The sequence below is a fragment of the Ostrinia furnacalis genome, unplaced genomic scaffold (genome assembly GCF_004193835.3).
Source record: "Ostrinia furnacalis isolate ACB-3 unplaced genomic scaffold, ASM419383v2 OfSCF1253, whole genome shotgun sequence".
Classification (NCBI taxonomy): Eukaryota; Metazoa; Arthropoda; class Insecta; order Lepidoptera; family Crambidae; genus Ostrinia; species Ostrinia furnacalis.
In genome coordinates, this window is record NW_021131492.1 from 1 (window position 1) to 57140 (window position 57140).

Here is a 57140-nt window from a genome sequence, read left to right on the forward strand (position 1 = left end):
AAAAACTATAGTAGTCGCGTGCGATGTCGCGCTCGGATGGTAGCAGACTGATTTTTAAATTTCAACGCGCACGGAGCAACATCGCTCGCGAATACCCACATTTGGTACAATAAAAATATTCAAACCATACCGATACAAAATAACGAAATAACGATATGCATATCGAAATACCAGTTATTTTAAAATTAACGTTATAAAGTGCGCGTCGTCAACACATCTGTTTCCGCAATTTATTACACCGATCTTGTCGCGACAAGGAAAAATTTCCGTGCTTTTAAGCGATTTTGTGAAACATATTATTGGTAGGTAGTTGCTAATTGCTCATAAGATAGGCCCCCTTAATTGATATTTATTTTCCGTGGTGCATAACCTTTGTTTGTTACCTGTCATCCGCTTTGCAATGGAGGGAAGTCGAACCTTAACCTTTAACTGGTGACATGGTTTCTGTGTAACGTAACTGGTGACGTACGGTCTGAGAGGCCGCTACCGTATCAAGACTGTAGCATAGAAACTAGGTAAGGTAGCATACCACAATCTTTAAAAACAGATTATTAACATATAGAAGAATTAAATTTAAATAAAATAAAAAACTCTAAATATCATTTTGAATGCAGAACTTGCTGTTAAATTATATGTAGTAATAAAAATCAAAAAACTAGAGATGAGATCGATAATCGCAAACAAAGAAATTTAAATCAACAAATTATAACAAAAACATTATTTTTTATTATAGTTCAAATAATAATCAATTTAAAAAAACCTATCACACGTAGGTAACCTATCATTTTAGAAAACTGGCAGTGGTGAAACTTTTGTATTTTTTATTGGCTGTCAGGGCATTTATTGTTTGACATAAAGGTGGACCGTCATTTTCACTTTCTGACTGATTCTCGTCAATTGGTCCTTCATCTTCAAAAACACTTTCTTCGGCTTCCGAATCATGGTCATTTTGCTCCAGAACGATATTTTCAGGAACATAATTCGGCTTCCGACCCAATTGAGTCTTCATTTTCCAGATATTTTTCAACTGGCGAATTTTCAAGTCGTTTCATAAATTATGGCACTATATTCCCAACTAATGATCCTACGCTTCTTTTTGGAGTTATTTAAGTATCAATTGCAAGTAAAAACTGTAAAAATACAAAAAAACTGTATGAAAAAATGACACGTAACTGGTGACATGCGGTCTGAGAGACCGCTGCTGAACTTTACATCGATGTAACTTGCCGATTTGGAGCTGAATGATGCAAATGTCCTTATCTACGGCGTAGATACAACTAAACTTGAAGCTACTGAAGCGGTGAAACACAGGAAGTACGGGGAAGGGGGTGAAACGATGTTTCACTGACGCCGCCCGGCCTGTGAGACCGCTTGTCACCAGTTAAAGGTTAATTACGAACTCCTCCTATGTTCTTCTGATTAATTTCGTTGCGGGTCAAAACTGATATAGTTTGGCTGGAAAAAAATATTTTCCATCCACGTAGTACACCTAGACCATCCGAGTAACGGCACCGTTACCGCGCCAGGCGGTCAGTGAACTTTTTTTAGTAATTAGGCTATAACTTCGTAAATTTTTGTCATAGAACAAAAATTATTGGACTGTATATTAAGGATTTCTTAGCTCTATAAATCTGCATTAACAACTAAAAATCGTAATGATTTTCATTCCATACTATGCTGCTGAATTCGAGAATAGATCTAACAACGTCAATTCGACGAAAATCTTTTGTGGCACGTTTGAGGAAACCAAGCATACGGGAAGCACGGTTGACGATGTTATTGTATTACGATATGAATGATAACTTTTTATCCAGGATGACACCCAAATCTCTTATCTCATCAACCCTGGCAATCTGAGAACCATTAAGAGGTCTGAAGAGGGATTCTTTTTTTTTTTTGGAAAGTTATATGGTGACATTTTGCCCCATTTAAAACATTTTGTTGTCCTGGCACCACTGATAAACGGACTCTCTTGCAACAATGCGGACTCCTCCCAGGAGGTATTAATGTATTTCCAAAAATATTTTGGATTTTTGTGAACATTGTCTTCAACTGCTTTATTATAAGCCTTGTAGAGAGATTTAGTTACTCTCCTACAACGATCTCCTGAAATTTTGAATTCAAAATCACGTGGATTACTGAATTTTTGATGTATGCTGTAAAATTTTGGGCTGAGAATAAATAGATAGGTAAATAGTACAGCTTTGGATCAGGTTACTTCTCAAGTCCGGTCGCAGAGCAGATAGAATTTCGTACAATGACCCCAAGCTACCCCATCCTTATCGCTCGCGCGTTTGTATTGCTGTTGTGTGAAGCCGCGGGCAAAAGCTAGTAGAAAATATTTATGAAATGATGACCACGGCACATCAAGTTAATACGGTGGTATCTTATGTTACTAAGAAACAGAAGCGATTTTACAACAAAATTGGAGTAATTCTCCAACTCGGACCACAAGCCTACGGCCCATTAGGGACGAGTTGTGGAAAATCAAAATTATTTAATATTTCATTCGTCAACTCGTCCCATTTGCTTTTTTCGTGAAACTTTAAACCATATCAACGTCTGCTACAGCAACTCGTCCCAAATGGGCCGTAGGCTTGTGGTCCGAGTTGGTGAATTACTCTAAAATTGTACTTATAGTCTGATGTGCTTTTATTTGTATAGGTACTTATTAAATTAATTAGACGAAGATAATTACTGTAGTGTTTCGGGTCATGATGAATATTGATGATTTATGCACCTGACTCTACAACACATTCAGTTAGGTATTACACTTTTTCAGGTTTAGAGATGGCAAAAGGCACAAAATTACGGAAATCCGGAATTTTTGTTTTTCCGTTCCGTTTTCTTTAAAATCAGAGTATTTGAATATTGTATTTTTACTACACGTTACCTACTTAAAAGATAATTGCTAAGGTTATGGCGAAACTACAGAGGTTAGTGCGAAAAAAACCAAAGTTGGTATAAAATCGACTGGATTGTTTGAATTTCTCGTTTTTTTTTTGTTATTTCATCGTAGAGATAACAATTTAGTATCACAGTGTTACTGAAACCGAAAGGTATGTCGAGAAATTGTAATTTTTCATCCACTCATTACAATTTGATTCTCAGATCTGATTACAATCTTCGAGAACTTAGAGCCCTATTATTACTGAAGATCTATAATATGGATGTTATTTATTTATTTATTTATTCTAGAAGGCTGCTTGAAGGCTTACAGAAAATCCAACGCGCCAACAAGTTATAGGTACAATCGTGCAAATAATATCAATTAAAAATGTCAATATTGTGTACAATTGTCAAGTAAAACGATAACAAATCAGTCAAATAAAATCAAAAATTAAATACATAAATAATTGTCTTAGAATGTCATATTACCTACATAATAAGAATATGTATTAAATATTATTATGTCCAGATATTAGTATTAATGTCCATATTATAGTTATTAATTAGGTACACAAAAGTCGATAAATTAATACTTATATTGTACCCAAGCGGTCGGCAAATATATCGATATCGTCGTGTCGAGCAACCAACGAAAATGACTACAAAACCCGGAGTTTCCGGAATTGTTAAGTTCCAAATATACGGATTATTATCTCCATTCTAATTCTTTTGCAATATAAACGACAATAGACTGCATATTTTTTAATACTTGTACTGTATTTATATACAGTTTGCCTGCCTTTCAGGAAAAATAATATTGTGTTATTTTATTTTGTTCGGAAAACACAATAATACAATGAGTGTTCGAAATAGTTTTGCGTTAGGCATAATTTGTACCATAATACTACACATCAGTGGAGCAGTCAATTCACTGTTACTGGAACCTCAGCCTGACAAACTATCAGAAGATGGGAGACTCACGTTTCCTGGAATTGCAGCCAAATACGGATTTCCTGCTGAGCAAGAAAACGTCATTACCGAGGATGGTTATATATTGTCGCTGTTCCACATCCCTGGGAATGTTTCTAGCCCTGTGCTGCTCATACATGGCAACATTCTCACCGCGGACAGCTGGATTGAACGAGGAAATATATCTCTGGCCATCACTCTCGCCAGGCGAGGGTTCGACGTGTGGGCGATCAACTTGCGAGGCTCCAGATATTCGCGGAAGCACATCACTCTAGATCCTGATACGCAACCAAGTCAGTTCTTCGATTTCAGCTTCTATGAACAAGCCATATACGACATTCCATCCACCATAGACTTCATTCTGGAGAAGACTGGACAAGCGAAACTCATGGCCATCGGGCACTCGCTCGGCACCACGATGCTATACGTCCTGGGAGCCGAGTTGCCGGAGTATAACGATAAAATCAAAATTGGCATATCGTTGGCTCCTATAAGTTTTATACAAAATTTACGCGGCGTTGCAACTGTGGGAGTGGCTTTGGGGCCGCTGCTGGTAGATGGCTTAAAGTTACTGAATATTTACGAAGTTGAAAATTACAATCAGACAGCGCCACTTTTTCAAGCAATATGTCTCATTCCAGGTGGTTACACTTTGTGCATTAAAATAGGACTATTTTCGCTTGTTGGCGAAGATACCGATGGATTTGAGCCGGAATTCCAAAAGACAATATATGGCCATTTCCCAGGAGGCACATCACTTAAGGTTTTTGATCATTTGATACAGGTGGCTCGGAGTAAGAAATTTGCAAGATATGATTACGGTTTTTTAGAGAATTTGAAAGTTTATAAAAGACTGAATCCACCCGAGTTTGATTTAAAGAAGGTAAGGATGAAATCAGCCTTGTTCGTGGGCGAGCAGGACTTCCTGGGCACGGTGGAAGACGCGGAGCTGCTGAGGGCGTCGCTGCCCAACGTGGTGCACTACCAAGTGCTCCCATACAAAAAATTTAACCACGTCGATTTTTTTTGGGGTCGGTATATGACTGAGAACTTCTATCCGTACCTACTAGAAGTGATAGACAAATACAACTAACTTAAGTAATTAAATACTATAAATTACTAGCGGCCCACCCCGGCTTCGCTCGGGTACTTATAGAAGTACTTAGTTTATACAATAATTTGCATTTAACAAATTATGAATAATATATGCCTATGTTCATCAGAAAAAAATTAGAGGAGTCTAACGGAGAAAGAGTTTTTGAAATCGGTTCTGTGGTTTCGGAGCCTATTCAATACAAACATACAAAAATACAAATCTTTCCTCTTTATAATATCAGAAGATACAACACCATTCTTGTGGCGGAGTTTTGGGCTGACGCTGTGTAGGTTTGATGTCGACACGACAAGAAGAAGAATATCAGATAGATGTGTAGATAGGCCATTTTCAGGGCTCTTGTACATGTGCCAAATCACCATTTCAGGACAACAATATCGGCGTTAAAAGTGGCGGAATGGCGGATGTACATAATTTGTTTGTAATGTGTCATCAATTTACTGACGCAAATTAATTAAAAACTAGACTGTTTTAGGTGAATCCATTTTAATGTAGTGTCTAGTGCATATTTAAAAAGTTTATCAAACAGTGGATTTGTATAATCGTAACCACTTTTTTGCAAATAATTATGTCATGTAGCTGATAAGACAATAAAGGCCAATGGACGAATTTTTGTGAAGCACGAGTAGGTACTTTGCCCTACTTTGTTCGTATTAATTTTTCAATGGTCAATCAAATATATTTAACAATGTAGGTAAGTAGTTATCTAATCAAAAATATGTCTACCTATAATAACCACCTTCTTGACATCTACATTTGAGTATGTCGATGTATCCATTGTTGTATGTGGTATGGTCAATCAAATATATTTAACAATGTAAGTAGTTATCTAATCAAAAATATGTCTACCTATAATAACCACCTTCTTGACATCTACATTTGAGTATGTCGATGTATCCATTGTTGTATGTGGTATTGTGTCAATAAAGTTTTATCTATTTTTCTATTTCTCGTTTTTTAATGCATCTTTGAAACCAGTTTAACAGCCAATTGAAAACGTCTTTCAACATTAATTATCATCGTTTCAGCCATCGGACGTCCACTACTGAACATAGGCCTCCCTAATGATTTCCACATTGCCCGGTTGGTAGTGGCCTGTATCCAGCGCCTTCCTGCTACCTTTATGAGGTCGTGTCGGTCCACCTTGACGTCCAACGCTGCGTTTTCCAACCTCTTTCAATGACTATATTATAAATGTCATAGCAATTTCGCAGCAGTAAACTTTTAACAACTATGAAAGTAATTGCTATGACATACAAACAGGAGTTGATTAAGGTAAAAAATTGAATTTGCCGTTAAAATCTCGGTAGGCGAAATATAAGTATTTAGATATCTACGTAACTAGTCTATGCTGTGTATTGGTATTTTCTCTGTATTAGTCACAGCAAAGTTTTCGTTGTGTTCACTTCAGTCCACATTTTTTGCTTTCCCGATCTAGAGTAGTTAGGTAGTATCTAAATTAATTATCGTGTTTTCCAAATCTTTGTTTCTCGGCCATTTACTAGAATTTAGATGTCTCAAAATATGTTCTAGAGGAGCAGCAATTTTTATGAGATCTCTCTCTCGTTTCTATGTAACTTATTTTCGGCTTCTTCTATCGCAGGAGATCCAAAGTGACTTGCTAAAATCACGTGGCAGTGGGCGGGGCACATAGCTTGTGGAAACGATGGCCGTTGGGGCAAAAAAGTTCTCAGGAACATTGGGGCAGGAAGACGTAGTGGGCAGGCCTCCTACTAGGTGGACCGACGGTCTGGTAAAGGTCGCGAGAAAAACCTGGATGCGGGCAGCGTAGGACCGTTCATTATCAAAAACCTTGGGGGAGGAAACCTGGAACCTTTGTCCAGCAGTAGACGTCTTTGGCTGACACGACTATCGTGTGGGTCGTGGTGACAACTGAATTTCAGTTGATCAAGCAAAATACAACTTGCGTCACTCTGTACAACATTTGCATATCAAATAGTTCTGAAATGAGTGCTTAAAGGTGCCTAGATGTTTAAAAATGTCCAATTGATACAACACAGATGCGCATCGTAAAGAACAAAGCCTAGATATTTGTAGCCGGCTGCAACAGCAGAAAATGTATAAGTTTTATAAATTATAATTACGTAAGTACATTTTATGCTGATGCAATATTGCTATTCCATCACTGGGGAACGACAGACGCAGGTTACCGTACCATCTACCATCCCTACATTATCGACATTTCACCACTTAGCACATTGTCATATTACAGTATTAATTTTTAAGCACGTATATTTTTTTTAAGAATTATTGTATTTGAGCTTTAGAACCACCCTTAAAGAGAATGTGTGGTTTATTCTGTTAAACTCGTAGGATAACAATGTGAACCAGTTATGTTACAATATCAGAAATAAAAAGATTAAAGTCGTAGGCAAATTGCTAGGTAGCATTTATTAATTACTAGCTTTCCGCCCGCGGCTTCGCCCGCGTGGAATTTTGTCTGTCACAGAAAAACTTTATCGCGCGCGTCCCTGTTTCAAAAACCGGGATAAAAACTATCCTATGTTCTTTCCCGGGACTCAAACTATCTCTATGCCAAATTTCATCAAAATCGGTTGCGAGGTTTAAGCGGGAAAGCGTAACAGACAGACAGACAGACAGAGTTACTTTCGCATTTATAATATTAGTTGGGATGTTATAAATTTTGAGTGTGTAGCTAACTAGTAGGACCTAAGAAAAAATTAGATTTTATACGAGGAAAAGCATCATTCGGAATTAACCAAATCTTAGAAGGTGGTCACAGGGGTATGAATAAAAACAAGGACTTAATTTTTAGGTTTCATATATTTTTCTATAACCGGCATAAGGTACGGATAAAGATTAGTGGGCATTTCGCGACCCCAAACGAAGTCTATATGGTTAAAATCTTCGTAGGGCATGACTTGGTAGTGCACGACGTTTGGCAGGTCGTCGCGCAGGCGCTCGGCGTCCGGCACCGACGCCAGGTAGTCGTTGCTGCCCATGAACAGCGCCACCTTCATGCTCACCTGGCTCAGGTCGAACTCGGGAGGCTCCTCCGTCCCGTACTCCACCAGGTTGCTCTCACAACCATAATCATATTTCGCAAACTTGTTTCGTTCTATTATTTGTATCAAGTGGTCAAACAGCTTTCTGCTACTGCCTTCAGGAAAGTGCCCGAATAGTGTACGAACGAAATCTCGTTCTAACCCTCTGGCATCCGGACCAAACAATGGGAATATGACTCCCTCGACGCAAAGCGTATACCTGAGAGGCCCCAGACACGTGGCATTGAACACACCACTTACAAGTCCATTTTTACCTGCTATTTCTTCTGCACCGATCAGCAATCCTACGCCGGTCAATGCTTTTCCTAGCAATGACCCAACTCTTGCGAGTCCTCTCAAATTCTGGATGAAGCTGATGGGCGCCAACGATATAAACGCTTTGATTTTATTGTTGTACTCAGGTTTGACAGATCCTAACACGAAAAAATTCGTAGTCCCGATAGAGTGCCCGATGGCGAGAAGACTCTTCTGTTTGGTCTCTTTTAAGATATAATCGATTGTGGCTGGCATGTCATAAATACCTTGCTCGTAAAAGGTGTAATTAAAAAACTCCCTCTTCTGCGTGTTAGCGTCTAGGAAGAGATGCCGCTTCGACAAAGTCGTACCCCTGGAGTTGATTGCCCACACGTCGTAGCCTTTCCTGGCGAGTCTGATGGACAGGGAAGAGTTGCCCCGCACGATCCAGCAGGAGGCGTCCAGCGAGTTGCCGTGCACCAGCAGCACCGGCCGGCGCCGGTCGCCCGGGATGTGGTGCAGCGCCAAGATGTAGCCGTCATCGGTCACCACGTCCTTGGTCACCGCATTCGGGAACCCATACTTTGCCGCTAGTTCAGTGAAATTCAACTTCCCATCTTCGTTCAATAAGGTTAGGGCCAAACTGCTCTGTAATCCCGACACGAAGAAAAGCAGAAATAAAGTTATGTTTGGGAATACATTCATTTTAAACAGAAATAAAAAAAATTACTTCGATTTCAAAATTTAATACATTTTTAGCAGTGTGAACCTATCTGACTTATGTTTCATAAATTAGTTGTAGCGTCTTATATATCCATAGTGTGTGTGTGAGCAAACAATCATGCATCGCGTAAAAAATATTTAACTACACTTGTTTAATCTTTTTCTTCTTGTTGTCGTGTCGACAAACCCATACAGTGTCAGCCCAAAACTCCGCTATAAGAGTGGCGTTGTCTGTAGCCTTAATTAAGTCTTCCTGCAACTTAAGTTCACTATAATGCCTATTATTAGGATCATTTCCTATTATTCATGTTGATACATTTTGTTCTGGGCTACGCAAGGAAGTGTGCTGGCACCAGGGTCCTTTTACAAATAACCGACCCACGTCCGAAATAAGTAAGACGATCTGTGTACACTTTTGACCTCGCCTTAAGGTTGTGTTGTGTGCATTATTAAAGGAGCTGCAGTTATTCTATGACATGATCGCGCTCATGCCATTCTAAGCTAAAACGCAGTCATGTGCATTCTATCTGCGCAACCGACAAGCCAAACGCCTTTTCTCTACCCTGGACTCCCTGGGAAGTGGACAAGGCTTACTGCCAACATGTCATACAGAAAGTCAGTAGAAATAACTCGCTTCACATACGCAATTCAGAAGGCGAAAGAGGAGAACTACTCTAAGCAATATATTTTCATGGTCTTAGTATGCAGAAAGTGAAGCTGAAGAATCGTAAAAGCTTCCTGGGGTATATCACCATAACCGCGATTCCTCTTACGGTTGCTAGGTTTCGGTCTTGGTGCATAACATCCATGGCCGGTTTGGAAGTCTCTTAACCAACTCCACATAGAGGCCGCTGTAAAGGCAACATGAGTCACTGGAGGCTAAGAGAGATATATTGCGCAACCCTGGTGGTGACCAGCAGGTTGGGGATGCAGGGGTCCCGTTGGCCCCCGTGGTGGGTCCCGCCGTGTAGGAAGGCGTCTTGATGGTACTAGATGTACCTAAGGTGCCGACCACTATGCGGCAGAGAGAACACCCCAGTGGGTTCGAGCGCCACATAACCTGCCGCCCCCCGGTTGTAGGTATAGACCAGCCATTTTCCTGGTTCACAAAAAAGGTACATTGCGCACACCGTGTGATTGTGGAACGGATTTATTTATTTATTTATTGATAAAGATCTACCAACAACACAACTTTACATAAACAAGTAATGCATGCAATGATGACAAGACCAAAGGATCTTAAGTTTTGACCCCTGGTTCACTGGACTTCATTTGTTGCTAATGACCTCTAGTATAATCCTTTTCAAGGAATAGGTCGAGTTTCCCTGTCACCCTGTATACCCTTTAGGTATGGAACGCTAAAAGATTAAAATGGGGATCCTTTGGATTCTAAGCGGATTATTAAAAACTGTTCCGGACAGTGACAGAATAAAGCCAAACAAAACAATTATTATTCTGTAAGTAACTGACCTGTAAAGTACATTAAGGCATTTTTCAAGGGGAATAATACTATTTTATTTCATGGCAATTGTTTCTCTTATTTCAGTTATGGTATTTTTGGTCATCTTTCTTTAGGTAAAAAATGTTGCTATCTATAGCGCTCTTACACTCGTTCACGTAGCTTAGCTAGTAAAATAGCCCCAGGCGTCGTAGTCGTTGTTATCTGCCCGCCCTTCTCTGTGGGTTAGTGCTTCAGACCCAGAGGTCCCGAGTTCGATTCCCAATGGGGATAGATTTTTCTGTTCGGTTTACTTCGTGGTAGGGCTTGTTTTAAGTCCGTGTGGCTAGCTACCACCATCTTACCTAGGTTTTATGTCATAACAAAATGGTTGTGTTCTGAGGTAAGGTAAGAGCCAGTTCCTCTGGTTGAGGATTTCGGGTGTAACTCGCTTCCACCTTTCGACCTAATCATCACTTTCCATCAGGTGAGATGCAGGCCAAGAGCTTCCTCGTTGTGGATAAAAAGCAAAGTGGTCGAAAAAATGGCGTATCAATAAGTACCGTCACTAAGTATTAACGGATGACTTACAGTTTCTTTTAGTGATGAATATTTAATTTTCGATAAGCTGTAATTGTTAGTTACATAACGATTTTCACTTACTCTATTTATAGTCATAAGACATATTATTTATAACTTTTACACCTCCTAATGTTTTAATTATAATGTATCCTTAACTTGTTTGTACTTCTTTTGTAGAATTCATAGTCATCATTGAAGAGTTTATTTATACAACTACTTAAGAGCGGTAAAAATATTGCCCTTATCTCCGAAATGTTTGTTGGGATATCATTGTATAATTTTTTTATAATACATAATTACACAATTTATTTCAACACTAGCGGCCACCCGCGACTTCGTACGCGTGGATCCCGTTTTACCCCCTTAGGGGTGGAGTTTCGTAAAATCCTTTCTTAGCCATAACATCTACCTGCATGCCAAATTTCAGTCCGATCCGTCCAGTGGTTTGGGCTGTGCGTTGATAGATCACTACTTATGTCAGTCAGTCAGTCACCTTTGAGTTATACATATAATTATTTAGCCCGCCATAGTCCTACTGAGTGACCAACTATATTGTGTACGTACCAAACCTGCTTACATTGTAATACTACGAGATTATTATTTTTTTTGTCCTACCTTCATTGTACCTAGTTTTTTAAGTTTACCTATTGCACTGTCATTGACTATGGTGAGAATAAAGTTATTTATTATTATTATTATCTCTTTATTCAATTTCCTTCTTATTTTTAATATTTTTTTTACAATGTAAATTATAGAAAAACTAAAAATACATTATAAAAAAAATTCTTAAAAATAGTTAATCCGCTGGTAGCGGAGCAGGGCCCAAGCTACCGGTGGTCAGGGTCACAGGCTGAGGAACCTCCGGACAATGCGTGCCGTGCTGAGGATCACCGCCTTTTGAATCTGACCCTTGAGCCAACCATCTAGCGAGAGCTTCTTTAGATGTTGGTCGAAGCTCTTCGCTATTAGCCCGTTCGCCGAGACAACTATCGGGACAATGATCGTCGAGTCAACATCCCACATGGCGGTCACCTCGTGGGCCAAGTCAAGGTATTTGCTTTGTTTTTCCTTCTCGGCCTTCACGAGGTTTTCGTCATGCGGGATGGTGATGTCAACGAGCACTGCCCGACGTTGGGATCGATCAACCACCACAATATCAGGTTTATTACAGACAATAGTCCTGTCTGTGATGATAGACCGATCCCAATAGAGCAATGCATGACCATTTTCAAGAACTGGCACCGGCTGGTACTGGTAATATGGCGACTCAGATTCAAGAAGGCCGTACTGAAGAGCAAGTTGCTGATGGATGATTCTGGCNTTACCTCGTCAGCAATTGCACAAGCAAAACCCTCGGTTTCCCCGAAGAGGTCACCGAAGCGTAGCCAGTTCACCGAGGCGAGGAGGTCCACATCGGGACCTGTTAGGGCCCGATAGAACCTCCCGTGCAGCTCCTTGCTCTTCCATACGTATTATTATTATTTAGATTTGGGTCAAAGAAAGGGTGAACCCTGACATCGAAACTAGTAAAAAAATACTGTATTCCTCGACATTTGTAGGCTTTACAGAATTGTGTAACATCATGGCATAGAGATAGTTTGAGTCCCGGGAAAGGACATAGGATAGTTTTTATCCAGGTTTTTGAAACAGGGACGCGCGCGATAAAGGTTTTCTGTGACAGACAAAATTCCACACGGGTGAAGCCGCGGGCGGAAAGCTAGTACCTAATATTGTCACGCGATAGCTAGTAGGTATAATGTTTTATCAAATAGTTACTCGTGAGACCTAGGTCCTCACGCTCCTGTAAAACAAGGCTCAAAACTCTATTCAAACTCATGAAATGAACTATGCAGAAAAATCTGATGATTAGTTGAATCCAATTATTTATAACACATTTGGACTCATCAGGCATTCTTTTCTTGAGTGTGATTTTCAAATATTTGCGCCGCTAATAGTTTTCAGCTGACTTCCGGTTTGAAGTTTTTCCCGAACTTTCAGCAAAAAGAAAACTTACAATGAACTAATCACTTAACGCCAAATCAACGGGACTATTTATTATGTCAAACTTAATTTGCAAAATTAATAACTTAAGGTATTTATTTAAAAACATGTCAATTTTTGCGCTTCAGTTTAAAATGTACCTATGTGTGACGTAATATGTGAATGTTTCGTGTTAAAAACATGATTATGTAGCTAACTACATAGTAAGACCAAAAGAAGAATTAGATTTACCTACTTAGAAGATTTTATTAAGAAAGATTTAGATACGAGGAACAGCATCATTTTGAATTAACACATTATGCTAGAAGGTGGTCACAAGGGTATGAATAAAAACAAGGACTTAATTTTTAGGTTTCATATATTTTTCTATAACCGGCATTAGGTACAGATAAAGATTACTGGGCATTTCACGACCCCAAACGAAGTCTATATGGTTAAAATCTTCGTAGGGCATGACTTGGTAGTGCACGACGTTTGGCAGGTCGTCGCGCAGGCGCTCGGCGTCCGGCACCGACGCCAGGTAGTCGTTGCTGCCCACCAGCAGCGCCATGTTCATGCTCACCTGGCTCAGGTCGAACTCGGGAGGCTCCTCCGTCCCGTACTCCGCCAGGTTGCCCTCCCAGCCATAATCATAATTCGCAAACTTGTTTCGTTCTATTATTTGTATCAAGTGGTCAAACAGCTTTCTGCTGCTGCCTTCAGGAAAGTGCCCGAATAGTGTACGAACGAAATCTCGTTCTAACCCTCTGGCATCCGGACCAAACAATGGGAATAGGACCCCCTTAACGCAAACTGTATACCTGAGAGGACCCAGGCACGTGGCATTGAACACACCACTTAAAAGCTCATTTTTACCTGCTATTTCTTCTTCACCGATCAGCAATCCTACGTCAGTCAATGCATTACCTAACAAGGACCCAACTCTTGCGAGTCCTCTTAAATTCTGGATGAAGCTGATGGGCGCCAGCGATATAAACGCTTTGATTTTATCGTTGTACTCGGGTTTGACGGATCCTAACACGTAAAAATTCGTAGTCCCGATAGAGTGCCCGATGGCGAGGAGACTCTTCTGTTTGGTCTCTTCTAAGATATAATCGATTGTGGCTGGCATGTCATAAATACCCTGCTCGTAAAAGGTGTAATTGTAAAACTCCCTCATCTGCGTGTTAGCGTTTAGGAAGAGATGCCGCTTCGACAAAGTCGTACCCCTGGAGTTGATAGCCCACACGTCGTAGCCTTTCCTGGCGAGTTTGATAGCCAGAGAGGAGTTGCCTCGAATGATCCAGCAGCAGGCGTCCACCGTGTTTCCATGCACCAGCAGCACCGGTTTGCGCTTGTCGCCCGGGATGTGGTGCAGCGCCAGGATGTAGCCGTCATCGGTCACCACGTCCTTTGTCACCGCATTCGGGAACCCATACTTTGCCGCTAGTTCAGTGAAATTCAATTTCCCATCTTCGTTCAGTAAGTTTAGGGATTCTTCTAAACCGAAAAGAAAGGCAAAACTGTTTTGTAATCCCGACAAGAAGAAAAGCAGAAATAACGTTAAGTTCGGGAATACTTCCATTCTAAATTAAAATAAATATAATTTCGATTTCAAATTTCAATACATTTTAGTGGTGTTAGCCTAGCTGACTTGTGTTACACATATTGGTTGTAGCGACTTATATGTATACTTAGTCATAATGTGCGTATTATTTTACGCAAACAAGTTTAATTAAACAAAACCCAAAATGTGACGTATTTGCAGAGGGGTGGAGTACGTTACTAGCAGAATGTTTGGGTTACTGTGAAAATAATCGCATCTGATTTATGTACTTTTCCTAAATTAAGTTAAGTTAAATTGTTTTTAATTACTTAAATGTTATTCTGAGCTTTGTTACGTCTTGTTTGAATAGTGTAATTGGTACTACCGTTCTATTCATGAATAAAATAAATAAATAAATAAATAAAAATTTGCTAAATTATTAATAATGTGGAATACAAAATAATGTTCACAAATATCGTAGAATCATTTTGTATTATAGATACTTAGCTACCTACATAAAAGAATTAAATTTTGGTGAACGCTTTTCCACAATGAACGGTCCTGCGCTGCCCGCATCCAGGCTCTTCCCGCGACCTTTACCAGATCGTCGGTCCACCTAGTAGGAGGCCCTTGTCCAGCTGTGGACGTCATTTGGCTGAAAAGAAGAAGAAGAACGCTTTTATGGTTCAGAAGTAACAGGAGTTTAAGGTGTGGCAAGGTGCTAGATGCTCACTTCATCAGGGTCAAGGGACATTTTTTGACATCTTCACAGAGATTTTAACTAACCAGATCTTGTTAAATAATCAGTCAGTCGCTGGCGGTGTCAGAAGAGCGGGGTGCGCAAGGAAGTGTGCTGGCACCAGCGCCCTTAGTCCTTAACATTCACGGCCAGTTTGGAAGTTCCTAACAGACTCCACACCGAAGTTTGCCGCTGCAAAGTCAGCACAAGCGCACACAACATGTTAATATGGAGTGGATCTTGATTTTTTTCAGGATTTCCTGAAAATGCATTTGCATAACATTGCATACCAACTAGCTCGGGGGGACCAGTGTGTTAAGCGAGGCTCTCCCAGATGGGCAGGGCCAACTCACTAAAACCTGACGATGTCCTTCCAAATCCTTGGGATGGAATTTCGAGTTATATTGTCTCGGTTAAACGGCCTAAACGTTCTTTCGCGGCTCCACCTCAGACCGTGGTTCGTTCTGACTGGGCAAGCGACGACTGACTTCAGGGGAGTAGTAGGTACCTACCTCCCCTGTTCTTCGCTAACGGTGCGCGTGAACACATGCGCGCGCGGGTCCTCCTTTAGCGGCCACCAAACACCCCCGTGTCTAGTGACCGAGGACCCTTAATGTAGAGCGGATTTATTTTCAAGAATTACTAGCAATTTGTAAGTATTTTAATAATCCCATTAACCCCTCGTGGTAAGCTAAATACACTGTCTTGTGTTATGAGTGGGTGCACCATAATAGTCAAGGGGCAGCGGGATTCAAACCCGATCACGGGTCGGCCAGTCCGATCCTTTAGCTATCGTGGCTTCACAACAACCTTTTGATCAAGGCTCTTGAATGCCCCTGCCCTGGCGCCTCAACATCTGAACAAGGTAAAACTTAGCTAGGGCTACAAGGAAAACCATTGGGGTGCAGAGTTTTGGTTGCAGTCAATAGATACCGTTTCAGACTAGCGTTTTTTTACATGCTCGCTACAAAAACCAGATTAAAGTACACGTGCTTTGACATAGACCTTGTCACATGTGGCAAAAGGTGCGCATACACGCGTTATGTTTTCTTTCTCTTTTAATCGAACATTTTAACGAATTTTAAGCGTAGCTGGCTAAATCGCAACTGTACCTACAAGCAAAACCTACGTAGACTTAATTTCAAACAGCTAATAACACAAAATTAAAATATTCCTAAAATTGTTACGTATACAATTTACATTTTATAGAATAAGACTATTGGCAAACATTGAAAAATATTTCATTAATTAGGTACTTATAATATTATAATATGATTATGTAATTAATTAATATCTTGCTGATACTATCTTTTTTACACAGGCTCTTTTTTAGGATTTTGTATCTTACAACTACTGTAGGAATAAATAATTAAATTTGAAGAATCAAGAACTTGTGGCTACGAGTATTTGTACTCGTATTATTAGGTTGAAATATAGTTTTCATAAATTATTGTGACCTCGTTGTCGATATACTACTACATCCTATTTAAATAATTCCTAACTGACGGTCTCACTCTGGTTCCCTGGGAACGGGGACGGGCTTTAGTTTGGGACGCTACATGTGTCGATACTTTAGCCCCTTCCCATCTCAGGGAATCAGTTGCTAAAGCTGGGGCTGCAGCGGAGTCAGCTGAGTCGCAAATATGAGTCACTTTCTCTTCGTGAAACCGAAAGGAAGAAGATTGACGCATTGGAGATGTGGTGCTGGAGACGGATGCTGGGAATATTGTGGACCGAGTTTCGTACCAATGACTCCATATTAAAAGAACTCGGCATCAGACAGCGCCTGTCAACCACGGTTCAATCACAAATTTTAACCTTCTTCGGCCATGTATCTCGGCGCAGTAATGACTCCATAGAGCGTCTCGTAGTGCAGGGAAAAGTTTAGGGCTCCAGACCACGTGGTAGATCACCAATGAGATGGACGGACCAGATAAAGGCCGCAACTAAGTGCTCGGTTAGCGAAAGTACCCCGGAAAGCTGCAGTCCGCGAGGAATGGCGCCGTATTACGAGGAACATCACTCTGAATCGTGATTCACAATGATGACCACGATCACTCTGACAAGGGTGACTGAGAAGAATAAGAATTACAATTTCGGAAAATCTAAATGCTGGCTCTTTCCTTGCACAAAGGCTTAGTATTGCCATTCAGCGAGGAAATGCAGCCAGCATCCTCGCCTCTTTGCCTCACGGACACACTTTTATTTTTGAGAACAAAAAATTGGATTTTTATTCTGATTAGAGTTAAATATGCCTTAGTTTAAAAAAAATCTGTTTATTGTAAATAAATATTTGATAATTCCCAACTATTAATATTATAAATGCGAAATTAACTCTGTCTCGCTTTCACGCCTAGTCAAAGTCAAAGTCAAAGTCAAAATTTCTTTATTTGTTTAGACTAATAAATAGTTCTTACAAATCGTCATTTTGCTCTTAAGGAGCCTCTACATGTCTCATAATCTTTTTACCCTACCAGCGCTTCGAGACCAACATTTGGCAAGTGCTGAGAAGAAGCGCCGCAACAAACTCAGTCACCACTGTCTGCCGGTTAATATAAATAAATAGAAATAGCAGTAGTAGGTACATTCGATTCAGGAGCAGTTCACTGAATTTACCATGCATTCTTGTATAGTGTATCTTATAAGAATGGGTATACAAAATTGCGTGGTATATTAAACAAGGTAGTGACGTGCTAATATCTAGACTTACAGATTACATACTTAAATACTAGTAGAAATGACTCGCATACATAAGTTGGAATAACTTGGATTGACCAGTCCCCGAAAGCAGCGCCTGTTCACAGACATGACGAGTGAACCAGCCATCTCTTCACTCGACCATATTAGAGGGAAACCTAAACCACTGAACCGATTTTGATGAGAGAGGCATAGAGATAGTTTGAATCCCGATAAAGGACATCTATAGGATAGTTGTTTTTATCCCGGTTTCTGAAACAAGGACGCGCGCGATAATGTTTTTCTGTAAAAGACAAAATTTCACGCGGGCAAAGCCGCGGGCGGAAAGCTAATTAATTTTTATAAGTTTTGAAATGGGCGGGGCACATAGCACGTAGAGCTGATGGCCGCTGGGGCAGGAAAGTTCTTGAGTGGCGACCACGAGCTGGAAGACGTAGCGTGGGCAGGCCTCCCACTAGGTGGGCCGACGATCTGGTGAAGGTCGCGGGAGGTACCTGGATGCGAGCGGCGCATGATCAGTCTTCGTGGAAATCCTTGGAGGAGGCCTTTGTCCAGCAGTGGACTTCTTTCGGCTGAAACGAACGAACGAATGAAGTTTTGAAATAGTTTTGGAATTAGGTGCCATTTGTGTGTTTTTACTATTACTACTTACACGTGTCACTGGATTGCACAGCTGTTACATTAATATTTAATTTTTATCAAATATTTTTTACACAATTAGTGTTTCTTAGCGTTTCGCTAGTTAATGCGTATCTACCTACCTAGTACCTACACATGTAAGAAGTCGTTTCTTTTGCCTTCGGGAAGCGAAATGCGGACAAGTTATAGCTATACAAAATAGACAGTTTTCATAGAAAACATATTATGTATCTGAACTTTGTTTTAATGTAATATCGTATAATATGTATAAAATAATACACTTGACATCAAATAAATCGCACCTCTCGCGACAAGCACTTTCAAACGAATGCATCCCCAGTTCCCACCAATAATATTAGCACCATTTAAAAGCCTAGTTCTAAACTTTATTTCATTAAAGGAAAGGTTTTTACCCCAAAAATGTGTCTTTAGAAGGATTCAGAGTCACTTCTTCAAAACTTTTATGGCTATAAAACTGTTAAGTTGGGATTAATCGCTATCCATCTGTTAAAGAGGACACGTGACATCATTATTTGGTTTTATGACCATAAAAATTGGTCCTAGAGGTGAGCCAACTCTATGAGTGAGCCCCAAGTGAGGTCCTTTTCAATCGACTTCAAAAAAGGAGGAGGTTCTCAATTCGACCCGTATGTTTATTTTTTCTATGTTTGTTACGCGATAACTCCGCCAATTATGAACCGATTTGAACAAATCTTTTTTCTGCGTATAGGTAATACCTTAAGGGTGGTCCCATTTAAATTTAATAATAGAAAAAACAACCCCCAAGGGTGGAAAATTGGGGATGAACTTTTTTATACGCAATATCTCCGCTGATTATAAATCAATTTGAACGATTATTTTTTTGTTGAATAGGTATTATCAAAAGGGTGGTTTCATGCGAATTTGAAGAAAATATTTCACCCCCAAGGGTGGAAAATTGGGGATGAACTTTTTTATACCCAATATTTTCAATTTTTAGTTTTTTTTTGTGTTCACGCATTTGAAGTCGGTTTTATTTTTTAAAAAAGTTAATTATTCAAGTCACTTTTATGGTATTATGTGTTAATCGTTTATTAAGAAGTTAAATGTGTTTTTCTATAAGTTCAATTATTGGGCTTTCAAATAACACCAATATTGTTGGGGCACCATGATTGTGTTAGAAGAAAATGTTTAAAGTTAGCGTCGCGGAAGGTGGGGATTATTTGATGTTGAGTGTATAATAACTGTTAAAATTATTTCAAAAAATATTGTTACTGTTGGATAAAAAACATCAAATAATTGATGAAAAATACCTGAACTTTTTATTGTTCACCTCGCGACATCTGGTAGTGCGACCTCGCGACTCATCACGGTGTCTGCGATAAAGTAGGTATAGGTAGTCTACGGCCACTGTTTATTATGTACTTAAAACGAAAATTCAAAAGAAATGACATATATATTTTTTTATATTTGTAGTTTTTTAAAACACCTGTTATACCAGATGTAGGTACCTACTTAACGCGAAAATAAAAAGGTAATAATTTATTTTATTTTATTGTATTTTAATAGGTATGACGATGTCACAGGGAGTTTCGTGTTTCGTCGTAGTTGAACTCTGGCTTAAATTGTCATTTAGTATGGAAATGTCATTTTAATCCAAGGTTCATCCTAGATGTAACTTTTTATTAATAAGGGGGATAGGGTATTTTTACACCACTATTCGATGTCTACTACTCGTACTACTACCTACCTACCTACACATAGTAATGTATTTTCTGGTAGGTATAATACCAAGATTTCATGAATACATATTTGGGAAGGTAACATTGACCCATGAGCTAACTCTATCATATGAAAGAGATACCTACGCCAATTTGACCGCAAGACAAGATAGCCTAACTATAGTGTAGGCACAGACAGAGTATAGAAGAGCACTGACGGAGTATAGCAAAGCGGTGCGAAAGGCAAAGAGGAAGGCATGGAGGGATCATTGTGAGATGATCAACTCAGTTCCCGAGGGCATGAGACTGACAAAGGCCATGTCAACAACCAAAGCGAACCCACTCACTACAGTATGGAGTGAGAGGGGGGGATATACGGAAGCAGGCAAAGATACGTTGAAAACAATGATAGCAACGCACTTTCCTGAATCACAGGTCCTAAACGATGATCAAGATCCAATCAGCGTGGAGGAACAAAATAGAACAACAAACAAGCTCGACTGGGTTACGGCTAAAAGAGTAGTGGATGAGACTAAGGTGAGATGGGCAATCGGGAGCTTTGAACCATACAAGGCACCAGGCCCAGATTCGATCTACCCAATTCTCTTGCAGCAAGGAATCTCCATTCTGAATCCTCATCTATGCAGGTTATACAAGGCCTGCATAGCATTTGGATACATACCTAAGGTATGGAGAGAAGTCAAAGTGATCTTTATACCTAAACCAGGTAGACCGGATTACAACGACCCTAAGGCATATAGGCCAATAAGTCTACAATCTTTTCTTCTCAAATCGCTTGAAAAACTTGTAGATAAGTACATAAGACAAGGACCACTAAAAAGATTTCCTCTACATGAGCTACAATGTGCATACCAGGCAGGGAAATCTACAGAAACTGCGCTACACTATGTAACCGGCAGGGCGGAGGCGGCTCTTGAGAGTAGGGAGGTTACTGTTGGGACATTTGTCGACATAGAGGGGGCATTTGACCGCACTACCTTCGTCTCTATAGGAGCTGCTGCTTCTGACCACGGGGTACCACTACCTCTATGCCGGTGGATAGACTGTATGCTTAAAGGCAGGATTATTCAATCAGAACTGCAAGGAGAGTGCATGAGTGTAAGGACTGTCAAGGGCTGCCCGCAAGGGGGGGTACTCTCACCCTTGCTATGGAGCCTGGTCGTGGACTCACTACTTGTGAAACTTAACAAAGGACCACTCTACACGGTTGGATATGCAGATGATTTGGTAATTATGGTAAGGGGCAAGTTCCCAACTATTGTGACAGACATCATGCAAAGAGCCCTCAACACACTGGAAGAGTGGTGTGACAAAAACCACCTCTCGGTGAATCCGGGAAAAACGAATGCTATTGCATTTACAAAAATGAGAAATACAACAGGGCTAGGACATCTCTACCTTTATGGTAAACAGATAACCTGGACCAATGAAGTGAAATATCTAGGGGTAATCCTAGATAAGGAACTTACATGGCGTAAACACCAAGATACGGTCATAGCTAAGGCTATGAGAGTGCTGGGAATGTGTCGTGGTGCATACGGGAAGACATGGGGACTTAGTCCCAGAGTGATGAGGTGGATCTATATAACTATGGTGAGACCAATAATACTTTATGGCAGCATTGTCTGGTGGCCTAGAATTAGGTTACAGACGTGCAGAACGGCACTGGGCAAATTGCAAAGAACTGCATGCCTAGCAATAACGAGTGCGTTTAGAACTACGCCAACTGCAGCATTGGAGATTATTCTGGGATTGCCCCCACTGCACTTGGCGCTAGAAGTAGATGCAAGGAAGGCGCTGCACAGACTGAAGGGGGCGGGACTTTGGAGTACATCCAAACCTTGCACCAAGCACACAAGGATGGGGAGCGATCCTCAATTAGATGCAATAATGGACATGGGTTGTGATACAATGCAGCCTAGGTACATGTTTAGCAAGGATTTCAAAGTGTCTATACCAACAAGGGAAGACTGGAAAAGAGGACTAAAACGTCAACAAGACAGCCTGATCTGGTATACTGACGGCTCCAAGATGAACTCAGGAACAGGAGCGGGCGTCTACTCCAAACAATCTGAGCACAGTGAAAGCTTAGGGAGGTTTGCAACAGTGTTTCAAGCTGAAACCTATGCTATAATCATGTGCGCAGTAAGGAATATAGAACAGGCGCATAAAAAGCGTGACATTTACATATTAAGTGACAGTCAGGCAGCACTCAAAGCCATTGCCTCAGTGAGGGTTGGATCCAGACTCGTTCTGGAGGCAATCTTGGCACTGAATAAACTTGGAAGGCACAACAGGGTGACCCTCATGTGGGTACCTGGACATACTGGAATCGAAGGCAATGAGAGAGCCGACAGTCTAGCGAGACAAGGGTCAGAGGCGGCACCTATTGGGCCAGAGCCGATAGTGCCCTTATCTATGAGCACTTTACACATGGCCATGAGGCAATATATATCCAGGAAGCACAGAGCTGAATGGGAAAGCTCCAACGGTATGAGCCACTCCAAACTATTCCTAGTTGGAAACACAAGATCATGGGAAAAGCTCATACTCAATGGAAACAGAAGGCAAGCCCGAGTGATCACGGGTGCGCTGACAGGACACTACACTACAAACCACATGCTCCACAAAATGGGCCTAACTACGGATGACAGCTGTCGAGCATGTGGAGAACATGCGGAGTCCATGAAACACCTACTGTGCGAATGTGACGCGCTAGCTAGAACTAGAATGGGTCTCCTGGGGTCGGCTTATCCGACACCAGAAGAATATAGGTCCTTCTCACCCAAGCTCTTGATCCACTATATGGATAGGATCTTTGCGGATGAGGGGGGATAAAGGTATAGGGAAGCACAAAAGATCCCAATGGGTCGACGTGCACTGCGCTCATGCGCGGCCCTAAATAAGATAAGATAAGAATAGTGTGGGCACTGAAATGTTATTGAAAGTAAAGATGAAGAATAAATTAATAAATTAAATAAGTACGTTGCACGCCGTATGGCTCACCGGTGAGCCCAGGTGAGCCCAGTCTGCTTTTCCATCCGGGCCAAGCCAAAATCACACTTTAGGTCATTTTTGTCAACTCAAAATTTTCCTGAGGTGCCTGGATGCGAGCGGCGCAGGACCGGTGTTTGTGGAAATCCTTGGGGGAGGCCTTTGTCCAGCAGTGCACGTCTTTCGGCTGAAACGAACGAACGAACGAACAACATTTTCATTCCAATTTTATAAACAATGCCATAATTTGGACAGAAAAAAATTGTCGTCTAGTTTTAGCAATTTTATAAGAAATGGCTCATGAGTGGGTCGCGATCGCGAAGCCTCCTGCGAAAGAATTAGGAATTTCCGTTGGCGGCGGCCAACGGGGTTATTTTGCACCTAATACTACTAGTATACCCATCGACTTTTATATTCATGTAAGTATATCTACTCTGCATCTACCGAAAAAGCCCTCTCTCAGCATCGTACATGGCGAAGGCCCGGCATGTGTTTCTCGCGTGCTTGAAGCGCAGCTATTTGAAACACATTCTCGCCTTCTTTGCCATTTCCCATTTTTCATCCACACCGGCTTCCCTGTATTTCTTGCAATCGTACAGCCAGTAGACTTCTCGGCATTCTGGGCACGTGATGTCCCTCCACTTGGACGTGGTGGACCGGCCTCTTGAATGTGTCCCTCTTCTGGTCCCAGGACACCTCTGGGGAAGCATAGTCGCTATTTATATCTGCTTCAACTTCCATGAAGTACATAAGTTCGACGCTGGTTTTCCCTCTGCCCGGCACTAGCGTTGAATCATCAGCCATTGAGACTTTATGGTCGGCGGTATCTTATCAATGAGACGACGACCCCCGGTGCGCACAAATGTGCAAACGTGCAGATCTCCCCTGATGACTCATGACCCTTGGTAGCCTTTCCATTTTCTTCAATTCCGCCAGGGCTATTGCTCTGGGTCTCCTGAACCGGACCTCCAAGCTTCTCATAAGTTCTTCCGGGTCTTCTCGACGAGCTGACGGAGCGCGTGTCTTGATTCATTCTTGACAGTCGCGGTGTTTGCTCACATACTTTCGGCGTGGGCGGCGCATACTGCCCTTCAACAGTTGGCACGGTGGTGACCGTAGTCGCAGGAGTCGCAGCGGCATCGGTGGCGGCGGTGGCGGCGCGTCTCTTTCTGCTTTCGCGATAAGGGCCCTTAGTGCCTCGTGTGGCTTCGCTTTTTAGTATGGAAAAATGCAAAAAATATTTTTTGTTTTCTAATTCTAGTATTTGAGACTTCAAGGGCCTTTGATGTTATTTTTGTGCTAGAACGTACCGTTTTCGATATACAAGCGAGAAAATAAAATCAATCGCTTCAGTCATTCAGGAGCTAATAATGCCACAAACTGACAAGATCACAAGACAAACAGACACATCAAATACTTTTCGCGAATAATAAAAAACTTTTTTCGCGCAAATGTCTATCGTGTAGTATCTTTCACGCTAATGTCTTTTCGCGCAAATGGCTTTTCGCGCTAGTATCTTCGCACAAATGTCTTTCGCGCTAGTGTCTTTCGCGCAAGTGTACCAGAACCTTAACATTGCTAATCAATTCTAATTAATAAATTAGCGTATTTTCTTGATTGACGTCGCTGGCTGATTTACACGTATCGTTATTTAGTTAAGTAGGTAACTAAATTTTTTAAGTGATTATTGCATGTTTAATTAAAGTCGTTTTGTGTTACATACACTGACGATCAAAAAATCTGCTGTTTAATTATTATTTCACGTCCTATATTTCTTTTTTCAATGTAATGTTGAGACAAATAAATACTTTTTTAAACATCTAATTTTTTTACAGAAACCAAATCAAAAATTGTCGACTTTAAAAATATTTTACCAATAGAACACCACATTTTTTGTTAAGTGTATTTGGCGATACAATGTATGAACTTTCTGTAACAGAACGAAATTCACGTAAGACACCAATTTGATGAGAGATTATAACATAAAATTCCTATGTTTTTAACATTTTAGATAGTACCCAATCTTTATGATCACCAGTGTATTGACTGTTTACTTTGCCGAAATTAACTATAAAAGCAGCTACAAAACAACCAGTGATACAGTCAGTCTCTACCAATATTATAATAATGAAGGACTTCCCGAATGGAGTCTTCATTGTGTTCATCTTATTGGTGGGAAGTCAAAGTTGTTTTGCCTTATTCGACGGCATATTGAACGAAGATGGAAGGTTAAATTTCACCCAAATCGCGGCAAAGTATGGGTTCCCGAATGCAGTGACCAAGGACGTGGTGACCGTAGATGGCTACATTCTGGCGCTGCACCACATCCCGGGCAACGCCAGCCGGCCGGTGCTGCTGGTGCACGGCAACACGGCCGACGCCAGCTGCTGGATCATCCGCGGCAACGACTCCCTGGCCATCAACCTCGCCAGGAGAGGCTACGACGTGTGGGCGATCAACTCCAGGGGCACCACTTTGTCGAAGCGGCACCTTTATTTAAATCCTAACCTGCAGATGAGGGAGTTCTACAACTACACATTTTACGAGCAGGGTGTTTATGACATGCCAGCCACAATAGATTATATCTTAAATGAGACCAATCAGAGCAGTCTGCTCGCCATCGGGCACTCTGTCGGAACTACGAATTTTTACGTGTTGGGGTCCGTCAAACCTGAGTATAACGCCAAAATCAGGGCGTTCATATCTCTGGCGCCCATTAGCTTCATACAGCATTTGAGAGGACTCGCAACGGTTGGGTCTTTGTTAGGAAACACATTGACAAGCATAGGGTTGCTGGTCGGTGTCAACGAAGTAGCAGGTCGAAATCAAGTTACAAGTGGTTTGTTCAACGCCACGTGCCTTGTTGGGCCTCTCCGGTACACGCTCTGCGTCGAGGGAGTTATATTCCCGCTGTTCGGTCCGGATGAGCAAGGATTCGAACGTGACTTCATCCGCACATTTTTCGGGCATTATCCTGAAGGCAGCAGCAGAAAGTTGTTTGACCATTTGGTACAAATAATAGATCGAAACAAGTTTGCGAGATATGATTACGGTTCGAAAGGCAACAAGGTGGCGTACGGGACGACCGAGCCCCCGGAGTTCGACCTGAGCCAGGTGAGCATGAACATGGCGCTGCTGGTGGGCAGCAACGACTACCTGGCGACGGTGCTGGACGCCGAGCGCCTGCGCGACGCGCTGCCCAACGTCGTGCACTACCAAGTCATGCCCTACGAAGATTTCAATCATTTTGACTTTGTTTGGGGCCGCGAAATGCCCACCAATTTGTTTCCGTATCTTTTACCGCTTGTAGAAGAATACATATAATTTTATAGTAAAATGACTGACAAATAAAAATATAACTGAAATATTTTTTTATTTCACAATTATTATTTACCACATCCTTCCCTTCAAATCAGGTAGGTACCTACGTAACATCAGTATCACTACAGATACGAATGATGCAAAGAAATGGCTTAGCCACAGGTGATTCGGTAATTTAAAATGTTTTTACCGAATCTATTGCGTTCACTGCAATGTTTTAATTAAAATACACTTAACTATCTATACTTATAATAAATTTGTAGAGGTCAATTCTGTACATGAAATATATTTTCAAAATAACTATCAGGGGGTGATTAGTGATCGATACTGAAGCCAAAAATGCAATCAGTAAATTTTTTGTCTGTCTGTCTGTATGTTCCTTATAGAAATAAAAACTACTCGACGGATTTTAACGAAACTTGGTACAATTATTCTTCATACTCCTGTAAGCCTAAGATGCGCGCCGCGATAAGCGGTTATCACGCCATTTTATCGATTTTGCCCATACATTTTGACGTCGATAAAAGTTATCACGGCGCGCAGCTTAGACCTACTGGGCAGGTTATAGTATACATAGGAGCAGAGTAGTGAAGGGAAATTTTGGGTAAAGAAACTGACTGACTGACTGACATATCAACGCACAGCCTAAACGGCTAAACGTAGGCACTTGAAAGGACAATGGGCAAAATGGTACCCGGCTCCAATAGATATGAGTCTAGTATCGTTTGAAAGGTCTTACCAAGATGAACAACTTTTACTATGACCACCAGCCTCAGATCTGGTTGTGTACGAAGATATACATACTTTTTTGCAGAATGGTACCCGGCTCCAATAGTAATGTTTGTAGTGTCATTTGAAAGGTCTTACCAAGACGAACAACATTTACCTACTATGGCCACCAGCCTCAGATCTGGTTGCGTTCGAAGATAAAGATACTTTTTGTGTAACCTAAGTATCATACAGTATGAAGGGGGACGCACTCGGGGCAGGGCACCGACGAGATGGTCGGACGCGGTGAGGAAGACGGTGGGCGGGAGTTTGCATCGTGCGGTCCACACAGCTTATGACCGCAGTATCTGTGGAGGAACACTATCTGTGGTCGCGATCCTCATCAGTGAGGGAGGAAGAGACCAAGGAAGAAAAAGAAGAAGTATCATACGTGTCCATCGTATGGTACTTAGGTTATGCGAGTCAGGAAGGGTTTACTGTTCCAGCATCCTTCCTTAACTCTATAATTATTGATGGGGATGATTGTGAAATAAATATCACAGTAGATAAATCAAACAGTACGGAAGCTTCATACAAACGCTCGAAATCAGACTCACGCACACAGACGCACGCTTTACACGAGCTCTAAGCGAACCTCGCAGTCCATCCGTCGCGAGTGTCGCGCGCGTTTTGTTTTTAATAATAATTTTATTGCATGCACTGTCCGCTGTATTTTTAAAAACATGCCACGAGTGTATTGCTTCTTAGTATAATACGTCTGCTTGAACTCGGCATCTTCAAAACCAGAACTTTCATTTTTTAAACTTCGTAATAATTCTGAATTGTAAAAATGATTAAATATGACTTTTTAAATAAAGTGCTTACATCTGATTTAGTAATAGTTCTTTTTAAATTACGTAATTACGCTTTTTAACAATTTATGTGTTCTATTTGATAAAGTAATTTGCTCCGCGCGCTTTTGTACGAAGTGATGAACTGTATTTAAAATGAGCCAATAGCTGTGTGAAAGTAAGTATCCGGTATTTTATTTATGAGAATAGAATATCTTCTACCGGCCTCTAATAGTACTTAATCAATTTATTCGATTATGTATTCGATCATTATAGAACCTAATTAACGTTTTATTTTTTTGTTAACTACTTAGTCAATTAATTTATTCCATTAGGTATTTGATATTTAAAAAACCTAAATAAACGTTTAAATAAATAAGTAAGTCAGAACCTTATTAATTTTATAAAGATTAAGAGTGCCAACCCTAACACTCAGTTGAAGTGTAGGTATTTAACTCGCCGAAAGGGCTAAGTTTCCGTACTGCTTTAGCTCATATATCTACTGTGTAAATATTTTTATTTAAAGAAGTACTACCCCCTTATTAATAAAAAGTTACACCTAGGAAGAACCTTGGATTAAAATGACATTTCCATACCAAATGACAATTTAAGCCAGAGTTCAACTAGGGTGTAACTTTTATTAATAAAGGGGTTAAAGTTTTATTACTTCTTAAGGGTTTTATTATGGGTTGCTAAAGCGAATAAACCCACAAGACCCAACAAGTCCACCCACAAGATGGACCGACGACCTCACAAAGGTAGCGGGAAGGCGCTGGATGCAGGCCGCCACCAACCGACCATTGTGGAAATCATTGGAGGAGGCCTATGTTCAACTGGACGTCCTATGGCTAAAATGATCACGATGATGATGATGAAAGCGAATAAAGGTCTAATAGCTTGGGTAGTTCATCGTAGGTATAATCCTTTCCTTAATTCCTTTTCAATGCTTCTTTTAGTTATATTAATAGGTTGTAGTCATAATACATACTCGTATACATGGATGATTGTGTTAAAGTATAACACATACTTTCATTATAATACTTAGTGGAATTACTGCTTTCAAAACGTGAATTAGATCTGGCCCCATAGCAGACATTTACCTACATCTAAAGGCCTTTTAAAATATATATTGGTTATGGCTATTGGAGCGGGTACCACTTTCCATACATTTGTGCCCATCATCCTTTGGAAGGGACGTAGCTTAGGTACCGTAGAGGTGCAGAAAAAAAATGTTAAACCAATAATTTTTATTTGACTATCGAAGTTTGGAGAAATGGGAAGTCAACAACATAATTAATTTTTCGGTTTGCTCTCTATTTTTGATCGTTATAAGCTTAATATAGTCGAGATTTTATTTATTTACTAGCGGCCGCCCGCGACTTCGTACGCGTGGATCCCGTTTTACCCCCTTCATCTATCTTACGCAGTTTAGATTTTTTCATACAAATGTTTTTTCCCGCTAACTCCCGTTTCCGTGGGAATTTCGGGAATTTCTTTCTTATCTAAGCACATTATTTCCATTTTACTTACTGCGATAGTAACTAGTTTATGGAAATGGACGCGGGTAATTTTTCTGACTTTAATTAATCCTAAATTCTACTCGCACAGACTCTAATCTAGCAGTCTGACTACCCAAGGTCTCTCCGACTATATATTGTTTTTAGCCGTTTTTACTGTCAGAAAATCGGGGGCAGTCAAGTAAGTCAAGCCTGCCAGAAAGGCAGGGCCTATCCACTAAAAATCTGATGTTGCCCTCGGTATTTATCGGCATTTGCTTCAAGCATTCGCCCGCGTTCCCTCGCGCTCGGAGCTGCAAGGAAGGCGTCATTTAGCCTTCCGACTCCAGCTAATTAATTACACACTAGACACGTGTTGCGTACACCCTGGGATGGTGGTTTTGATGGTCGAGGCTTATTAGGAAGGGGCAGGTGGACCGTGGAGGTCATGCTCTCCTCCTGTGCCCATGACGTCGCCGCGGCGCACGGTGGTCCCGATTTAATAAAACATGGACATTGATGCTAGAGGCACGAAATTTTTTTTGATGGTTACTGATATGATAACTAATAAGGCAAAAAAATATTACAATCCTACGACGTCTATTTCGTAGTAAAAAAAAATATATACATATTTTTTGTATGGAAGAAATTACGTTTCTGTAAATTTTTCGAAATTCTTAAACGATGTCAAAATGCCGATCATACGTGTTATAAAACAAGTGATTCTGAGTATTTCATGCGAAGATACTTGTCACTTATCTCTGCGTACTTTTGAGTTATCGAGGGTTGAAAATTCGATTTTTTTATGTTAAATATTTCCACGAAAAATTGCCAAAATTACAATATGGTGTATAAGGGACACTTTTGATGACATATAACAACGACTCCCACTCGCACGCGCTCTTATGCATCAGCTTTTAATAAAATAAAATAAAAAATTAAGGGCAATACTTAATACAACGTTGTATGTATAGGTCCGCTGGCCGTCAAAAAGTAGCTTATAGGAGAGGTTGCCCAATTTACAATATGCCCATCATTGATAACTCACACAAATATCGTCTCTCTCTGAAGGATAACAAGTTTTTTTTGTTTCCAGAAGCTCTTGATAGGATGGAAGCCCATAAATACTCTCTGAAGCGAGAATGAATCTCAAATTGCGATATTGCCATTTTGACAAATTACATGATGTAACTAGCGCTAACGTTTATCTTCAGGTAGACACAGTTTTAAGTTAAAAGATTGTCTACTATTTCACACTGTTCTTCGTTTTGGAACAGTTCTTTGATTATAGGTAGTCGCTAATTTCGTTTTGTTAGACTCTTTCAGTTTAGCACATAAAGCGTAAACTAATTCCTCCTCAGAATGATCTAAAAGTGTTAGAGAGCGCCTCTTCTTCTGCAGAAGAAGAATTTTGCATAAATCTTCAAAAGGTTTTTTATTTATACCAAAAGTCGATGGTTGCACATCTACTTCCGCAGTCTCATCAACTGGAGCGTCTTCCTCAGTATTAACGTTGTCTATGCGTTGTGTTAACTCGGTAAAAAACATTGTTTAAATCTATATTTTTACAATTCGGCCAGACAATTTCAGAGTCTAGCCAATGCGAATTCTGGTGCAAAAATGTCTTTTGGGCTCTGCTGGAAGCAGACCATATCTTCTTTGATATATTTCTTGTAAAATTACGACTTAATGATTTGATAATTACTCAAATCTTCGGAAGACAATTCAATGCCAATACGTTCGTCATTTTAGTCTGAAATGGTCTGGCCGAAATGTAAAAATATAGATTTAAAAAATGTTTTTTACCGAGTTAACACAACGCATAGACAACGTTAACACCGAGGAAGACGCTCCAGTTGATGAGACTGCGGAAGTAGATGTGCAACCATCGACTTCTGGTATAAATAAAAAACCTTTTGAAGATTTATGCAAAATTCTTCTTCTGCAGAAGAAGAGGCGCTCTCTAACACTTTTAGATCATTCTGAGGAGGAATTAGTTTACGCTTTATGTGCTAAACTGAAAGAGTCTAACAAAACGAAATTAGCGACTACCTATAATCAAAGAACTGTTCCAAAACGAAGAACAGTGTGAAATAGTAGACAATCTTTTAACTTAAAACTGTGTCTACCTGAAGATAAACGTTAGCGCTAGTTACATCATGTAATTTGTCAAAATGGCAATATCGCAATTTGAGATTCATTCTCGCTTCAGAGAGTATTTATGGGCTTCCATCCTATCAAGAGCTTCTGGAAACAAAAAAAACTTGTTATCCTTCAGAGAGAGACGATATTTGTGTGAGTTATCAATGATGGACATATTGTAAATTGGGCAACCTCTCGTATAAGCTACTTTTTGACGGCCAGCGGACCTATACATACAACGTTGTATTAAGTATTTCCCTTAATTTTTTTTTTTATTTTATTAAAAGCTGATGCATACGAGCGCGCGCGAGTGCGAGTCGTTGTTATGTGTCATCAAAAGTGTCCCTTATACACCATATTGTAATTCTGGCCATTTTTCGTGGAAATATTTAATATAAAAAAATCGATTTTTCAACCCTCGATAACTCAAAAGTACGCAGAGATAAGTGACAAGTATCTTCGCATGAAATACTCAGAATCACTTGTTTTATAACATGTGTGATCGGCATCTTGACATCGATAAAGAATTTCGAAAAATTGACAGAAACGCAATTTCTTCCATACAAAAAATATGTATATATTTTTTTTTACTACGAAATAGACGTCGTAGGATTGTAATATTTTTTTGCCTTATTAGTTATCATAGCAGTAACCATCAAAAAAAATTTCGTGCCTCTAGCATCAATGTCCATGTTTTATTAAATCGGGACCACTGTGCGGCGGCAGGAGATAGTGGCTCCCTCTCCGCCGCTTCCTTCTGTTAGAGCACTCCACACACGCCACACCTACATTTCTCGATTGAGTCATAATTTATGGCGGATTATTGTTTTTGGATTCTTCTACTCGTCTTACGCAGCATGAATAAATTGTTGAAGCAGCTGTGTTTGCGTAGCTAATTACGCCAAGAGCGAAGCAGGTTACATTGTCGGTTTCCGCATTACAGTGTATTGTATTGTAACAGTAATGGTACGTAGGGACTCTATTGCCAGGCCTATAATGATCCAAGGTTCGTATTACAAAACAACCAAAAGTATCAATCTATGCTTGAATTGAATGTAGTTTTTAGTTTCATTCTGTATTATGGAATTAAGAAGAAGGCCTTGGTGCAGTTTGCTACAGGAGCAGTCGCTAAAACATAGCTCTCTCTCCGTTACGAATTGAAATGACTCAATACTCAACATTTTATTGCATCCATTATGTACAGTCGACAGCTGCACATCAACCTATAAACATATATGACTATGACTATACATTTTTGTTGCAAAATAGCCTGTATTACAAAGAAATAAGACGCCACTATGTTTAGGTTGATGTGCTGTCGTCCGTACTTAAAATTAGAACATTATGGGCCCTGAACCTTTTTATTTTGCGTATGTTGTTCCTTCTTTTCAGCCAAATGAAATAACGTCCACTCCACTGCTGGACAAAGGCCTAGAATTTCCATTAAAACCGTTCCTGCCCGCATCCAGGTACTTCCCGCGACCTTCACCAGATCGTGGGTCCACCTAGTGGGGAGCCTGCCCACACCACGTCTTCAAGTGATTAACAAATTCGTTAGAAATTAGGGCTTTATTGGTTTCACATATATTATTATGTAGTTTTACGCCCATTTCCCATATTCAATCCTTGTCCAAATCCGGACTTCAACTGTCTTTAACTCAGTTTTAGATTAAGAGTCCACAATTTTCGATGGGTTTACACTATAATATTGTTTAAACAGTCCTAAAAACACAATATGAAAATGTAAAAACATCGAAAACCGCAGATATTTTGACTAAGGTGGTAGAGTTTGAAGTTAGGCCAGTTAGGCCTTGTAGAGAGAAGCTTGGCTCTACATGAGATCTGATAACTTTTTGACAGTGCGAGTCATAATTATGGTCTCGTCTTGGCAACATTTTACATGAAAACGTTTTTGGTGGGGTTAATGTTTTTCAGTAGGTAAACCAAATACCTACTACAGTGAGTCACGACCAGGCGCACCTAGAAAAGCACAAAAGCTATCTTTTATTTAAACGAGATACATGAAGTAAGATTAATGTTTCTTGATATTAATAACAACTAGTTAACAATGATTTAATTTTGTTTTTTTTTTCTGCTGAACACACAACAGATATGGCAAAAGTATCGTTTAGTAATTTTACACACTTAATTTGAATAGGCGTTAATGAATTTATTTTTGATGCGACATAAAGTAAAATAATGAGAGAGGCCGCTTCACCAGGACGAAAATAAAAATATAAAACTTTTGTTTCGTGTTTATTTCTATTAAGATAAGTACCTGAAGATTTTTGAAGCTTAAAATTTTACATATTAATCATTTTAATAATGGGAAATTTTATTAGAGAATAAATTTTATAATAATACATTACAATAAAATGACTTAAAAACTAAAATTTAAAAATTACTAATGATAAAAACTATTTATCATTTTAATTATTTTTTATGATAACAAACAAGTAAGATGTTTTACATCGATATTTAGTTATTATTATAATATACCTTAATTTACCTACTTTATGTATAATTTTCCAACACTTCAAATACATATGGGTAAAAATTGTTGGTCATGTTATTACCCCAAATGAAATCCACGTGGTTGAAGTTCTCATAGGGGAGCACGAGGTACTCCGCCACGTTGGGCAGCGACGCGTTGAGGCGCTGCACGTCCGCATCCCGCGCCAAGAAGTCCTCCTGCCCTACAATCAGGACGCTCTTCATCTTCACCTTGCTCAGGTCAAACTCTGGCGGCTCCGTGCTGTTGTAAGCGATCAAATTCCCTGCTGTACCGTAATCATACTTAGCGAACACATTCCTATTATAAACTTGCCCCAAATGATCAAATATCTTTCTAGTCGTACCCCCTGGAAAATGCCCAAATAGTGTGTACATGAACTCCTCTTCTAACCCTGCCGAATCATATCCAAATAAATAAAACAGAACGCCCTGGATGCACACAGCATATCCCGTGGGTTGAAGACATAGAGCTTGCAGTATGGGAGTCGTGACACTGTAACTTAAAAGTTCTTGGGTGTCCGTTGCGATTCCGAGTAAATTTAATTCCGCCGCAAACTTGGCCGGTGTGGAAGCCAAACCAGTGATATGCTCCAGGAAACATATAGGAGCTAACGATATGCAAAGTTTTATCTTATCGTTGTACTCTGGTTTCTCTGATCCTAGGACGTAGAAAAGCGTAGTCCCCATGGAGTGTCCGAATGCGATCAGCTCCGATTGTCCCGTCTCCTGCAGGATGAAGTCGATAGTGACGGGCATGTCATATATAGCCAACTCGTAGAAACTGTAGTTGAAGAACTGATCCGGCTGCGTATCTGGGTCCAGAGTTACATGGCTTCTCGAGTATCTTGTGCCTCTAAGGTTTATCGTCCAGACGTCGTAGCCTTTCCTGGCTAGTGTGAGTGCTAGGGATTCGTTCCCTCTGATGATGTAGCAGTCGGAAGTAACCGTGTTCCCGTGCACCAGCAGCACAGGCTTGTCCGCGTCGCCGGGGATGCGAAACATGGTCAGGATGTACCCGTCTTCAGTGGTTATCTCATACTGTTCGTAAGCATACCCGTACTTGGCAGCGATTCCTGTGAAGTTCAACTTGCCATCTTCAGACAATTTGTCGTAGGCAGATGTCAGCGACAATGAAATTACCAACTTCCCAGTTGCGAAAAATGACAGAAACAAAAAGACGAGTTTGATACCCATATTTATAATAACTTTATGATATCAATTCGATTTCATTTCATGGACGTGTAGGTGCGAGTTCAAAAAATGACGGGGACTACTGCAACGAGTTTTAGATTTCAGCTTTTAAACGTAAGAAATACAAATAGGTATTACAAGATTATACTAACTATATGAGTTGGATAAAGATGGGATTAGTTCTTCATGAGATAAGATTGTAATAATATTGGTGCGATTTCTGATAATACATCAATCAACTTTTACTTATACAGTAACTTATTGGTAGGTACAAGGTGCATAATTCATTTATTATAGTGTGGCGTNACTTCACCATACCATTTATATGCCCATGTTAACATGGGCTAGTGTCGGATCATATACCCATTTACCTAACACCCTGTATAAGTAAATAAAATAAAAGAAAATAAAAATCTTCTTTCAATGAGAGTTTTCGCGATTGAAAAATTCGCCAGATGGCAATACGTAGACAAGAGGTCCAAATGCTGCGTGATTGGTGGATTTTGACATATCTGTCAATGTCATGTCAAAAATAACCTATTGATAGCATCTTAAATTACCTCCCTAGCGAAATAGAGCAACAAAGAACTGAGCGAGCGAGATGTCACTAGTAGCAACACTGTCAAACAGAACTTTTTGCAGCTATTTGAAGTTTAATAACTTTACGGATATCATTGATTGTTTTACTGTCCAGTGTGTTTTTTGATTACATCTGTGCATACAGTTTGTTTCCTGTTCACGAAAATTTCATAATCAGTTCACATTCAACGTTGCGACTTTGTTGCATATTTTTAGTATTTTGACGATCACCCGGCGATGATACGCAAGTACTACAATAATTTCACTTCGCGATTAACGAGAGGTTTTGTCGCATCACTAGTTCACAGACAAAAAATATTTTTATGTCAGTTGGCCATTTTTGATGACATTTCTGCTGATTTCTAAAAAATTAGACTGTATGTCCTAATATTTATAATTTTTTATTGAATGTCAGATAAGTCTCCAAAAATGAAACTTTTGCTATAAAAGTAATGGAAGTGTGGCGTTCGGAAATAAGTGATTTCCGAACGCACATTTACTCTAGGTATAGACAAGTGCTTTTTAATCTGTGGTTTGACTACAAAACTTTTGACTTGTCAGAGAGAGGCCTCAACTTTTTACCGCGCGCATCGCGATTATAATTACTCTTTTAATAATGTGAAATGTATATAATTCACGTAGTGTTAATTGTGTGTGCTACTTTATTATCATTGTATCCACGCCTGATTCTACGCAAAGTGCGTCAATACACGCTGTTCTTTGTCGAAACGTCTACGGAGTTTCATTCCGGCATGGGAGACGCCGACTCACCAAAGCCTCCCAAATTGGTGACCCCGACTATGAAATAACCTGCGTCAATGAAGAAGATTGAAACCCATCGGCGTAGGCGCATCCACTAGCAGCAACGAGACTATTGGAATCGATTTTTCCTACACAAAATTTTGTCATTCACAAAATGGCGTCGTCTCGGCTTTCGTAACAAAATAGCGTCCTTGTACTAAAAACTTCACTGCAAATCCAACTAGACTACGTTCGCGTACAGTGCATGTGGTGTTATTGTGGTGTTGGTGTTGATTAAGTGTTCAAAGTGCATAACCTTGCCGTGCTATCCCCTGCTAAACTCCTGCTAACATACTCGGCGCTACTAACTGTTAGAGGACTGCTTGCTCCGTCTACTCTCCACATCCCAAGCATCGCAACGCACGCAAGTACTTTTTTAATCCAAATCTGACATTTCGTGAACTTAGTGCATAATGCAGCTGCTGCAATAACATACAAACTGGACTATTGAACATTTAGTAATAACTCTATTTAATTTAGCATTAATTCTAGTATTAACCCTAATTAACAACTATTTCAAATTGCAATTCAAATACCGGTGAATTAAGTAGTAAATTTTTTTCTAGCGGTTTATTAAGACAATATTATTAAGACAATATGATTAAAATATATGTAATTTGTGGTATTGTTAACCATCTGTTTTTGAAATCAGATAATTAATGTTTGATAGCCCAAACAACAAAGTAACTAATTATTATAATCGGTGTCAAATTTCAATTGCATGTTTACAAATTTTTATTTCTCTTTTAATGTGTGTTTTCCTTATTCTTATTTTGCTATTGCCTTCTTTTGAAATATATTTTCATTACTTATGATTTTGAATTGGTGATGTTATCCATATAACTTGCTATAACCATTTATAAACTAAAATTTCTATAAAAAGCAAGTTCCATTCCACATTGTTAACATTTTAACGGTCTAGAAATAATTAAGAATATTTTTTCTTTTTTGCATGTGCCAATCCAACTTTTAATTTGTTTAATTAACATACTTAAAATATTATTTTTTCTTACTGCACACCTGCGGAGAAGGATATTTGGCATACTTGCATTATTATTATTTTCTTTTTATTTTAAATCTAAATTGTTATCTTTTTTGAACATCATCGCTTATCATTAGATTTTTGTGTTACTAACCGGGACCATGGCTGAAGCAGAATTACATGCTAAATTAGAAGAGCTTTTAGCTCAAAATGCTACCTTGAAAGCTCAACTCCATCAGGTACAAACAGAAACAGCAGAAACCTCTACAGCATCGCAAAAAGAACAAGTTTGCAGAGTGTCTGTGAAATTACCACCTTTCTGGATTGACAGGCCAGCTATTTGGTTTGCACAAGCAGAAGCCCAATTTCATCTTGCTGATATAACCACAGACATGACCAAATTTAGCCATGTACTGGCATCCATTGACCAACGTGTTATTGGGGAAATCGAAGATATTATTATGAATCCCCCGAAGGAACACAAGTACACTAAGCTAAAAAGTGAACTAATCCGTCGCCTCTCCACTTCGGAGGAGCAGCGGGTTCGCCGATTATTGGGCGACGAAGAGCTTGGTGATAGGAAAGCGTCGACCTTCTTAAGACATCTCCGTTCACTTGCTGGCTCAACACTCAAAGATGATAATCTTCTAAGGCAACTTTGGCTTCGCCGCTTGCCCTGCCAAGTACAAGCTATTTTGGCAGCACAAGCAGATCTGAGTTTGGAGAAGTTAGCAGAGCTTGCAGATAAAATTATGGAAGTGACCCCCGGACCTGCCAATGTATATAGTGTGGATAATACTCCTCCCCTTCTAAGCACACTTGTAGAATGCGTCGAAAATCTTACCAAACAGGTCGCTGCTCTCTCAGCTGCCCAAAACACACGAGATAGCAGATCAAGAAACCGCTCGACATCTTATCCCAATAGATCACGCTCTGGGACACCAGCCAACAAACCGTGTTGGTACCATAATAAATTCGGTCGCAGAGCTAGCAAGTGTGTTGCACCGTGTAATTGGCGAGCGGAAAACCAAGAAAGCAATCAGTAAAGGCGGATACTGATTGCTGTTCGATAGATTCCCAAGGACGCCGCCTCTTCGTAACGGACAAAACTACTAAACACAGATTTTTAATTGACACTGGATCTGACTTATGTTGTTACCCCTTCCGGTGGATTCGCGACCGCAGAACACCTACAGATTATTCATTAAGCGCCGCGAATGGCAGTTGCATCAAAACATACGGTACAGTCAATCTCAAATTAGATTTCGGACTACGCCGCGAATTTATATGGCAATTTGTGGTTGCCGACGTGAACGCTCCGATCATTGGCTCCGACTTTCTTGCTCACTACCACCTTCTTCCCGACTGTGCCAACAAACGGATTGTAGATGGTAAGACAGGTCTATCCAATTCTGCTATCGTCGCACCTCCTGATCCAATCAATGGTGTAAAAGCAATCGTAGTCAACCCCGGCAACTCGTCCTATTACAACATCCTCTGTAAGTTCCCAGATATCACCAAACCACCTGGTCTACCACGCATCGCCAAGCACGAAACGGTTCATTACATCAACACCACTGACGGCCCACCAGTAACTAGCCGACCTCGCCGCCTTGCTCCCGAAAAACTTAAAGCCGCACAACAAGCTTTTACAGATATGGTACAGACGGGCACTGCTACGCCATCCAGCAGCTCTTGGTCCTCACCATTACACTTGGCCCCTAAAAAGGACTCTACATGGCGACCTTGTGGCGATTATCGTGCTTTAAACGCTAGGACCATTCCCGACAGATATCCGGTGAGACACATAGGTGACCTTGCATACAATCTGAGGGGTGCTTCAGTCTTCAGCACTATAGACCTGGTAAAAGCATACCAGCAAATTCCCGTCCACCCTCCAGATATTTGTAAGACGGCCATCATTACGACCTTTGGCCTCTTCGAATTCCCGTACATGAGTTTTGGACTCCGAAACGCCGGTCAAACCTTTCAAAGGTTTATTGATGAGGTCACCCGCGGTTTAGATTTCGTCTTCCCGTATGTCGACGATATTTTAGTATTTTCTCATGATGCTGTCCTGCACGCAGAACATCTTACTATATTATTCCAGCGTTTACAAAAATACGGCGTGATTATTAACAAGTGCGTACTGGGAGCTAAAGAGGTGACCTTCCTAGGGTACAACATCTCGGCGGCAGGCATCAAACCTCCAAGCCAACGAGTCGACGTTATCAAAAATTTCCCCTTACCAAAAACCGCGCAGGGGCTTCGTAGGTTTCTGGGTATGCTCAACTACTACCGCAGATTCATACCTAAAGCTGCAGAATATCAAGCACCTCTGATAAGCGTCCTCGCCGACAACCAGCTAAAAGGTTCGAAACCCGTTCCCTGGAACGAAAGTTTGGCATTAGCATTCCAGAAATGCAAAGAAACTCTCAGTGATGCTACTATGCTAGCCCATCCAGCTCCAAACGTTCCACTAGGATTATTTACCGATGCATCCAGTTCCCACATCGGAGCAACCCTGCAGCAAAAAGTGGATGACGAATGGCAACCTCTCGCCTTTTTCAGTAAGAAGCTAAGTTCACAACAAACACAGTGGCCAGCTTACTACCGCGAATTACTGGCCGTTTACGAAAGCGTACAGCACTTCCGCCACGTACTCGAGGTTCAACACGTTACAATATTTACAGACCATAAACCGCTGCTGTATGCGTTCGTACAACGCCGTGAAAAACTTCCACCACCACAACTAAATCAACTGTCTTTTATAGGCCAATTCACAACGGATATCAAATACATAAAAGGCGAAGAGAACATCGTCGCTGATGCAATGTCCCGAATTGAAGCCATATCATTCGAACAGGATCACAGAACCCTCGCAACTTCACAAGAAACAGATCAAGAACTAATAGACCTTCAAAACAGCGCTTCTAGTTTGCAACTCTCTAAAATTGTTCTCCCGGGTTCTGACACTGCCATCTTTTGCGACGTGTCCACAGGCAAACCTCGTCCATATCTAACCCCTCCATTCCGCAGAGCAGTATTTGACAAGTTACACAATTTAAGCCATCCTGGCATACGAGCAACTACCCGCCTTTTAACAAGCCGTTATGTGTGGCCTTCAATTAGAAAAGACTGCCACAACTGGGCGCGATCTTGTTTAGCTTGCCAGCGCACGAAAATTTCAAGGCACAACTCTGCTCCCATTGGAACTTTTGATCAACCATCCCACCGTTTCGCTCACATACATATAGACATCATTGGCCCACTACCTGTCTGTAACGAGTACCGTTACTGTTTGACGGCTATAGACAGGGTCTCTCGCTGGCCCGAGGTTTGGCCAATGCGCTCCATTACAGCCGAGGAAGTTGCAGACACTTTCACGAGAGAATGGATCTCACGATTTGGTGTCCCTTCAACTGTTACAACCGATCAAGGAACCCAATTTGAGTCCGATCTATTTCGTCGTCTTATGCAACATTTCGCAACTAAACGCATCAGAACCACTGCTTACCATCCTTGCGCTAACGGTATGATCGAACGTGTGCATCGTCAACTAAAAGCATCTCTCATGTGCCATGACGACACTTGGGTTACATCTCTGCCATTCGTTTTACTCGGTATGAGAACCGCTTTCAAAGAAGACATAAAAGCAACCGCTGCAGAAATGGTTTACGGAGAGAATCTACGCTTACCGGGAGAGATGCTTGCACCTACCGATAATCTTAAATCCTGCGAAAATCCTAATGATTTCGTTGAAAAATTGCGTCGAAAAATGACCAACATGAGACCAATTCCTGCTTCTCGCCATTCAGAACCATCCACTTTCATTTTCAAAAATCTCGCCACTGCTACTCACATTTTCCTACGTGACGACACTGTTCGACGTCCCCTCCAACCGCCTTACACCGGCCCATATCCTATTTTAGAGCGTTCTACTGATGGTAAAACCCTGACTATTACAATCAACGGCAAGAAATCCACGGTTAGCATTGATCGTGTCAAACCGGCTTTCATCGATCATTATGCAACAGATGAACATCATAATGATACACAAGAGCAATCTACTAAGCCTTCTATTGGTACACCTCTGCCACAAGCAGCTCCTGCTCAAGCCACGATCCCATCTAAACAGCCTTACACTACGCGTGCTGGAAGGCATGTAAAATTTAAAGATCAGGATGACTATTTCTTTTTCTCCTAACTATCCTTCTCCGTGGGGGGGTGATGTGGCGTTCGGAAATAAGTGATTTCCGAACGCACATTTACTCTAGGCATAGATAAGTGCTTTTTAATCTGTGGTTTTGGCAAAAAAANCTCGTGGTAAGCTAAATAAGCTTGTGTTACGAGTGGGCTCACCACAATAGTCGAGCGGCGGTGGGATTCGAACCCGCGTTCCTCGTATCTCGAGTCGGCCACATCGACCCCTTCACCGTTCGGCTATCGTGGTTTGCGGGAACCATGTCGCGTTGGAGGGTTGAGTTGAATGGTCAACCGTGAAATACGATTTTCCTTTTTAAGAATGCCTTTTGCTTCACAAAAGCGAAATAGAAATAATTACTTATTAAATATATAACTCAAAGGTGACTGACTGACTGACTGACAAAGGATCTATCAACGCACAGCCCAAACCACTGGACGGATCGGGCTGAAATTTGACATGCAGGTAGATGTTATGACGTAGGCATCCGCTAAGAAAGGATTTTACGAAACTCCACCCCTAAGGGGGTAAAACGGGATCTACGCGTACGGAGTCGCGGCCGCTAGTGTTATCATAAGTCTCTTAAAATAAGTAAATGAAAATTAACAGTAGAGTAAATACAAATGAGTAGGTCATCTTCATAGAAACGGACCGAGCGCGGTTTGTATGTGAGCGCGAACAGTGTTCGTTTGTTAGAGCATGATCGCGACAAGACCTTCGATTATGTCATTCAATAACTGTTAGTTTGGAGATCGAATTATGTTTTAATCGAAGATTTTATATAATCCACGATGAAACCTGTCTAGAGCCTCCGTTGAAAATTGTTAAGCTCATAAAGGACAGATCACCTCAGAATTTTTAGGGTTCTGTACGCACGAGAAGGCCTTTCAATGGAGAAAGGCCTTCATGGTCTGTATTTTGTAATTTTTAGCAGACTGTATGTTACCATTATAACACAAAAAAGTAAAAATGCTTTAAAAATGTTTTTTATAAGAACTCGTAGATGCTCGAAATGTTCACAGAGTGTGTATAATGATAATTATGATAAACATTGAAAAAACTTAAAATCTACGGAGCTTAGAAGTTTATTTGTTTTTTTTTCTTTCCGATTTATACAAGTAGCCTAAGCTGTAGAGGACAAGGAAAGGATACAAGATACAAGGAACTAAAACATTTACTGTTTCAGGGTTCATCATCATGTCTTATAGTACGGAACCTACGTTGGCGACCCAACTCGCACTTGACCGTTATTTTACCCTGATCAAGGTCCTATCCTATCCACAAAACGTAAAACGTAGCAAGTGAAATGACAGCGTCGTAAAATTCCCGAAATATAACCGAAGTATATAACTGAAGTATATGCCTACCCAAGTATACTCAGGGACACGTTCTCTGGATATGGCCAAGAATTCTTACTGCGGTCTTAAAATAAAATAAAACTACACCTCAATTCTTATATGCGGATGTCGCAAAACCGACAGACGTGGAAGCGTAAGATATTTCTAGGTTAGTGTTTTATTTTATGACTCAGGGGTAAAATAGTTATTCCAAGAAAATAATCCAACTATCCTACTAATATTATAAACGCGAAAGTTTGGATGGCAGGATGTCTGGATGTTTGTTACTCTTTCACGCAAAAACAACTGAACGGATTTTGTTGAAATTTTACAGTATTATTTTTTGTAACCCAGATTAACATATTACAGGCTATAATTTATGCCGATCTGTGACACTAAATTTTACGCGGGTGAAGCCACGGGCAAAAGCTAGTCGTAAATAATAGTCCAGTCTATATCGACATACTCGTATTAACGACAGACATCGCAAACGCGCACGTATACTAATATTTATTATTTTTTTTATTTTATTTTCCTTTCTTAGGTTCCTTGAGAGAAGTTTACTCCCAAGTTTGCAACCAATGTGCTACATTTGTCACTTTTTGCTCTAATTACATTTTTGGACAGTGATTCTTTAGAAAGTCCATTAAAATTTCTACAATCTAAGCCCAACCGCAGCTTTAATACCTTTTGGGGACCAATCAATGGGCCTTCTGAAAATGATACATTTTTACCGAAAATTTTCAACTTTCGGTTTCGCAGCTGTTTGGATCAATATTTTTTTTTATGCATAACAAGGCAGGAATTTGACCGCAATCGCACATGGTGTTAAGTGAGATGCAGTCTAAGATCGTACATAATATCTGCCCTGTAAGTGCCTTTTCACTATCGCCTTGAAAAGCCCCGTGTTCAGGAAAGACAGCAGCAGGCAGCGAATTCCAGATATTGTCAAAATCGCTCATCCTTTGGGATCATAACTAAGTACCAACTGCGTTTATAGTCCGGCTCACACCACCAATCCAAGTAGCCGTCAACTTAGTTCCCAGAAATTGCGCTTATGATGAAATTCCACAATTTCTAACCGGAAACTGAGGTGTTACAAACTTCTGGAACTTAGAATCTTCTCTACAGCTTGTCGTAAACTTGAATTAACTTTCAAGTTAGTAATACGTTTTGGTAAGAAGGAATTAACTAGTTATTATTAGCTCTAGTTGAATATTAATTATTATGGATGATAAATTGGGGGGTCGTGTTTATAAATATATTCATGTAACTCATCGTAGATTTCTGGGTAATCGACTGGTAATATTGATTGGGTAAATCAACTTTTAGACATTACTGTCGTTTAGTATAACGTTTAGACTGAGTTGCACCAACTACCTTAAACGGAAAATATAATGATAACCGGTGTATTTTGTATGGAGTTTGACAGATTTTTGACATTTGTTAAAGTCAAAGTAAGATGGTGCAATCCAGCCTTAGTTTGGTAATGGCATTTTAAACTACTGCTCAATACGCGTGTGTCCAATTTTCCAGAATCCCGTAAAACTGAACTGTTTTGTAAACATTGTTGTATGTTTGAAATATACCTACGAATTCCAAATTCTAACGGATCGGTTTTTGGCGGGACACTGCAAACGGGAAAAAGTTCGTGTGAAAGTTAATATTGAAACACGTATACTAAACGGGATTGGGGGAACGGGATCCTGCAAAAGCAGGTCCAGCAAAAAACGGGCTGTCGCCGTAGGAAGGAGAGACCTTTGCGATAAGCAGATGTAGTATAAAACATATTTTACTCTTCACTTGTACTATGCTAAGAGCCCCTTAACCTTATTATTAAATAGCCCGAAATAAAGCGGGAAGAATGGGGGCACGTCAAACTTTTACATTATGATTTATGGGATCCCCTAAGATATTTTGAACAGACTAAGCCGAAGTATGAAGATCCCAAGGGTCTGGGTCAAACTGAAGAACTTGTGTATACAGGGTGTTGGCTTTTTCACCATTTCGTTTTTGTTTTGTTTTAAAGGAGAATATTTCGCACCCTTAATAATATAGGGGCACAACTCAAAATTTTTGGTTTTGTACTTTTTGTACTAGAGAGGCACATTTTCGTCAGTTCTACAAGATGGCTTTCACAGAAATCGAAAACAATGATCAGATAAAAGAGTTCTACATTTTGTGCCCCTTCCATACTTTCGTCTATCTTCCCGCTAGAAGGACTGAATCAGAGACATGCCGATATTTGTCGAATCCGGCCCNGGACACTAATCGCCTTAAGAGTTAAAAAAAGATGCCCTATCAAAATGTGCACTGGATTTGTTATGTATTTAAAATATTATTTTTTGTGTTGAAAATTGGAATTGTTACGTATTTAAAATTAATTATAAGTATTCTTGCAATTTTATTTTATACCTTTATAGTTAACTATTCATATAAATAACCATTATTACAACATTCTAACATTAAAAGTCGCAGTATTAAATGTTTTACATTTTTTTGTCTAAAACAAAATTACTATGAGACATTTTTTCACTTGAAAGTAGACATTTGTGTTGCGAAATATCATAATTATGTTGAAATTTTAATTATTTGTGTATATTCTAACATGTTTCAACGTATAAAATAAAGAAAACCACTTTATTTTGAAGTTAAGTATTTATGGCCGCCTTAGTACGGAGCGTGAATCACAGTGCACTGTGAGGCGGCCGCTAGTATACAATAAACGCCTTACACCAAAACAAGACATACTAAAATGGCAGACAATACCAAGGCTGTCGGTGTAGAATCAGAACTGCAACCATATATCAATGGTTGTTGCATGCATTTCCTTACAAGAACAGTAATGTATTGTCGGCGATTGTGCTGTATAGGAACACATGCGATGGCCTAGCTTGTACCGGTATTTATCTAGAACGTAGCTAACCATTTTAAATGTGCATGTTGTACCAAAATGTGGGTGAAAATTGAACAACAAATTAAAGAAGAATCTAATTTATAAGAAGAGCAAGTTATTAGCTATTTTATAATCTCTTGGTTAAGTTAAGTACTTAATTATGTCCTATCGATTCACAATGCCGCATGAATAATGGAATTACTTGTAAAATCACCCATATCAGCCATCCATGTGAACGTTGCTTCAAAAGACATGTAATTATTGACGACCTTCTTGTGAACAATGCGGTTAGTTTAATTACTCTCACGATCGCAAAAGAAATAACCATAAATAACGATGGTCGCATCGAAATAGACAGAGAAAGTATAATCACAAACGGCGTGGACAAACCACAACATACAGCGCACGCGCACGCGTCGAGACAAACGCTGTGTAATGAACTATAGCGAGGTCACGAGATGAAAGTATTGATAAATCGCACCAACAAAGAGAAAATTATGCTACAACAATAACACTAGTAACTCATATTTCACATACAAACAGTCCTAACATTATTAACGGCCATCTAAATTCAAAAGATAAGACAAAAAGGCACACAAATCCATGGGAACGTCAAACAATGACGGAGAAAATTGCACACTTCTAAGAATTTTCGTACGATATGCTCTTTGTGGCTCGTTGAGAGATGTTATGATCTCGCTAGAAAAAGAATCGTGCGGATGTACACGTTCCGCCAAGGACCATCACGCAAGCCCGCAGTGTATTATTACCACTGAAAGCTTATTAAAATAATGGTCAGATAGTTGGATGGAATTAGAGATTACAATGTGGAATGCTAACATTCCTGTCCAGGCAGGTGCGAGGATTCCAGCACCAAGTCGATCATTTAAGGGAATTATCTACTTACTTCCAATGTTACTGCCAGTAACATCTATTTCTGTTATTGCGGTTGGTATGCCCCTGGGCAATCATAATAATAACTCGTTTATGAAGTCCACAACAAAATCATCTCAGAATAACCGAATTGGAATTAAAATCTGTTATCGTAGAAACTCTCGTTTCGCGAAAGTTCTGCAAATAATTTCCTTATCAGGTGTTGAGATTTGGAATAACGGAATTATCGCTGCGATAACGTTATCGCGCGTTCAGCAAATCAATGTGCGTGCGCACAGTTTGTTGACGGAGCCGCACGTTTTACAAACAATGGTGCTAATCCAATGCGGTATAAAGCTAGCCCTAACCGCAATGTGGCGGCAAACGAATTCGTATCAGATTACTATAAAATAAAAGGAGCGTAAATATACACTCCGATAAACAAGCGGAACGGTTCCGAGGTCGCCGTGACGAAAGCTCCTTAACTCAAATTGGATTTTTAACTTCTAGTTTGAAATACGAGAGCATGACGCGACTCCTTTTGTGCTCAGTCGAGAATGCATGCATGCATGTACGATGCTGCATTGTAATACTCCGAACAACAACAATGATTTATAACTGCAGTAAACATCTAAGAACGTATTACACACAATCAGAGTAGTACAATTTTGTTTGTGAGAAAGGTTTCGGTAAAAGGTTTGCTTATATCGTCAGCAAATTTAAGGCCGGGTAACAGTGAAAATGGCGAAAATGAGGTTCTCATTTTTCATTTTTGAGGTACTAAACAGTAAAATAAAAGGCTAAGATTTTTTTTGGNAGGTTTAAAATTATTAAAAAAAATATATTATGTGATGTAACTAAAAATTTATGGTTTTCGTATCTTTTGATTGCGTTGGCTTAGAAGTTAGATTTTTTCACAGCTTTAAGGGACAGTAGACCTAAGTAATTGATATAAATTTCAGCTTCATACCTCTTGGGTAAAAAAAAAGGGTCTTGACAGACGGACGGACGGACAACAAAGTGATCCTATAAGGGTTCCGTTTTTTCCTTTTGAGGTACGGAACCCTAAGAACACAGTAACCATAGCGACCGCAATCGACTGCAAGTAGAATATTTAATTTTTGATCGTATCTAGTATCTGTATCATCAATATTATCGGTCGATTAGGCTAAATTAATTTCACAAAGTCCAAACCCAACTGGAAACTACCTCAAAGTGTTTTAAACAGCATTTTGTGTAAGCACTTGAGAATTAAACTTAGGATCAAACGGATCGTCTTCTAGACATTTAAGATTTAGATCTCATGAAGAGTTTTATCGATTAAACTTGGAGGGTTACCTTTTGAATAGCACCGCTACCTGAGGTTTCATATTCGATTCCCTCCAGGTGTATATGAGATATTGTATCTTTAGTCTTCCATGGACATTTATTTCTAGTGTGCATTCAATTGTAGTATGCGCCTACTTGATTAAGATTGTTCTCCGTACCAATTAAGTACGTAATATTTTTTTTTTCTCAAAATACACTTACAGAACGTAACAAGCTTTTTTTTATCACAACGAGGAAGCTCTTGGCCTACTCTCACTAATGGAAAGTGGAAATGCAATTGAAGTCCTCGAATTAGTGTCAGATTGATGATGGAGTTATTTAAAATACTATTATGGGTGTGCTTGACTTTTGATTGGTTTTGAAAAGATGTAACCTAAATAAACAGATATTTTTTGGAAAATAAGTGCTGTACGCCTAATGCTCCCAATTGTTACGTTATGATGACCGGCGCACCTCCCCATTTGGCCGTCTCCCCGCTACCTGAATCGCGTCCTAAATATGTTATCCGTCGAGCCGTCACGTGCCAAAAAAACCGCGTAGGGTTACTCAAGTTTGTCGTAATTCAATAAGAAAGGGCGGCCACACTCCCATCGGGAGATAGCCCGGGAGTCATACCCAACAAATTGATGAGATTTACAGAAGAGATTCCTGCGAAGTTAGCCGAAGGGAAATTAAGTTGGGCAAACTTCTGGCTTGTTCCCAATGCGCCCTTATCGTTTTACAGTTAGCGAAAACGGTTTGTAATTTTTTCGCGTGTTTTTAAAGTTTTTTTTTGAAGTTCAAAGCGGTGGGATGTTTTTTTTCATTAGCTGTTTTCTTATCTGGCCCCATCCATTAAAGAGTCACAAAGTTGGTTGTGAGATCTGTGCCACCATCTTGTCATTTCATTTATCATCATACAGAGCCGGGGACATATTTCTGAAACATTACAATGCCAATTCGTTTGCTATTGTACAGCACAAATTGTACAGGAAAATATTAATTTCATTGTGATTTTTCATATGTTTAAGTGCTAAGGCTTCCAAAAAAATAATTATGAAACAAATAATTTGGTCTACCATCTTTTCACTTATCAAGGACATAATATTATTTATGTTCTCCGATTCAAAGGAAGCAAATCACCTATCTCACAAGTCAAAAAGGGCGTACAGATTCAAAAGAACTAATGAGAAATGTAAACACAGAACAGGGCATTGACACCGCTTATCCTTTTTGGTATATTAAAGGTTATCAAATCTAAACTTGATGAAATCAAAAGCCGTTAAACAAAAGGCAGGATGAGCGCAATTACCGCCAGAACTCATCTCGGCCGGTATCGACGCGGCACGAAGATATCTCATTTATTTCGCTTATCATTGCCCGGGAACGAGTATCGTCAACACGACAGCCATTTCTTAGGTGGTGGCCACGAAAAGGACGGGGCTAGGCTAATGATTGAACATGGAAAGTCTGTTGTCCCCTGACTTGCAGCGATTTTGTGAAAAATATTATTGGCAGGTAGTTGCTAATTTCTCATAAGATAGGCCCCCTTAATTTAATTTATTGTCCGTGGTGCATAATCTTTTTCTTAAAGGTTTTAAACCTTTGTTTGTCACCTATCATCCGCTTTGCAATGGAGTCAAAGTCTAAGTCAAAATTTCTTTATTTGTTTAGACTAATAAATAGTTCTTACAAATCGTCATTTTGCTCTTAAAGAAGGGAAGTCGAACCTTAATTTCGAACTCCTCCTATGTTCTTCTGATTAATTTCGTTGCGGGTCCAATGACAGTTTAACTTTCCCCTGGGACAAACTTGACCTTCATTGGTTGGGTTTTTGTGGCGGTCAAGCTGTAGATCCTGGCTACACAGGAGTTGCAGTGGTGGGAACGAGAGGTGGGAATAGTCCCGTGTTGTCCCCTGACTTTTCTTCTTATTTACGCACTCGCGGCTGAATGTCTTCTATGTATAATATGTAGGTATGTACCTGTTTACAAAAAAAGTTGACCAGGTGTTCGTTCGTTCATTCGTTTCAACCAAAAGCCTTATAATAAGGCTTGACGTCCACTTCTGGACTAATACCTCCTCCAAGTATTTCCACAACGACCGATCTTGCGTCACCCGCTTCCAGGTGGTTCCTTCAATAAATCGTCGGTCCACTGATACGTCTTCCAGTTAACGTTGACCAGGAGTGTCGGTACTCTAAGATGGACGACTAGAACGTAGGTGCGGTATGTCTACTGCACCAGTTGATAAGTTCCTTTCACGCCCCGCATCGCCCATTTGAAGTAAATGATGACTATGATGATATAAAAGATGATGCTTCCGACCAATTTTGGAGGAGACTAGGGTCGATTTGGCGATGGTGAGCGTCGATTTCTTTCTTCCGATTCTTTAATATTCAATTCAGTAGAAAGGTAGAATTTTATTATTTGTGATCCTTAGTTTATTAAGTAAGTAGGCACATTTATTTCTACGTAATCAAAGCCCTCCTCATCCTCGGCTAGACTAAATAGTAATTATTAGCGTTCTATTACAAATCAGTTCATATCAACATACGTATCCTAATCCAAATCCATCAATCAGATTCACACTATCAGGCTCATTACACAATAGGGATTAATAGTTAATCACAGTTTAATATACAACGCACTCAAGTGCCTTTGAAAAGTTTGATAGCCACCTCTTACATATTGATTGGGCTTGATGCGGGACCTAGTAAAACTTGCAGGATTCATTTGTTGAAGTGTATAAAACAAAACACATCTGAATTTCGGCATAATTAAGAGTAAAATTCTTTCCCATATCTTTATGCTCAGTACCGACAAAAGATTTATCTGTGAAAGTATTATTTTGACATTATCGTCGTAAATCTAATATTATTAAATAATTAGCTGATCTTAGCTTAGAAATAATATAGGATTCTAATGGTGAAAGAATTTTCCAAATCTGTCCAGTTGTTTCGGAGCCTATTTAAAACAAACAATCTTTATAATATTCGTTTATTATTAAGATTACGCCATCACCCAAGGCTTATGATGCCGATGATGATGATCATGATTCTGCCACAACTGTTACTCGCCGTCTCAGTGGCCACACTTGACACCCGCCACCCGCACCCCCTTTTTCCGAGCGAGCGTTGCAATGCGAAATAAAAGGTGCACAGTACAAAATGAACAAAAGTTGAGATGTTGACACTGTCATTTGTATTTGCACTGATTTCACTGTTTTGTTTCTTTATAGTCATGCTTTCATGGCTCATTTATGCATGGAATCTGGTGATAAACATTTTGTATTCTTTCTCGACTGCCGAGTGATGTTGTAAAGGGTTGGGGCTGATTGGTAGTTATTTCGCTTGTTCAATTTTATCTCGCAAATAATTTATTTGGTAGGCGAAGAGAACATACGAAATTTTTATTAATTTACAGATAATATGTATCACATGCATAAACATTATTATTTATTGAAATTGAATATCCAATGAAGCAGGAAAAAACAATCTAATACACACAATTTATCAAATAAACAAATTACTAATTAATCAAAGAAATAAATTAGAATCTTAGATTAAATATTACGTAAATAATTTGTCAAGATTTGTCAAATATGCGGCTAGATAATTTTGTTTACCTAATTAATATAATAAGCACTATAGGAGGGATCTATGAATTAAAAGCTTGTTCATTGTTTTTTAATTCTTTTAGGTATTACGTCATTATTCTTGCATAGGTCAGGTAGGATATACAGGGTGGAATTTTGTAATGCCACCTGAAAGGAAAGTACTCTTAATACTGTAGATAGTAAAGGACATCATCCATTTTGGTCCAAAATCAAAAGTGCCGGCCAAAAAATAAAAGTGCTGTATTCTGATAGAATACATCCGCCTTAGCATTTATTACTATGGCACCAAAGCTGTAGCACCACTCTGCATCGTGGTATTTGAGTTCTAAAAATATATGAAACGACTGACTTTGATCTCAAATACTACGACGCACAGTGGTGCTACAGCTTTGGTGTCATAGTAACAAATGCTAAGGCGGACGTATTCTGTCAGAATACAGCACTTTTTTTTTATTGGCCGACATTTTTGATTTTGAACAAAAATGTATGAATAGTCGATGACTTTAAGATCTCAAATACTCGACGCACAGTGGAGCTACGGCTTTGGTGCCATAGTAACAAATGCTAAGGCAGACGTATTCTGTCAGAATACAGCACTTTTTTTTGTTAGCCGGCACTTGATTTTGGACCAAAAATATATGAAACGTGGATGATGTCCTTTTACTCAAAGAAAACATTCCTTTATTTTTGAAAAGAAATAGAACTGCCACAAGACCACTAGAGAAACGAGTGGATCAGAGAAAAGATTGGGGTCATCGACGTGGTGGAAGAGATTGTGAACCATAAATGGAGACAGGCAGTACACATTGCACGGATGAACAACGATCGCTGAGCCAGAAAGACCTTGGAGTGGAGATCCCGCAATAATTATACCAGAGGAAGACCACCTAAAAGATGGACAGATAATTAAACATTATGAAGAATTTAAGTGACTGCTATTTCCTTACCGTAGGTTCGTTCGTTCGTTCGTTTCAGCCAAATGACGTCCACTGCTGGACAACGGCCTCTTCCAAGGATTTCCATACCAACCGGTCAGCTGCGCAGCCCGCATCCAGGCTCTTCCCGCAACCTTCACTAGCCCATGGTCCTGACCTAAATTAGGTACCTACATAAGAATAACGGATTTGACAAACACATTCTCCCAACTTTCCCAAGGATCACAAATGCACTTTTTCCACGGCAATGCCAAGCTCCCATGGGATGCGCGTTGTCATTTCTGGGACAAAACAAATTTGTCGACGACGGAAGTAATATCAAAGGCCGTGTATCCCAAAAAAACATTGGATTGGAAGCAAATTACAGACAATGTTTGGATGATACCTGATAACCTGTCATGTTTTGCGAATTGGGGTTGCATTATTTCATTTTCGAGGGAAATTAATATGGCACTAGGATAATAATATGTTTTATCAATAAAACAATAATCTATATTTTGGTTTCCATTTATTGGCTGTTTCAGTCAAGCAAATCTTTTTTAGCCCTTTTTGATTTCCTATAAAGGCCAGGCTATTTCTATTTTCAAAGGTTTAAGTAAAATACACCTAATACATTTTTACATTTACATTAAATATCCATCATCAAAGTATTCTAAACCGGGCCATTAAACATACCCCGACCGCTTAATGTGTGAACAAAACGCGCAATATAATACTAATCCCGCAAGAAACATATCAACATGGCAGAATTATCTGAACAATACCACGGAGAGTCAGAGTTGTGTCCATTTAAATAATTAATGTGAGAATGGCCCGCCAGCCACGGTCAGGGGCTAATAGCCATTTGGGGACCAAAGAAGTTACTTTATTGGGTCAATTTCCCCCCATTTGTTACCCCGGCTACGGAGAGAGGATTCCGTCTTGTTACTTTGAAAGATTGCGCGGGGAAATTAAAAGGCGTAGTAACGAAGATGTAGTGCGTGCGGATATAGTTTTAACACTATCTGAGAGATAAAACGTGTTGAATATCAGATTTCGTAACATAACAACCGTACATTTTATTTGGCTTATTTTTTGAATTCACGTCACTTTATTTTGATTCATGGACATTTTAAAATGCGCCACCTAGATCTAAACCACATTTAAACTAAGGTTCAGGTGCACCACCTTTTTATTTTAACCGTAACAATAATGCATTGCAGTGTATTTTGTAGGTATAGAGTTTGACAGATTTTTGACGTTTGTTAAAGTAAAATTAAGATGGTTCAACTCAGCCTAGGCAAAGCATTTAGGTAGGTACTATGCCCGCCGGACAGCGATTTTGAAGTTTCTTATGTTAATGCTTTGTTTATTTTTATGGCCAGAAATCCTAAGCATCCAAATATTTTTATTGTGCGGGGATCGGAACCACGACCACGATTTCATAGTAGTCCAATATGCGAACTACTAGGCCAGTCGGCCCTTCGAATCTTTTGCCCAAGGCCTTACATGCGTAAAAGACTTATCACTAAGTCTTAATCGTATTTGACGCGATGAATGGCGCGATTTCTTATCAAAAACATAAATATGGATTTCCAAATCACTTGAGAAATTCTTTTTTTAAACCGTTTAATTTTCCTTGTCATAGATAAGGATGTAGAGAGCATAAATGTACAAAATGACATGGTATTGAGGCTATTTTGTCACACGATAACGACCAACATGGACCCTTATTCCCAACCAAGTCCATGTCGTTTATTATTGTCTAATTGCATCATTTTTGACATGACAAGATATGGTTTAAAAGAAAAATGAGGTCTGTAGTTTTAGTTATTATATTATTATTAACCAAGTCATTTCTTCGGTCACGATCTCTAAAGAATTTTTAAAGCTTTCTTGTAGGTAACCCTGTAATTCTAGCAAATATAGAATCATTTAGAACTACTACTACTACTTTCTCCCACAACAATAAGAACCACCTCTATGCTACCTTGCACACGACAATTTATATCACAGGCCCGTCGCATACACTAAAATCAGGTCCCCGAAAGTTACATTAGGGTCAAAGTTGAAACTACCTCCAAGTTTGAAGACACGGTTCAAAGGACTGCGAAATTCAGCGATGCTCGCGAAAAATAGTCCTACTATGCAACTTTGTCTTCATCTGGGACCTTGCATAATGCTGGCGGCGCCACAGTAGGAAGCTGAATGCAGGAGCTTCACCTTAGCTCTCTTTTAAGTAAGTGGGTATATCGTCTTCCAAAAGATACTGCACTACCTAATAAAGGCAAACTGTAAAATAGTGGTGATCACTGATTACAATATATCGATACCAATCGCAGTGCAATAGGGCTCCAGTGAACTAGTAGAAGCCGCTCAATGTCGCTTACGTTACTAGGCGCATCTCACAAATTACATCAAAAGGCTCAGGTAACGATAGCGACGATTCGTAAGAAATATGCAGAGTCAAGATGTAGAAAGCATGGAGGTTAAAAAAATTAGCTCTATCAATCCAAAGGGTGACAGTTCTGTCTTTCGATGCCTTATACACAACTTCTTTTTACTACACCATAGTTGAAACTTGGTTAACAAATTCTTAGCAACTTATTTTTAAAATACCACATTTGAGCTCTGAATGAGAATCAAAAAATATGTTTAATACAATACAAAAACTTTTCCAATCCTTCTTCCATAGACAATGATGCTTATTATTCAATCTGTTATAGGGAAATGTTAAAACTCTGCTACTGCAGCTATTTGTAGTGTGACTTTGTAAAGTCATGTGATGTTATACATCTCGCATGCAACATTTGTGAAGACTAATATTAGGAATATGAAAACCTAGCAGACGTTTTTGGCACGATATTTTGTTTGCGTTTTTATTTTGGTAGTTACCGTCTTTGTTACGAGTCCGACTCACTTTAAAAGCGTAGGTTTAGATAGAACATGTTTTATTCCGTAACAGAAAAAAACACCAACAAAACTGAAACTTAATATTAGTTTAATAACTGAAACTAACACTTGGGCTGAGTTGCACCACCTAATTTTAACCGTAACTATAACGATAACCGGTATTTTTTGTATGGACTTTGACAGCTTTTTGATGTTTGTCAAAGTTAAAATAAGATGGTGCAACCCAGCCTTTATTGTCCATCAGGTCACTTGACAGCCATTTAAATTGAATTAAATATTCACCCCTACTTTTCAATCGATAATTCGATATTCACGATTGCGCGTCTCTATAAATAACCAGCGAGTGATGGGAGCGAATCCGATACTTATCTTCTAATGAACCCGCGAGAAGGATCACCCGACTATCTTTTATTGTCCACATGAATTACATTTCAGCTCTGCCACTGGGTAGTGAAGGGCTGACGTCGATAAATTGATATTCATCGTGAATATCACGATTAACAAGCAAAATGATAAACGAGTTTTAGTTGTTTTTTTAATCTGTACATTTTCTAAGATATAATTTGTTATTTATTAAAGTTTTGTGTTTTTACAACTTCACTGAATATTTTGTTGTCGGCATTAGTCAGTAAAAATCGTGCTTAAAACACGGAGTACTTATAATCACGTAATTTTAAAAATCGTTATGGGCTATGGCTTTACATTCCTATTTCATTATTTGAGGAGTTTTAGGAGACCACAATAAATAAAACTATCAAGAACAACATAAATTGTATGAACCCTATACAGCCCCTCAAAACATAGAACATAAAAACAATCAACAAAAATAGTTTCATCGACAAACATTCCACCCATCTCTAAAACAGACATTGTTCACGAAAGAGGCGACACTCAGACAACGATAGGAGAAAATAATGACATTTCGCAACGATCATACTCCTTCAGCGACGGGACCTGCGAGATCGTGATTTGATTGCCTGTTGACTTTAGAATAGGGGACTGAAACAATCCGACTGTACAATAGCGTAAACTAAATAATACTTGCTGAGATTGAAACGCTGGTACGCTGTTCTATTTGGACAATAGAGACGTTTGAAAAAGCTTTTTGCCGATAACAAACTAATACGATGGTTTTGTCTAGAACCAATCAATGCTAGAGTCACAATTGCATCCAGTGAAA

General features: G+C 39.7%; 6 protein-coding genes across 6 annotated transcripts; 3 read left to right on the forward strand and 3 right to left on the reverse strand.

Moving 5' to 3' along the window:
• Window positions 1-3745: 3745 nt before the first annotated feature.
• LOC114352116 (lipase 1-like) lies at window positions 3746-4951 on the forward strand. The gene has a single exon (XM_028303586.1). It carries the CDS (start codon window positions 3746-3748, stop codon window positions 4949-4951), a length of 1206 nt encoding a protein of 401 aa, XP_028159387.1.
• Window positions 4952-7758: 2807 nt separating this feature from the next.
• On the reverse strand, window positions 7759-9046 carry LOC114352104 (lipase 1-like). Its single transcript, XM_028303562.1, has one exon. The coding sequence runs from the start codon at window positions 8956-8958 to the stop codon at window positions 7759-7761; it is 1200 nt and encodes a 399-aa protein (XP_028159363.1). The 5' UTR covers window positions 8959-9046.
• Window positions 9047-13337: 4291 nt separating this feature from the next.
• LOC114352105 (lipase 1-like) lies at window positions 13338-14608 on the reverse strand. Its single transcript, XM_028303563.1, has one exon. The coding sequence runs from the start codon at window positions 14559-14561 to the stop codon at window positions 13338-13340; it is 1224 nt and encodes a 407-aa protein (XP_028159364.1). The 5' UTR covers window positions 14562-14608.
• A 5965-nt stretch (window positions 14609-20573) lies between these two features.
• On the forward strand, window positions 20574-23156 carry LOC114352107 (uncharacterized). The gene is made up of 2 exons (XM_028303564.1): window positions 20574-20834; window positions 21174-23156. The coding sequence occupies exons 1-2, from the start codon at window positions 20574-20576 to the stop codon at window positions 23154-23156; spliced, it is 2244 nt and encodes a 747-aa protein (XP_028159365.1).
• A 2283-nt stretch (window positions 23157-25439) lies between these two features.
• On the forward strand, window positions 25440-26636 carry LOC114352108 (lipase 1-like). The gene has a single exon (XM_028303565.1). It carries the CDS (start codon window positions 25440-25442, stop codon window positions 26634-26636), a length of 1197 nt encoding a protein of 398 aa, XP_028159366.1.
• A 7689-nt stretch (window positions 26637-34325) lies between these two features.
• Window positions 34326-35663, reverse strand: LOC114352117 (lipase 1-like). The gene has a single exon (XM_028303587.1). It carries the CDS (start codon window positions 35536-35538, stop codon window positions 34345-34347), a length of 1194 nt encoding a protein of 397 aa, XP_028159388.1. The 5' UTR covers window positions 35539-35663; the 3' UTR covers window positions 34326-34344.
• Between the last annotated feature and the right edge of the window lie 21477 nt (window positions 35664-57140).

Bases quoted from the DNA above. Each gene is read 5' to 3' on its own strand.
- LOC114352116 (XM_028303586.1), top strand. From the start codon at position 3,746: ATGAGTGTTCGAAATAGTTTTGCGTTAGGCATAATTTGTACCATAATA.
- LOC114352104 (XM_028303562.1), bottom strand. From the start codon at position 8,958: ATGAATGTATTCCCAAACATAACTTTATTTCTGCTTTTCTTCGTGTCG.
- LOC114352105 (XM_028303563.1), bottom strand. From the start codon at position 14,561: ATGGAAGTATTCCCGAACTTAACGTTATTTCTGCTTTTCTTCTTGTCG.
- LOC114352107 (XM_028303564.1), top strand. From the start codon at position 20,574: ATGATCAACTCAGTTCCCGAGGGCATGAGACTGACAAAGGCCATGTCA. The intron at 20,835-21,173 runs GTGAGATGGGCA...TGTGCATACCAG, and splicing joins GAGTAGTGGATGAGACTAAG to GCAGGGAAATCTACAGAAAC.
- LOC114352108 (XM_028303565.1), top strand. From the start codon at position 25,440: ATGAAGGACTTCCCGAATGGAGTCTTCATTGTGTTCATCTTATTGGTG.
- LOC114352117 (XM_028303587.1), bottom strand. From the start codon at position 35,538: ATGGGTATCAAACTCGTCTTTTTGTTTCTGTCATTTTTCGCAACTGGG.